Genomic DNA, 62,500 nt, shown 5'->3' on the forward strand with positions numbered 1-62,500 from the left:
GGTTCGATTCCTGGCTGGTCAGAAGCTATTGTCTTTGAACATTGGTTTCATCTGGGGCTCTGATCCCGAGGTCGGTGAGAGAATCTAGGCTATATCACTACCCAAGACTAGAGAACAATGGTTTGATTTTGGAGTGTCCTTCTCCTAGAAGAGCTGCTTACCATAGCTAAAGAGTCTCTTCTACCCTTACCAAGAGGAGAGTAGCCACTGAACAATTACATTGCCGTAGTTAACCCCTTGGGTGAAGAAGAATTGTTTAGTAATCTCAGTGTTGTCAGGTGTATGAGGACAGAGGAGAACCTGTAAAGAATAGGCCAGACTATTCGGTGTCTGTGTAGGCAAAGGGAAAGAACCGTAACCAGAGAGAAGGATCCAATATGGTACTGGCTGGCCAGTCAAAGGACCCCCTAACTCTCTAGCGGTAGTATCTCAACGGGAGGCTGGTGCCCTGGCCAACCTACTACCTATATATATATATATATATATATATATATATATATATATATATATATATATATATATATATATATATATATATATATATATATATATATATATATATATAGCAACATGGAAATATTTAGGACGGAATAGGAAAAGACATTGTCCCCAAGAGTTATCGTAATACACAGTTGAAGTTTAATGATCTTTCAAAATCTTCTCTAAACTTCAAGCCTTCATAATTGGTTCAGGTAAGGAAGAGGCTCAAAATTTGCCCTCCAGTTTGTTTAAGGTTAATGAGAAATATCAAGTGGAGATTATTGGGAAAAGAACTTCTGGCTTTGACTTTAATTTTCTTTTCAGTATATATTAGGTTGATATAAAAGTCTATAAAAATAAGCTTAAAAAGTTTTATAGGAAAGAACCCACCTCTATTTTTAGTCAATAGATAATGAGATTAATTAACATCTTCAAGTGTGAGAAGTAAAAAGATCCAAATATATTTTGTTAACACTAAAAGGAAGACAATCCAGAATACTTTCGATTACTGAAAGCCTTAGTAAATTCTCTCCCATTGAATGACAAAAGAAGCCCCACTTAATTACTGTATGCTACATAGAAATAAAAACAAATAAAACAACATTCAATTTCTTGAAAACACTTCGGAAATGCGCAAAATTTTAGGAAAATTCCTGGAAATGTAAACTTCCATCTTGCTCAATTTATACACACAAGTTGTGCATAGCAATGAACCTTTCATAAACTCGTCTATGGATGCCAAAACAAGTGAATACACTGACGTCAATTTGACAGAAACATATAAGAAGTAATTTTATGCCTGAATGGACTGTCACAGCCAATAATCCTAATCTCCTCTATATATGGATAATTTCATTTGGTCAGTCAAAATCACCACCAAATATGTCAATCTTCATTCTACATTTCAATTGTATGAAATGAAAATGAATGTCACAATTATTAAAAAGATACATTTTTACCTACCCACCTCTCTTCTGTGATTTTGATTAATCAGTTTCCAGTAGATATAAGGCCATGAAACATTTCCTCCTGCAATAGTTGAAATATAACATGATTCTGTAGCTTTAGTTGATGCAATGTTGCCATATACTATACTTCTCAGAGTGCTGTCGTCCTTTGTGTAATATAAAAACAGGGTGTAGGGGAACAGCTCTCTAACCGTTATATGGCACCGTTAGTATTATTATTATTAATTGCTAAGCTACAACACTATAGTCAATTCTTTTTAATGAGGTAGAGTTGCACCGACTTGCAAGGGTGCCTTTTTAGGTCGAAAAAGTTTCTCGATCGCTGATTGGTTGGCCAAGATAATTCTAACCAATCAGAGAGCAGGAAACTTTTCCGAGCTAAAAGGGCACCGCTGCGGGTCAGTGCAAATGTGCCTCATTATGAAAAAATTAATATAGCTGGAAAAGTAAGATGCTGTAAGCCAAGGGGCTCCAACAAGGAAAATAGCCCAGTGAGGTAAGGAAACAAGGAAATAGGATAACTCAAGAACAGTAACAACATTAAAATAAATATTTCCTACACAAACTATAAAAACTTTAACAACACAAGATGAAGAGTGTGATGGGCCAAGAGAAAGGTTGCGACTCAAAGGCACGAAACAATCAATTGAATGAGTTTATTATAGAACACTCTCCTTTGTATACAAAACCTCAAGGCAACAGGCATTTTCATGTTCACAAGACAGACAATGTTACAGAGGAAAACCGGAGACATGATTATTCAGGTTCATTTTAGTGCGAGGGGAGAGCGCGGATACAAGCATAATATATACAAAATAATTTATGTACGATCGTGTGACACACGGTTGGTACATGGCTCCCCCCCTAAAAATCACATACTGTACATGTTAAATAGGGCCCCCTGATCTAGAGAGGCGAACTGTAGGCGGGTCATCTGGCAGAAGATAAGCAGGTTTTAGACGATCAATGGAGACCCAGTCTTCTTTGCCATGAATGTTTAGTAGGAATGCTTTCGAACTGCGTCGGATCAGAAGGAAAGGGCCCGTGTAAGGGGGCGTTAGCGGTGGCTTGCTAGTATTGTTGCGCAGGAAGAGTGCAAGCGTGCAAGTCCGTTGGTATGTGATGCTTCGCTGGTGGCTTGTAAGTCTGGAGGCCAGGTGTGAATTTTCCCACGACGTGACGTATGCGCTGGAGATCGTTGAAGGAGGTTGTAGAAGGAAAAAATTCGGCAGGGACGACCAACGGGTCGCCATACACCATTTCAGCTGCCGAGACGTCGAGGGCGTCTTTAGGAGTGGTCCTTTGTCCAAGGAGGACCCAGGGAAGCGGAGTAAACCAGTTGCAATCCTTGCAGCGGGACATCAAAGCTGCTTTGAGGGTGCGATGAAAACGTTCAACCATTCCATTGGCAGCGGGGTTGTAGACCGTTGTCTGATGTAGGGTGATGCCCAGGAGATTCGCTAATGATGTCCACAATTGAGAGGTGAAAGTGGTTCCCCTGTCAGAAGTAATATGCTTAGGGATACCAAATCTTGAAATCCATGCAGAGAGTAAGGCAGATGTATATGAGGCGGACGTTGCAGTTTCCATGGGAATGGCTTCAGGCCAACGAGTGTAGCGGTCGATGACGGTAAACCGGTAACGATGTCGTTGTGATGTGGGTAGGGGGCCTACAACGTCGAAGTGAATGTGTGCGAAACGACGCTGAGGTTGAGGAGAGGTGCCCGCTCCTGAATCCGTGTGTCGATGTACTTTGGAAGTTTGCCAAGAAGTACATGCGCGTACCCAATCCTTAGCATCCCTAGAAATGCCGTGCCAAATGAACTTTGCCTTCAGCAGCTGTGCAGTAGAGCGGCATGAGGGATGTGAAAGGCTGTGAATGAAATCAAACACCTGCCGTCGCATGGTCGCATGGGAGCAGGAATCCAAGGTCGCGGTCTACCAGTACTGACATCACAGAGGAGGGTGGTGTTGGAGTCTTCGAGAGGAAATTCTTCCCAACGGAGGGACGTGCAGGATGTTCTACAGGCTTGATACTCGGGATCCTGTCGTTGGGCTTCAGCCAGGTCGTTGTGATCTAATCCCAGTTGAACGGCAGCCAACGTGTTTCTTGACAGGGCATCGACAACGGGATTCATTTTCCCAGGAACGTATTGAAGGGTGTAATTGTATTCAGCCACGACGGAGAGATGTCGGCGTTGACGGGCGGACCAGGCGTCTGACTGACTGTCGAGTGAAGGTGTGCACCAGAGGCATGTGGTCTGTGCGAATGACGAAGGGCGTACCTTCTAAGAAATGGCGAAAGTGACGGACAGCCAAGTGCACCGCCAACAATTCTCGATCGAAGGTAAAATAACCCGATTCTGCAATGGACAGTTTTTTGCTGAAGAAGGTCAATGGGCGGGGCTAGCCGTTGACCACCTGCTCGAGTACTGCACCAATAGCGATGTCACTGGCATCGGTGGAGAGAAGGAGAGGGGCATGTGGGATAGGAAAAGTGAGAGCCGCAGCAGTTGATAGGGCCTTCTTTGCATTGCAGAAGGCTGCTTCTTGAAGGGGACCACACTTCAGGTCCTTTGGCTTACCCTTGAGGGAGGCGTAGAGGGGAGCAAGAGTGGCGGCAATGGCTGGCAAAAATCGGTGATAATAGTTGATCATGCCCAAGAATTCCTGCAGAGCTTTGACGGTCGAGGGCGCGGGAAAGTTCTCAACGGCTGCTACCTTCTCAGGGAGGGGATGGACTCCTTCAGGAGTGATGCGGTGCCCTAAGAACAACTCTTCGTTGGCGCTACAGGTACACTTGTCGTACCGGACTACAAGGCCGTTTTGTTGCAGGCGGTCGAGCAGGACGCGCAGGTGACGGAGGTGTTCCTCTTTTGAGGAGGAGAACACAAGTATGTCATCCACATAATATACACAGAAAGGGAGGTCCCCTAAGATGCCATCTATGAGACGTTGAAACGTGGCCCCAGCATTACGAAGGCCAAAACAGGAGTAATTGAAGGTGTATGTACAAAACGGAGGGGTGATGGCGGTCTTGGGGATGTCTTCTGGGTTCATAGGCACCTGATAATACCCCTTCAGGAGGTCGAGCATAGAGAAAACCTTCGCTTTGTGCAGGTAGGAGGTCACGTCGGCAAGGTTTGGGAGGGGGTAGTTATCCAGTTCTGATTACATGTTCAGGCGCCTGTAATCCACGCACGGACGGAGGGAGCCGTCTTCCTTCAGAACGATGTGTAAGGGTGACGACCATGGGCTGGAGGCCTTTTGGCAAAGGCCTATTTCCTCCATTTTGGTGAACGTCTGTTTGGCGGCTGCCAATTGTTCCGGTGCCAGACGTCTGAATTTTGTGAAGACTGGGGGTCCCGTCGTCCCGATATGGTGATAAATACCGTGCTTGGCAGGAACCGTGGGAGTTTGGCAAAGTTCTGGACGGAAAACTTCCGGGTACGACGTGAGGAGGTGGGCGTAGGCATCCGTGGGTGCGCTGATGTGGAGAGCGAGGTTAGAGGGGGCGGGTTGAAGAGGTGTCGACAAATACGAGTCTGCGTTGACCAATCGTCGGTGGGCGACATCGACCACAATGTGGAAATGAGAGAGGAAATCCGCACCGAGGATTGGCAATGTGACATCAGCAAGGAGAAACTTCCTATTGAATTTACCGTTTCTGAACGATAATGTGAGGTTCTTCTAACCGTAGGTGGGTATCGCAGATCCGTTGGCAGCTACCAAACGGACGTCGGCAGATGTAGACAGACTACGTCGTGCCTTGAAGAGTTTCCTTGGCAAAAGAGAACGACAAGCACCCGTGTCTACCAAAAATCGCACGCCCATTCCTGCATCCTGTAAAAAGAAAAGATTAGAAACACGGGAGGCCACCGCCACGAGCGAGTGCCTACTTACACGTTTTTTGGCCACTGATAATGTTTGGCACATTTCTTCGCGGTTGCCCCGAATCTGAAGTGGTAGTAGCAAAACTGCTGTGGATGGGAGGTAGTAAGTGGCTGTAGAAGTCGTTTGTTGGGGCGTGAGCGCTTGGTGGGTGGTGGGCGGCTTTGTCGCTGCTTCGGCACGTCACGGGGTAGGCGTGTATGTCCTACGGCATTCATGTCAGCTTCGGTTGACATTGAATAGGCATCCTCTTCGTCAGGGGTGGAGGCGTTGATGGAGGACTTGAAGTGGCTGTCCTTAAGGGCGTCGGGTTTGGTCATCATCCTTTATGGGTAAACTATAGACATCGGGTATGGCAGCGCGTATAGGTCCGGGTAAACGGCGTATCCAAAGGGCACAAAGTAAGTTCACCTCACGAGGAGAGCCGTCTGCGGCAGGTTGAAAGCGAGCGATACTGGTCATTTCCCTGAGGGCAAGCGAAGCCCTTTGGTCCCCCAACGGTTGTTGCGAGAGCTGAAAAAGCTTTGCTACACGGACTGCTGGCGGCGGCGAGTAATGCTTCAGAAGGTATGTTTTGAGGGCGTCATACGCTATTGGGGTGTCTCCTTGTTCACAAAACCAGTCGGATATTTCTGGGAAGGTGTCCTCGGGTATCGCAGCGAGAACATAATCTGCTTTGGTGGTTGAGCGAGTCACGCCGTTGATGCGAAACTGGACTTCTGCGCGCTGAAACCAAGCAAACGCCTCTCCGCTGGCGAACGGTGAAAGTTTCAAAGGGGCAGCCGATGTCATAGTACCAACGATGGAGGGGCGAGTGGGGTGGGGGTGGAAGGCGGTGGGAGCGAGTCGACTTCCGGGGTCATCAATGTGATAGGCCGAGAGAAAGGTTGCGACTCAAAGGCAGGAAACAATCAACTGAGTGATTTTATTATAGAACACTCTCCTTTATATACAAAACCTCAAGGCAACAGGCATTTTCATGTTCACAAGACAGACAATGTTACAGAGGAAAACCGGAGACATGATTATTCAGGTTCATTTTAGTGCGAGGGAAGAGCGCGGATACAAGCATAATATATACAAAATAATTTATGTACGATCGTGTGACACATGGTTGGTACAAGAGAAATAAGATAGAATAGTGTGCCTGAGTGTACCCTCAAGCGAGATAACTCTAACACGAGACAGTGGAAGACCATGGTACGGAGGTTATAGCACTACCAAAGACCACAGAACAATGGTTTGATTTTGGAGTGTCCTTTCCCTAGAAGAGCTGCTTTCCATAGCTAAAGAGTCTTTTCTACTCTTAACAAGAGGAAAGTAGCCACTGAATAATTGCAGTACAATAGTTAACCCCTTGCGAAAAGAAAATCTGTTTGGTAATCTCAGCGCTGTCATGTGTAGTAGGCTAGACTATTCGGTGTGTGTGAAAGCAAAGGAAAACAATGAGCCGTAACCAGAGAGAGAGATCCTATGTAGTTCTTACTAGATCCATTTCTCTTCCCTCAGGGGTAGGAGGACCAGATACTCGAAGAAGAACAAAGAAAGGAAAAGAAAAGAAGAAGTATACTTTTAGCATTAGAGGTTCTTTGACCTTTTATTTCAATGTGCCATACTTCCAGCATTAAGGATTCTTTGACCTCTATTTCTATGTGCCATACTTTTAACATTAGGGGTTCTTTGACCTCTTATTTCGAGGTAGCATTCTTCGATCATCAGAGTTTCTTTTACTTCTTATTTCTCTGTGCCATACTTCTAGCATTAGAGGTTTTTTACTTCTACTTTAAGCGCCTTACCTTTAACATTAAAATCTCTTTGATCAATGTTTTAAGCTGCCTTACTTCTAGCATTAGAACCTATTTGACCTCTTCATTTTAAGGTTCTTCGTCGCTGTTCTTTTCTGTCTCTTCTATCTCTCTATTTTTTCCTTAGTTCATCAGGTTCCTTAGAGATTTCGAGAGAGATTTCATTGATGTGTGGCTTCAGTTCGTCAGATTCCTCAGAGAAATCAATGGCATTCATGTCTCGACCCTTCTGGGCGATGGTTAGAGATAAAAAAACCATTGATTTCTTTGCATACACACCTTTAGTAATTGATGAGCAACACAGCATATTTACCTATGCCACTCAGTTGAACCATTCTGCCTCCGTCCTTATTTCCCGCAATCCGTCTTTGCACCAAAACAAAGTTTCGTAATTTTTTTTAAGTGCTCAATTATAGGACATCGTTGCAAAAGCCCAAGCAAAGGATCCTTCAAGCCGCGTACTCTATGATCTTCAAGGCTCAGCAACTTTGGCGATAACTACCAAAACCATATGTAGATGAAAATGTTCCGAAGAACCTCCAGACGATCTTCTAGTTGTAATTATGTGTACATTGAAATCCTTCTCCCAATGGTGTACGAAAAATGGCCAATAACAGCATAAGATTATTCACCGATCATGAGAGGTGTTGCAAGCTTCATTTGAAAAAAAAAATGGAGATAAGGTCTTCAGAAGTCATTTGGAGGCTGGGGCCAGCCATTAAGAACTGCTATGGAAAGATTCTATTCTGGAGTCATTCAGAACTCTGTGCTTAGTCTATGGCTATTTTTTCTGAAGCCATTTGGAGATCCGAGAAAATTTTCTGAACGGCGTTCAGAGATTTTTTTTTTTTTTGAGTCATTCATAACGCCCTCCTATGTCTATGGTCATTTCTTCTGAAGCCATTTGGAGATCTGGGAAAGTTTTCTTCCGAAGCTGTTTAGGACCTGCGAAAAAATTTCTTCCTCTTTCGTTTCAAAAGGACCTAGTAATTCATCATTATCATCACTATAATAATAATAATAATAATAATAATAATAATAATAATGATGATGATGATGACACTAGTAGTAGTAGTGGTAAACTACGTGACTTGATTCATGAATTTGAGTCGGGAAGTTCTGGACGTTCAACTCTTTGCTTTGCAGTTTGAAGGAAAAGATAAGAGACTGGATAGGATGGTAAAAAAAAAAAAAAAACAATTATAACTATAATATATTACTTTTATTTTTAAGTAACTCCTGCAGCGCCCTTGGCGATTGAACTCGGCCGAAGGACAATTGGGGTTTACAGTAAATCGCATTGAAATAACAGAAGGTTTCAACTGAATTCTTTTCAAGTTTGGGATTTCGAACAATCCATTTCCAGTACGAATTGAAATCAAAGCCGTTCGAAACACGTAGAAAAAAAAAAAGTTCATCTCGAGTACTTTTTTCTGAAGAATTCCTTTTAGATATAAATTAGTAATGATGAAATGATGCCCATGATTTTTCCAATGGAATTATACTTTTAATGATCTTAATATTATTTTGTTTCTGTCATCGGTTTAGTTATTCAAGCTGAGCTTGACCTAAAAGAAATTTGATATATATATATATATATATATATATATATATATATATATATATATATATATATATATATATATATATATATATATATATATATATATATATATATATATATATATATATATATATATATAGTGTGTGTGTCATCATCCATGACTAGTCCACTACAGAACAAAGGCCTCGGACATGTCCTCTCATTTTGTGTCTCTTTATGGTCTTTTTCTGGCAGTTTATACCCAGAAATTCTTCAATCCATCGTCTTCTCTTCCTTTCCCTGCTTCTTTCACAATCTCTAGGGACCCATTCTGTTATTCTTAAATGTCCATCTATCATCTGTCATTTTCATTATATGCACTGCCCATATCCATTTCTAAGTTCTTCCATGTTGTTATAATATTCTCTACTTTAGTTCGCTCTCGTATCATGGGATAAATGATTTCAGTCATCTTACCAAATTTGAAGAGATGGATAAATATGAGAGAGAGAGAGAGAGAGAGAGAGAGAGAGAGAGAGAGAGAGAGAGAGAGAGAGAGAGAGTTACAAGGATTTTGGATGTCTCAAAGAATTTTTAGTCCATCCTTTGCTTTAAGGGCTGCTTATCTGCGTCTGTACAGCAGGAGAACCCTACTCTCTACAACATAGAAGACTTATTTGTACAAACAGTTATTATCTATTGCATGTCTAGCCAAATACTGTAAAAACATAAGATTTTTATTTCACACATATTTTCCAAATCTTAGGCCTAAAACGTCAGAAGAGAAAATTTTATTATTGGAATTATGATTTTTTTATGCATTTTTGAAAAAAAAAATACTTTGAAAGTATCTTATAGTAATCAAACACTTCTCCAAATTTGAATAGAATCTGAGTTTTTCTACTTGTTAAAAGATGGCAGCACATGTCCCTTGTTCCATTCATGTGAATGCTTCTATCCAATTGGAAAAGGTTGATAGACTGATATTTATGTAGAAATAGGTGTGGCAGGTATAAATCATATTCAGCTCCAATTAAGTAGGTTATATTTTTTTGGCTAATTTAGACCAAAATGTCGTAATGGAAGGTCCCAGAATGCAAGGATTCAAGAGCGCTACATATTGATAATTCAATGGCCAATAGATGACGTCAGTAGTGGCGTACCAAATTGCTAATTACCCCGATCATCCCCTCAGTATAATTTTCCTTATTTTAATTCTGTTTCTATTTGGGCACAAAATTGCTATAAAACCTACTCATGTCATCTTGATGTCCCTAATTGATGTCTGGCCCCAACGTTTTATTTAAGGAAATCAAGAATTTCACAATAAATGTCACAGAAATATTTCCTCAGCAAACAATCGTTAGTTCAATTACATTCTGGGGTTAGGGGGTAGCCAGATAAGCCACAAGTAATGAAATCGGTGAGACAATGAAGTAATTACAGTTATTTCATATAATTTTCAATTACCTTTCTATGAAACCATATGATAGTTAATATGATTCATGGTATAATATGTATTGCTAGCAAGAACTACATAGAAAAACAAGAGCGTTACATTACAAGATTTTGTCTCCCGTAAATCGTAACGAGTTTCACTTTACCGCCAACAGATGGTGTCAGGGGCACCTTATCCCAAGTAATGTAGTAAATGATTTGAGACCACGTGTGTCAGAAAAGAGTGTAAGGAAGGTAGAGGCTAGAGAATTGGTCATTCGTAAACTGTCCAACTATCGTTTCGTTATTATACCGGGATATTTTTATCAGAAAACTGTTTATATTTTTCATATATTATCAGAAGCAATCTCGGGTTACTTATAAAAGTGGTTAAGATTTCCTTTCTTGATTGGAGCACATGTTTGATAAGGACAGATTGATAATAAGGTACAACTCTGTATAACTGACCCAGGTAACAATCATCAGCATATTCAAGGTTCGTGGGACAAGCTTGGGACAGCGCTGCCAAATTCACTTTCCTTGGGTGGAGAACATTATTCCTTTTAGATTTAATCAATATTATGAGTACTAGTAATTTGCCAAAATACGTTTGGCTGTAATGTCATTTGATGATCTTATCATCAGCGTAATCAACAGAGATAATTCGAATAACGAAAAAGAAAATTGTCATTCTTCCTCTGTGTCGTCTTCGCCAACGTGTGACTGTGTTGCGTCATTTACCTCGTTGCGAATTTGTGTTTGTTGACAAGGGCGTTTCAAAGTGAAATTCTTACAGAAAATGAACCTTATCTTGTTTCTTTCTTTAGTAAATATATACATGTCAGTAAGGCTGTTCCTTGGTTCAATATAGGTTAGATAAACCTTTAAGTAACTTTAGCAAGATTTTTTTTTTATTCTTCAAGCACCACGTGAGTGTTCCAATGGTGCAACATTTAATAACACATTTCTTTAGGTCTCTCTCTCTCTCTCTCTCTCTCTCTCTCTCTCTCTCTCTCTCTCTCTCTCTCTCTCTCTCTCTCTCCTTTTTGTGAAGTCTCTTCAAAGGAAGGGACAGATCAATCAAAAAATGTTCCACAACCTTCACATGGGATTTCATTAATCTTTAGCAATGGACTCACATAAGAATTTCTTTGTAAAGGAAAAACAGAAAGGGGACAGAAAGTGAAGGTAGAACGTAGAGGAAATGGGAGATTAATTAACGATAACCAAAGACAGACAGACAGATTCGTGGTTCCCCAAAGTCCCTCTGTTCTTATCAGCGACACATCCAACCTCACCTCATTACATCACACAATTCGAATCGTGTGATTCACTTGAGCCTATTTGCAAACTCCAATGAATCTGATTAAGAAATGGGATTAATTGTATCTATAAGTTAAAAGGGCGTTCAGTACGTTTCAATTGATTGAATTAATTAAGCAATATCTATGGAGAGATGTTGTAATTCATTTTCTTATTCCCATATATTTTTTATTAAACAGAAGAATGTTCGGTCAAATGGATCGAATTTTGCTCCAATCGGAGCTTGAGGAGGGAAGTATAGATGAAGTATGAGCATTTAGTAACACCCGGTGAACAAGATGTTGCAAATAATGCTTCTATAAATAATAAGTTATCTCCCGAACTTGGAATCCGGTGATATTGTGTTAAGGACTAACAATAATACTTTAATGTTTTCTTATTAAAGATGGGAAAGTTATGATTGTTCGTTTTTAACTTCAATTCATTTGTATGATCTAAATTCCTCTATTCGTATCGCACGATTACCTATTCATAGATAAAAAAAATATGGACAAGAAAAAGAGCTCGTACAAAAAAAGAAAAAAAAAAAATCTCCCTCTTCCCAGGACCTGCGAATCTTTTTGAGATGTCATATAATCCCAAATCTTTCTTTCCGTTTTTCAAAACCTTTGAAATATGGTAAAGAACCAATCGACATTTCACATCTCTTTTCCCTTTGAAGCCAATAACTTTTAACCATACGTTATCCTTCTCCCAATAATTATCCAATTCGTCTATTGCCTGGTATTCATATCTCTCTCTCTCTCTCTCTCTCTCTCTCTCTCTCTCTCTCTCTCTCTCTCTTTTGATGATATATTGCGTTATTAGATCTGGATCCTTTATTTGGTTTCTTTCCTTAAGTGGTATATTGCCCAGAGGAAAGAGAGGATATGAAAGGCCCGGAGGAAGGAGTAATTGTAATTGAAAGAGGAAAAAATTGGGAGCAATAATACTGTAATTGGCTGTGGATTTATTCCCCTTCACGCTTCCGCTGCACGACTCTGCTTCTTTTTACGTGCAAGGAATTTTAATTTAAAAGTTACGCATTTCTGTTTCTCAGCAAAATACTGTTGTAGCAGAGCGGGGTTTCGATCCACGAACCTCTGGGTTATGGGCTCAGGACGCTTTCACTATGCCACTCTGCTTCTAGTTATCTTCAGGGCCTTTTAAAATGAAAGTGACGTCTTTTTATTTCTCAGTAAAATACTGTTGTAGCAGAGCGGGGTTTCGATCCACGAACCTCTGGGTTATGGGCTCAGGACGCTTTCACTATGCCACTCTGCTTCTAGTTATCTTCAGGGCCTTTTAAAATGAAAGTGACGTCTTTTTATTTCTCAGTAAAATACTGTTGTAGCAGAGAGTGGTTTCGATCCACGGACCTCTGGGTTATGGGCCCAGCACGCTTTCACTATGCCACTCTGCTTCTGGTTATATTGAAGGCACTTTTACTTGAAAGTGACGTGTTTCTATTTCTCAGTAAAATACAGTTGTAGCAGAGCGTGGTTTAAATCCAAACACCTCTGATATATGGGCCCAGCACGCTTTCACTATGCCACTCTACTTCTGGTTATCTTCAGGGCCTTTTTACTTGAAAGTGACATCTTTTTATTTCTCAAAAAAATACTGTTGTAGTAGAGCGTGGTTTCGATCCACGGACCTCTTGGTTATGGGCCCAGCACGCTTCTACTATTCCACTCTTCTTCTGGTTATATTCAGGGCATTTTTACTTGAAAGTGACGTCTTTTTATTTCTCAGAAAAATACTGTCATAGCAGAGCGTGGTTTCGATTCATGGACCTCTGGGTTATGAGCCCAGCACGCTTCCACTGCGCCACTCTGCTTCTGGTTATCTTCAGGGCTTTTTTACTTGAAAGTGACGTGTTTCTATTTCTCAGTAAAATACTGTTGTAGCAGAGCGTGGTTTCGATCCACGGACCTCTGGGTTATGGGCCCAGCACGCTTCCACTGCACCACTCTGCTTCTGGTTATATTGGAGAAATTTTTACTTGAAATTGACGTCTTTCTATCTCTCAGTAAAATAATCTTATAGCAGAGCGTAGTTTCGATCCACGGACCTCTGGGTTATGGGCCCAGCACGCTTCCACTGCGCCACTATGCTTCTATTTATTTTGAAGGCATTTTTACTTGAAAGTGACGTCTTTTTATTTCTCAGTAAAATACTGTTGTAACAGAGCGTGGTTTCGATCCACGGACCTCTGGGTTATGGGCCCAGCACGCTTCTACTGCACCACTCTGCTTCTGGTTATATTGGAGAAATTTTTACTTGAAATTGAGGTCTTTCTATCTCTCAGTAAAATACTCTTATAGCAGAGCATGGTTTCGATCCACGGACCTCTGGGTTATGGGCCCACCATGCTCCCACTGCGCCACTCTGCTTCTGGTTATATTGGAGGAATTTTTACTTGAAATTGACGTCTTTCTATCTCTCAGTAAAATACTCTTATAGCAGAGCGTGGTTTCTATCCACGGACCTCTGGGTTATGGGCTCAGCACGCTTCCACTGCGCCACTCTGCTTCTGGTTATATTGGAGAAATTTTTACTTGAAATTGACGTCTTTCTATCTCTCAGTAAAATACTGTTATAGCAGAGCGTGGTTTCGATCCACGGACCTCTGGGTTATGGGCCCAGCACGCTTCCACTGAGCCACTCTGCTTCTGGTTATATTGGAGACATTTTTTCTTGAAAGTGACGTTTTTCTATTTCTCAGTAAAATACTGATGTAGCAAAACGTGGTTTCGATCCACGGACCTCTGGGTTATGGGCCCAGTACGCTTCTACTTCGCCACTCTGCTTATGGTTATATTGACGGCACTTTTACTTGAAAGTGATGTGTTTCTATTTCTCAGTAAAATACTGTTGTAGCAGAGCATGGTTTTGATCCACAAACCTCTGGGTTATGGGCCCAGCACGCTTCCACTGCGCCACTCTGCTTCTGGTTATATTGGAGGCATTTTTACTTGAAAGTGACGTCTTTCTATCTCTCAGTAAAATACTGTTATAGCAGAGTGTGGTTTCGATCCACGGGCCTCTGGTTTATGGGCCAAGAACGCTTCCACTGCATCACTCTGCTTCTGGTTATATTAGACACATTTTTACTTGAAAGTGATGTCTTTCTATCTCTCAGTAAAATACTGTTATAGCAGAGCGTGGTTTCGATCCACGGACCTCTGGGTTATGGGCCCAGCACGCTTCCACTGCGCCACTCTGCTTCTGGTTATATTAGAGGCATTTTTACTTGAAAGTGACATCTTTGTATTTGTCAGTAAAATAATGCTGTAGCAGAGCATGGTTTCGATCCACGGACCTCTGGGTTATGGGCCCAGCACGCTTCCACTGCGCCACTCTGCTTCTGGTTATATTGGAGAAATTTTTACTTGAAATTGACGTCTTTCTATTTCTCAGTAAAATACTCTTATAGCAGAGCGTGGTTTTGATCCACAGACCTCTGGGTTATGGGCCCAGCACGCTTCCACTGCAACACTCTGCTTCTGGTTATATTGGATGCATTTTTACTCGAAATTGACTTTTTTTTATTTCTCAGAAAAATACTGTTGTAACAGAGCGTGGTTTCGATCCACGGACATCTGGGTTATGGGACCAGCACGCTTCCACTGCACCACTCTGCTTCTGGTTATATTGGAGAAATTTTTACTTGAAATTGACGTCTTTCTATCTCTCAGTAAAATACTGTCATAGCAGAGCGTGGTTTCGATCCACGTACCTCTGGGTTATGGGCCCAGCACGCTTCCACTGCGCCACTCTGCTTCTCGTTATCTTCAGGGCATTTTTACTTGAAAGTGACGTGTTTCTATTTCTCAGTAAAATACTGTTGTAGCAGAGCGTGGTTTCGATCCACGGACCTCTGGGTTATGGGCCCAGCACACTTTCACTGCGCCACTCTTCTTCTGGTTATCTTCAGGGCATTTTTACTTGAAAGTGACGTCTTTTTTTTTCCCAGTAAAATACTGTTGTAGCAGAGCGTGGTTTCGATCCACGGACCTCTGGGTTATGGGCCCAGCACGCTTCCACTGCACCACTCTGCTTCTGGTTATATTGGAGAAATTTTTACTTGAAATTGACGTCTTTCTATCTCTCAGTAAAATACTCTTATAGCAGAGCGTGGTTTCGATTCACGGACCTCTGGGTTATGGGCCCAGCACGCTTCCATTGCGCCACTCTGCTTCTGGTTATTTTGAAGGCATTTTTACTTGAACGTGACGTCTTTTTATTTCTCAGTAAAATACTGTTGTAACAGAGCGTGGTTTTGATCCACGGACCTCTGGGTTATGGGCCCAGCACGCTTAAACTGCACCACTCTGCTTCTGGTTATATTGGAGAAATTTTTACTTGAAATTGACGTCTTCCTATCTCTCAGTAAAATACTTGTATAGCAGAGCTTGGTTTCGATCCACGGACTTCTGGGTTATGGGCCCACCACGCTCCCACTGCGCCACTCTGCTTCTGGTTATATTGGAGAAATTTTTACTTGAAATTGACGTCTTTCTATCTCTCAGTAAAATACTCTTATTGCAGAGCGTGGCTTCGATCCACGGACCTCTAGGTTATGGGCCCAGCATGCTTCCACTGCGCCACTCTGCTTCTGGTTATATTGAAGGCATTTTTACTTGAAATTGACGTCTTTCTCTTTCTCAGTAAAATACTGTTGTAACAGAGCGTGGTTTCGATCCACGTACCTCTGGGTTATGGGCCCACCACGCTCCCACTGCGCCACTCTGCTTCTGGTTATATTGGAGAAATTTTTACTTGAAATTGACGTCTTTCTATCTCTCAGTAAAATACTCTTATAGCAGAGCGTGGTTACGATCCACGGACCTCTGGGTTATGGGCCCAGCACGCTTCCACTGCGCCACTCTGCTTCTGGTTATATTGAAGGCATTTTTACTTGAAATTGACGTCTTTCTATTTCTCAGTAAAATACTGTTGTAACAGAGCGTGATTTCGATCCACGGACCTCTGGGTTATGGGCCCAGCACGCTTCCACTGCACCACTCTGCTTCTGGTTATATTGGAGAAATTTTTAATTGAAAATGACGTCTTTCTATCTCTCAGTAAAAAACTCATATAGCAGAGCGTGGATTCGATCCACGTACCTCTGGGTTATGGGCCCAGCACGCTTCCACTGCACCACCCTGCTTCTGGTTATATTGAAGGCATTTTTACTTGAAATTAACATCTTTCTATTTCTCAGTAAAATACTGTTGTAACAGAGCGTGGTTTCGATCCACGGACCTCTGGGTTATGGGACCAGCACGCTTCCACTGCACCACTCTGCTTCTGGTTATATTAGAGAAATTTTTACTTGAAATTGACGTCTTTCTATCTCTCAGTAAAAAACTCATATAGCAGAGCGTGGATTCGATCCACGGACCTCTGGGTTATGGGCCCAGCACGCTTCCACTGCACCACCCTGCTTCTGGTTATATTGAAGGCATTTTTACTTAAAATTAACATCTTTCTATTTCTCAGTAAAATACTGTTGTAACAGAGCGTGGTTTCGATCCACGGACCTCTGGGTTATGGGCCCAGCACGTTTCCACTGCACCACTCTGCTTCTGGTTATATTGAAGGCATTTTTACTTGAAAGTGATATCTTTCTATTTCTCAGTAAAATACTGTTGTAGCAGAGCGTGGTTTCGATCCACGAACCTCTGGGTTATGGGCCCACCACGCTCCCACTACGCCACTCTGCTTCTGGTGATATTGGAGAAATTTTTACTTGAAATTGACGTCTTTCTATCTCTCAGTAAAATACTCTTATAGCAGAGCGTGGTTTCGATCCACGGACCTCTGGGTTATGGGCCCAGCAGGCTTCCACTGCGCCACTCTGCTTCTGGTTATATTGAAGGCATTTTTACTTGAAATTGACGTCTTTCTATCTCTCAGTAAAATACTGTTGTAACAGAGCGTGATTTCGATTCACGGACCTCTGGGTTACGGCCCCAGCACGCTTCCACTGCGCCACTCTGCTTCTGGTTATATTGGAGAAATTTTTACTTGAAATTGACGTCTTTATATCTCTCAGTAAAAAACTCATATAGCAGAGTGTGGATTCGATCCACGGACCTCTGGGTTATGGGCCCAGCACGCTTCCACTGCACCACCCTGCTTCTGGTTATATTGAAGGCATTTTTATTCGAAATTGACGTCTTTCTATTTCTCAGTAAAATACTGTTATAACAGAGCGTGGTTTCGATCCACGGACCTCTGGGTTACGGCCCCAGCACGCTTCCACTGCACCACTCTGCTTCTGGTTATATTAGAGAAATTTTTACTTGAAATTGACGTCTTTCTATCTCTCAGTAAAATACTCATATAGCAGAGCATGGTTTCGATCCACGGACCTCTGGGTTATGGGCCCAGCACGTTTCCACTGCACCACTCTGCTTCTGGTTATATTGAAGGCTCTTTTACTTTAAACTAACGTCTTTCTATCTCTCAGTAGAATACTGATGTAGCAAAACGTGGTTTCGATCCACGGACCTCTGGGTTATTGGCCCAGCACGCTCCCACTGCGCCAATCTGCTTATGGTTATATTGAAGGCTCTTTTACTTGAAAGTGATGTCTTTCTATTTCTCAGTAAAATACTGTTGTAGCAGAGCGTGGTTTTGATCCACGAACCTCTGGGTTATGGGCCCAGCACGCTTCCACTGTGCCACTCTGCTTATGGTTATATTGAAGGCACTTTTACTTGAAAGTGATGTCTTTTTATTTCTCAGTAAAATAATGTTGTAGCAGAGCGTGGTTTTGATCCACAATCCTCAGGGTTATGGGCCCAGCACGCTTCTACTGCGCCACTCTGCTTCTGGTTATATTGGAGGCATTTTTACTTGAAAGTGACGTCTTTCTATCTCTCAGTAAAATACTGTTATAGCAGAGCGTGGTTTCAATCCACAGACCTCTGGGTTATGGGCCCAGCACGTTTCCACTGCACCACTCTGCTTCTGGTTATATTGGAGAAATTTTTACTTGAAATTGAGGTCTTTCTATCTCTCAGTAAAATACTCTTATAGCAGAGCGTGGTTTCGATCCAGGGACCACTGGGTTATGGGCCCAGCATGCTTCTACGGCGCCACTAGGCTTCTGGTTATATTGAAGGCATTTTTACTTGAAATTGACGTCTTTCTATTTCTCAGTAAAATACTGTTGTAACAGAGCGTGATTTCGATCCACGGACCTCTGGGTTATGGGCCCAGCACGCTTCCAGAGCGCCACTCTGCTTCTGGTTTTATTGAAGGCCTTTTTATTCAAAATTGATGTCTTTCTATTTCTCAGTAAAATACTCTTGTAAAAGAGCGTGGTTTCGATCCACGGACCTCTGGGTTATGGGCCCACCACGCTCCCACTACGCCACTCTGCTTCTGGTTATATTGGAGAAATTTTGACTTGAAATTGACGTCTTTCTATCTCTCAGTAAAATACTCTTATAGCAGAGCGTGGTTTCGATCCACGGACTTCTGGGTTATGGGCCCAGCACGTTTCCACTGCGCCACTCTGCTTCTGGTTTTATTGAAGGCATTTTTAATTGAAATTGACGTCTTTCTATTTCCCAGTAAAATACTGTTGTAACAGAGCATGGTTTCGATCCACGGACCTCTGGGCTATGGGCCCACCACGCTTCCACTGCACCACTCTGCTTCTGGTTATGTTAGAGAAATTTTTACTTGAAATTGACGTCTTTCTATTTCTCAGTAAAATACTCTTATAGCAGAGCGTGGTTTCGATCCACAGACCTCTGGGTTATGGGCCCAGAACGCTTCCACTGCGCCACTCTGCTTCTGATTATATTGGAGACATTTTTACTTGAAATTAACGTCTTTCTATCTCTCAGTAAAATACTGATGTAGCAAAACGTGGTTTTGATCCACGGACCTCTGGGTTATTGGCCCAGCACGCTTCCACTGCGAAAATCTGCTTATGGTTATATTGAAGGCACTTTTACTTGAAAGTGATGTCTTTCTATTTCTCAGTAAAATACTGTTGTAGCAGAGCGTGGTTTTGATCCACGAACCTCTGGGTTATGGGTCCAGCACGCTTCCACTACGCCACTGTGCTTCTGGTTATATTGGAGACATTTTTACTTGAAATTGACGTCTTTCTATCTCTCAGTAAAATACTGTTATAGCAGAGCGTGGTTTCGATCCACGGACCTCTGGGTTATGGGCCCAGCACGCTTCCACTGCGCCACTCTGCTTTTGGTTATATTGGAGACATTTTTACTTGAAATTGACGTCTTTCTATCTCTCAGTAAAATACTGTTATAGCAGAGCGTGGTTTCGATCCACGGACCTCTGGGTTATGGGCCCAGAACGCTTCCACTGCGCCACTCTGCTTCTGATTATATTGGAGACATTTTTACTTGAAATTAACGTCTTTCTATCTCTCAGTAAAATACTGATGTAGCAAAACGTGGTTTTGATCCACGGACCTCTGGGTTATTGGCCCAGCACGCTTCCACTGCGAAAATCTGCTTATGGTTATATTGAAGGCACTTTTACTTGAAAGTGATGTCTTTCTATTTCTCAGTAAAATACTGTTGTAGCAGAGCGTGGTTTTGATCCACGAACCTCTGGGTTATGGGTCCAGCACGCTTCCACTACGCCACTGTGCTTCTGGTTATATTGGAGACATTTTTACTTGAAATTGACGTGTTTCTATCTCTCAGTAAAATACTGTTATAGCAGAGCGTGGTTTCGATCCACGGACCTCTGGGTTATGGGCCCAGCACGCTTCCACTGCGCCACTCTGCTTTTGGTTATATTGGAGACATTTTTACTTGAAAATGATGTCTTTCTATTTCTCAGTAAAATACTGATATAGCAAAACGTGGTTTCGATCCACGGACCTTTGGGTTATGGGCCCAGCACGCTTCCATTGCGCCACTCTGCTTATGGTTATATTGAAGGCACTTTTACTTGAAACTGATGTCTTTCTATTTCTCAGTAAAATAATGTTGTAGAAGAGCATGGTTTTGATCCACAAACCTCTGGGTTATGGGCCCAGTACGCTTCCACTGCTCCACTCTGCTTCTGGTTATATTGGAGGCATTTTTACTTGAAAGTGACGTCTTTCTATCTCTCAGTAAAATACTGTTATAGCAGAGCGTGGTTTCGATCCACGGGCCTCTGGGTTATGGGCCAAGAACGCTTCCACGGCACCACTCTGCTTCTGGTTATATTGGACACATTTTTACTTGAAAGTGATGTCTTTCTATCTCTCAGTAAAATACTGTTATAGCAGAGCCTGGTTTCGATCCATGGACCTCTTGGTTATGGGCCCAGCACGCTTCCACTGCGCCAATCTGCTTCTGGTTATATTGGAGACATTTTTACTTGAAAGTGACGTCTTTCTATCTCTCAGTAAAATACTGTTATAGCAGAGCGTGGTTTCGATCCACGGACCTCTGGGTTATGGGCCCAGCACGCTTCCACTGCGCCAATCTGCTTCTGGTTATATTGAAGGCACTTTTACTTGAAAGTGATGTCTTTCTATTTCTCAGTAAAATACTGTTATAGCAGAGCGTGGTTTCGATCCACGGACCTCTGGGTTATGGGCCCAGCACGCTTCCACTGCGCCAATCTGCTTCTGGTTATATTGGAGACATTTTTACTTGAAAGTGACGTCTTTCTATTTCTCAGTAAAACACTGATGTAGCAAAACGTGGTTTCGATCCACGGACCTCAGGGTTATGGGCCCAGTACGCTTCCACTGCGCCACTCTGCTTGTGGTTATATTGAAGGCACTTTTACTTGAAAGTGATGTCTTTTTATTTCTCAGTAAAATAATGTAGCTGAGCATGGTTATGATCCACAAACCTCAGGGTTATGGGCCCAGCACGCTTCCACTGCGCCACTCTGCTTCTGGTTATATTGGAGGCATTTTTACTTGAAAGTGACGTCTTTCTATCTCTCAGTAAAATACTGTTATAGCAGAGCGTGGTTTCGATCCACGGACCTCTGGGTTATGGACCCACCACGCTCCCACTGCGCCACTCTGCTTCTGGTTATATTGGAGAAAATTTTACTTGAAATTGACGTCTTTCTATCTCTCAGTAAAATACTCTTATAGCAGAGCGTGGTTTCGATCCACGGACCTCTGGATTATGGGCCCAGCACGCTTCCACTGTGCCACTCTGCTTCTGGTTATATTGAAGGCATTTTTACTTGAAATTGGTGTCTTTCTATTTCTCAGTAAAATACTGTTGTAACAGAGCGTGATTTCGATCCACCGACCTCTGGGTTATGGGCCCAGCACGCTTCCACTACACCACTCTGCCTCTGGTTATATTGGAGAAATTTTTACTTGAAATTGACGTCTTTCTATCTCTGTAAAATACTCATATAGCAGAGTGTGGTTTCGATCCACGGACCTCTGGGTTATGGGCCCAGCACGCTTCCACTGCGCCACTGTGCTTCTGGTTATATTGAAGGCATTTTTATTCGAAATTGATGTCTTTCTATTTCTCAGTAAAATACTCTTGTAACAGAGCGTGGTTTCGATCCACGGACCTCTGGGTTATGGGCCCACCACGCTCCCACTGCGTCACTCTGCTTCTGATTATATTGGAAAAATTTTTACTTGAAATTGACGTCTTTCTATCTCTCAGTAAAATACTCTTATAGCAGAGCGTGGTTTCGATCCACGGACTTCTGGGTTATGGGCCCAGCACGCTTCCACTGCGCCACTCTGCTTCTGGTTATATTGAAGGCATTTTTACTTGAAATTGACGTCTTTCTATTTCCCAGTAAAATACTGTTGTAACAGAGCATGGTTTCGATCCATGGACCTCTGGGTTATGGGCCCACCACACTTCCACTGCACCACTCTGCTTCTGGTTATGTTAGAGAAATTTTTACTTGAAAATCACGTCTTTATTTCTCAGTAAAATACTCTTATATCAGAGCGTGGTTTCGATCCACAGACCTCTGGGTTATCGGCCCAGAACGCTTCCACTGCGCCACTCTGCTTCTGATTATATTGGAGACATTTTTACTTGAAATTAACGTCTTTCTATCTCTCAGTAAAATACTGATGTAGCAAAACGTGGTTTTGATCCACGGACCTCTGGGTTATTGGCCCAGCACTCTTCCACTGCGCCAATCTTCTTATGGTTATATTGAAGGCACTTTTACTTGAAAGTGATGTCTTTCTATTTCTCAGTAAAATACTGTTGTAGCAGAGCGTGGTTTTGATCCACGAACCTCTGGGTTATGGGCCCAGCACGCTTCCACTACGCCACTGTGCTTCTGGTTATATTGGAGACATTTTTACTTGAAATTGACGTCTTTCTATCTCTCAGTAAAATACTGTTATAGCAGAGCGTGGTTTCGATCCACGGACCTCTGGGTTATGGGCCCAGCACGCTTCCACTGCGCCACTCTGCTTCTGGTTATATTGGAGACATTTTTACTTGAAAATGACGTCTTTCTATTGCTCAGTAAAATACTGATGTAGCAAAACGTGGTTTCGATCCACGGACCTTTGGGTTATGGGCCCAGCACGCTTCCTTTGCGCCACTCTGCTTATGGTTATATTGAAGGCACTTTTACTTGAAAGTGATGTCTTTCTATTTCTCAGTAAAATAATGTTGTAGCAGAGCATGGTTTTGATCCACAAACCTCTGGGTTATGGGCCCAGCACGCTTCCACTGCGCCACTCTGCTTCTGGTTATATTGGAGGCATTTTTACTTGAAAGTGACGTCTTTCTATCTCTCAGTAAAATACTGTTATAGCAGAGTGTGGTTTCGATCCACGGGCCTCTGGGTTATGGGCCAAGAACGCTTCAACGGCACCACTCTGCTTCTGGTTATATTGGACACATTTTTACTTGAAAGTGATGTCTTCCTATCCCTCAGTAAAATATTGTTATAGCAGAGCGTGGTTTCGATCCACGGACCTCTGGGTTATGGGCCCAGCACGCTTCCACTGCGCCCCTCTGCCTCTGCTTATATTAGAGGCATTTTTACTTGAAAGTGACATTTTTTTATTTGTCAGTAAAATAATGTTGTAGCAGAGCATGGTTTCGATCCACGGACCTCGGGGTCATGGGCCCAGCACGCTTCCACTGCGCCACTCTGCTTCTGGTTATATTGAAGGCATTTTTACTTGAAAGTGACGTGTTTCTATTTCTCAGTAAAGTAATGTTGTAGCAGAGTTTGGTTCCGATCCACGGACCTCTGGGTTATGGGCCCACCACGCTTTCACTGCGCCACTCTGCTTCTGGTTATATTGGAGGCATTTTTACTTGAAAGTAACGTCTTTTTATTTCTCAGTAAAATAATGTTGTAGCAGAGCGTGCTTTTGATCCACGGACCTCTGGGTTATGGGCCCAGCACGCTTCCACTGCGCCACTCTGCTTCTGGTTATATTGAAGGCATTTTTACTTGAAATTGACGTCTTTCTATTTTTCAGTAAAATACTGTTGTAACAGAGCGTGATTTCGATCCACAGACCTCTGGGTTATGGGCCCAGCACGCTTCCACTGCACCACTCTGCTTTTGGTTATATTGGAGAAATTTTTACTTGAAATTGACGTCTTTCTATCTCAGTAAAATACTCATATAGCAGAGCGTGGTTTCGATCCACGGACCTCTGGGTTATGGGCCCTGCACGCTTCCACTGCACCACTCTGCTTCTGGTTATATTTGAGAAATTTTTCCTTGAAATTGACGTCTTTCTTTCTCTCAGTAAAATACTCTTATAGCAGAGCGTGGATTCGATGCACGGACTTCCGGGTTATGGGCCCAGCACGCTTCCACTACGCCACTCTGCTTTTGGTTATCTTCAGGGCATTTTTACCTGAAAGAGACGTGTTTCTATTTCTCAGTAAAATACTGTTGTAGCAGAGCGTGGTTTCGATCCACGGACCTCTGGGTTATGGGCCCAGCACGCTTCCACTGCGCCACTCTGCTTCTGGTTATCTTCAGGGCATTTTTACTTGAAAGTGACGTCTTTTTATTTCCCAGTAAAATACTGTTGTAGCAGAGCGTGGTTTCGATCCACGGACCTCTGGGTTATGGGCCCAGCACGCTTCCAGTGCACCACTCTGCTTCTGGTTATATTGGAGAAATTTTTACTTGAAATTGACGTCTTTCTATCTCTCAGTAAAATACTCTTATAGCAGAGCGTGGTTTCGATCCACGGACCTCTGGATTATGGGCCCAGCACGCTTCCACTGCGCCACTCTGCTTCTGGTTATTTTGAAGGCATTTTTACTTGAAAGTGAGGTCTTTTTATTTCTCAGTAAAATACTGTTGTAACAGAGCGTGGTTTTGATCCACGGAACTCTTGGTTATGGGCCCAGCACGCTTCCACTGCACCACTCTGCTACTGGTTATCTTCAGGGCATTTTTACTTGAAAGTGACGTCTTTTTATTTCCCAGTAAAATACTGTTGTAGCAGAGCGTGTTTTCGATCCACGGACCTCTGGGTTATGGGCCCAGCACGCTTCCACTGCGCCATCTGCTTATGGTTATATTGAAGGCTTTTTACTTGAAAGTGACGTCTTTCTATTTCTCAGTAAAATACTGTTGTAGCAGAGCGTGGTTTTGATCCACGGACCTCTGGGTTATGGGCCCAGCACGCTTCCACTGCGCCACTCTGCTTATGGTTATATTGAAGGCACTTTTACTTGAAAGTGATGTCTTTTTATTTCTCAGTAAAATATGTTGTAGCAGAGCGTGGTTTTGATCCACAATCCTCAGGGTTATGGGCCCAGCACGCTTCCACTGTGCCACTCTGCTTCTGGTTATATTGGAGGCATTTTTACTTGAAAGTGACGTCTTTCTATCTCTCAGTAAAATACTGTAATAGCAGACCGTGGTTTCAATCCACAGACCTCTGGGTTATGGGCCCAGCACGTTTCCACTGCACCACTCTGCTTCTGGTTATATTGGAGAAATTTTTACTTGAAATTGACGTCTTTCTATCTCTCAGTAAAATACTCTTATAGCAGAGCGTGGTTTCGATCCACGGACTTCTGGGTTATGGGCCCAGCACGTTTCCACTGCGCCACTCTGCTTCTGGTTTTATTGAAGGCATTTTTACTTGAAATTGACGTCTTTCTATTTCCCAGTAAAATACTGTTGTAACAGAGCATGGTTTCGATCCACGGACCTCTGGGCTATGGGCCCACCACGCTTCCACTGCACCACTCTGCTTCTGGTTATGTTAGAGAAATTTTTACTTGAAATTGACGTCTTTCTATTTCTCAGTAAAATACTCTTATAGCAGAGCGTGGTTTTGATCCACGGACCTCTGGGTTATTGGCCCAGCACGCTTCCACTGCGAAAATCTGCTTATGGTTATATTGAAGGCACTTTTACTTGAAAGTGATGTCTTTCTATTTCTCAGTAAAATACTGTTGTAGCAGAGCGTGGTTTTGATCCACGAACCTCTGGGTTATGGGTCCAGCACGCTTCCACTACGCCACTGTGCTTCTGGTTATATTGGAGACATTTTTACTTGAAATTGACGTCTTTCTATCTCTCAGTAAAATACTGTTATAGCAGAGCGTGGTTTCGATCCACGGACCTCTGGGTTATGGGCCCAGCACGCTTCCACTGCGCCACTCTGCTTTTGGTTATATTGGAGACATTTTTACTTGAAATTGACGTCTTTCTATCTCTCAGTAAAATACTGTTATAGCAGAGCGTGGTTTCGATCCACGGACCTCTGGGTTATGGGCCCAGAACGCTTCCACTGCGCCACTCTGCTTCTGATTATATTGGAGACACTTTTACTTGAAATTAACGTCTTTCTATCTCTCAGTAAAATACTGATGTAGCAAAACGTGGTTTTGATCCACGGACCTCTGGGTTATTGGCCCAGCACGCTTCCACTGAGAAAATCTGCTTATGGTTATATTGAAGGCACTTTTACTTGAAAGTAATGTCTTTCTATTTTCAGTAAAATACTGTTGTAGCAGAGCGTGGTTTTGATCCACGAACCTCTGGGTTATGGGTCCAGCACGCTTCCACTACGCCACTGTGCTTCTGGTTATATTGGAGACATTTTTACTTGAAATTGACGTCTTTCTATCTCTCAGTAAAATACTGTTATAGCAGAGCGTGGTTTCGATCCACGGACCTCTGGGTTATGGGCCCAGCACGCTTCCACTGCGCCACTCTGCTTTTGTTTATATTGGAGACATTTTTACTTGAAAATGACGTCTTTCTATTTCTCAGTAAAATACTGATGTAGCAAAACGTGGTTTCGATCCACGGACCTTTGGGTTATGGGCCCAGCACGCTTCCATTGCGCCACTCTGCTTATGGTTATATTGAAGGCACTTTTACTTGAAAGTGATGTCTTTCTATTTCTCAGTAAAATAATGTTGTAGAAGAGCATGGTTTCAATCCATGGACCTCTGGGTTATGGGCCCAGCACGCTTCCACTGCGCCACTCTGCTTCTGGTTATATTGGAGGCATTTTTACTTGAAAGTGACGTCTTTCTATCTCTCAGTAAAATACTGTTATAGCAGAGCATGGTTTCGATCCACGGGCCTCTGGGTTATGGGCCAAGAACGCTTCCACGGCACCACTCTGCTTCTGGTTATATTGGACACATTTTTACTTGAAAGTGATGTCTTTCTATCTCTCAGTAAAATACTGTTATAGCAGAGCCTGGTTTCAATCCATGGACTTCTGGGTTATGGGCCCAGCACGCTTCCACTGCGCCACTCTGCTTCCGGTTATATTGGAGGCATTTTTACTTGAAAGTGACGTCTTTCTATCTCTCGGTAAAATACTGTTATAGCAGAGCGTGGTTTCGATCCACGGGCCTCTGGTTATGGGCCAAGAACGCTTCCACTGCATCACTCTGCTTCTGGTTATATTGGACACATTTTTACTTGGAAGTGATATCTTTCTATCTCTCAGTAAAATACTGTTATAGCTGAGCGTGGTTTTGATCCACGGACCTCTGGGTTATGGGCCCAGCACGCTTCCACTGCGCCACTCTGCTTCTGGTTATATTAGAGGCATTTTTACTTGAAAGTGACATCTTTTTATTTGTCAGTAAAATAATGTTGTAGCAGAGCGTGGTTTCGATCCACGGACCTCTGGGTTATGGGCCCAGCACGCTTCCACTGCGCCACTCTGCTTCTGGTTATATTGGAGAAATTTTTACTTGAAATTGACGTCTTTTTATTTCTCAGTAAAATACTCTTATAGCAGAGCGTGGTTTCGATCCACGGACCTCTGGGTTATGGGCCCAGCACGCTTCCACTGCACCACTCTGCTTCTGGTTATATTGGATGCATTTTTACTTGAAATTGACTTTTTTTTATTTCTCAGAAAAATACTGTTGTAACAGAGCGTGGTTTCGATCCACGGACCTCTGGGTTATGGGCCCAGCACGCTTCCACTGCACCACTCTGCTTCTGGTTATATTGGAGAAATTTTTACTTGAAATTGACGTCTTTCTATTCTCAGTAAAATACTCTTATAGCAGAGCGTGGTTTCGATCCACGGACCTCTGGGTTATGGGCCCAGCACGCTTCCACTGCGCCACTCTGCTTCTGGTTATCTTCAGGGCATTTTTACTTGAAAGTGACATGTTTCTATTTCTTCAGTAAAATACTGTTGTAGCAGAGCGTGGTTTCGATCCACGGACCTCTGGGTTATGGGCCCAGCACACTTCCACTGCGCCACTCTGCTTCTGGTTATCTTCAGGGCATTTTTAATTGAAAGTGACGTCTTTTTATTTCCCAGTAAAATACTGTTGTAGCAGAGCTTGGTTTCGATCCACGGACCTCTGGGTTATGGGCCCAGCACGCTTCCACTGCACCACTCTGCTTCTGGTTATATTGGAGAAATTTTTACTTGAAATTGACGTCTTTCTATTCTCTCAGTAAAATACTCTTATAGCAGAGCGTGGTTTCGATCCACGGACCTCTGGGTTATGGGCCCAGCACGCTTCCACTGCGCCACTCTGCTTCTGGTTATTTTGAAGGCATTTTTACTTGAACGTGACGTCTTTTATTTCTCAGTAAAATACTGTTGTAACAGAGCGTGGTTTTGATCCACGGACCTCTGGGTTATGGGCCCAGCACGCTTCCACTGCCCCACTCTGCTTCTGGTTATATTGGAGAAATTTTTACTTGAAATTGACGTCTTCCTATCTCTCAGTAAAATACTTGTATAGCAGAGCTTGGTTTTGATCCATGGACTTCTGGGTTATGGGCCCACCACACTTCCACTGCGCCACTCTGCTTCTGGTTATATTGGAGAAATTTTTACTTGAAATTGACGTCTTTCTATCTCTCAGTAAAATACTCTTATAGCAGAGCGTGGCTTCGATCCACGGACCTCTGGGTTATGGGCCCAGCACGCTTCCACTGCGCCACTCTGCTTCTGGTTATATTTAAGGCATTTTTACTTGAAATTGACGTCTTTCTATTTCTCAGTAAAATACTGTTGTAAGCAGAGCGTGGTTTCGATCCACGGACCTCTGGGTTATGGGCCCACCACGCTCCCACTGCGCCACTCTGCTTCTGGTTATATTGGAGAAATTTTTACTTGAAATTGACGTCTTTCTATCTCTCAGTAAAATACTCTTATAGCAGAGCGTGGTTTCGATCCACGGACCTCTGGGTTATGGGCCCAGCACGCTTCCACTGCACCACTCTGCTTCTGGTTATATTTAAGGCATTTTTACTTGAAATTAACGTCACTCTATTTCTCAGTAAAATACTGTTGTAAGCAGAGCGTGATTTCGATCCACGGACCTCTGGGTTATGGGCCCAGCACGCTTCCACTGCACCACTCTTGCTTCTGGTTATATTGGAGAAATTTTTACTTGAAATTGACGTCTTTCTATCTCTCAGTAAAATACTCATATAGCAGAGCGTGGTTTCGATCCACGGACCTCTGGGTTATGGGCCCAGCACGCTTCCACTGCGCCACCCTGCTTCTGGTTATATTGAAGGCATTTTTACTTGAAATTGACGTCTTTCTATTTCTCAGTAAAATACTGTTGTAACAGAGCGTGGTTTCGATCCACGGACCTCTGGGTTATGGGACCAGCACGCTTCCACTGCACACTCTGCTTCTGGTTATATTAGAGAAATTTTTTACTTGAAATTGACGTCTTTCTATCTCTCAGTAAAATACTCATATAGCAGAGCGTGGTTTCGATCCACGGACCTCTGGGTTATGGGCCCAGCACGTTTCCACTGCACCACTCTGCTTTTGGTTATATTGAAGGCATTTTTACTTGAAACTAACGTCTTTCTATCGCTCAGTAGCATACTGATGTAGCAAAACGTTGATTCGATCCATGGACCTCTGGGTTATTGGCCCAGCACGCTTCCACTGCGCCAATCTGCTTATGGTTATATTGAAGGCACTTTTACTTGAAAGTGATGTCTTTCTATTTCTCAGTGAAATACTGTTGTAGCAGAGCGTGGTTTCGATCCACGAACCTCTGGGTTATGGGCCCAGCACGCTTCCACTGTGCCACTCAGCTTCTGGTTATATTGGATGCATTTTTACTTGAAATTGACGTGTTTCTATCTCTCAGTAAAATACTGTTATAGCAGAGCGTAGTTTCGATCCACGGACTTCTGGGTTATGGGCCCAGCACGCTTCCACTGCGCCACTCTGATTCTGGTTGAATATGAGACATTTTTACTTGAAATGGACATCTTTCTATCTCTCAGTAAAATACTGTTATAGCAGAGCGTGGTTTCGATCCACGGACCTCTGGGTTATGGGCCCAGCACGCTTCCACTACGCCAATCTGCTTCTGGTTATATTGGAGACATTTTTACTTGAAAGTGACGTCTTTCTATTTCTCAGTAAAACACTGATGTAGCAAAACGTGGTTTCGATCCACGGACCTCAGGGTTATGGGCCCAGTACGCTTCCACTGCGCCACTCTGCTTGTGGTTATATTGAAGGCACTTTTACTTGAAAGTGATGTCTTTTTATTTCTCAGTAAAATAATGTAGCTGAGCATGGTTTTGATCCACAAACCTCAGGGTTATGGGCCCAGCACGCTTCCACTGCGCCACTCTGCTTCTGGTTATATTGGAGGCATTTTTACTTGAAAGTGACGTCTTTCTATCTCTCAGTAAAATACTGTTATAGCAGAGCGTGGTTTCGATCCACGGACCTCTGGGTTATGGGCCCACCACGCTCCCACTGCGCCACTCTGCTTCTGGTTATATTGGAGAAAATTTTACTTGAAATTGACGTCTTTCTATCTCTCAGTAAAATACTCTTATAGCAGAGCGTGGTTTCGATCCACGGACCTCTGGATTATGGGCCCAGCACGCTTCCACTGTGCCACTCTGCTTCTGGTTATATTGAAGGCATTTTTACTTGAAATTGGTGTCTTTCTATTTCTCAGTAAAATACTGTTGTAACAGAGCGTGATTTCGATCCACCGACCTCTGGGTTATGGGCCCAGCACGCTTCCACTGCACCACTCTGCCTCTGGTTATATTGGAGAAATTTTTACTTGAAATTGACGTCTTTCTATCTCTGTAAAATACTCATATAGCAGAGTGTGGTTTCGATCCACGGACCTCTTGGTTATGGGCCCAGCACGCTTCCACTGCGCCACTCTGCTTCTGGTTATATTGAAGGCATTTTTACTTGAAATTGACGTCTTTCTATTTCCCAGTAAAATACTGTTGTAACAGAGCATGGTTTCGATCCATGGACCTCTGGGTTATGGGCTCACCACGCTTCCACTGCACCACTCTGCTTCTGGTTATGTTAGAGAAATTTTTACTTGAAAATCACGTCTTTATTTCTCAGTAAAATACTCTTATAGCAGAGCGTGGTTTCGATCCACAGACCTCTGGGTTATGGGCCCAGAACGCTTCCACTGCGCCACTCTGCTTCTGATTATATTGGAGACATTTTTACTTGAAATTAACGTCTTTCTATCTCTCAGTAAAATACTGATGTAGCAAAACGTGGTTTTGATCCACGGACCTCTGGGTTATTGGCCCAGCACGCTTCCACTGCGCCAATCTTCTTATGGTTATATTGAAGGCACTTTTACTTGAAAGTGATGTCTTTCTATTTCTCAGTAAAATACTGTTGTAGCAGAGCGTGATTTTGATCCACGAACCTCTGGGTTATGGGCCCAGCACGCTTCCACTACGCCACTGTGCTTCTGGTTATATTGGAGACATTTTTACTTGAAATTGACGTCTTTCTATCTCTCAGTAAAATACTGTTATAGCAGAGCGTGGTTTCGATCCACGGACCTCTGGGTTATGGGCCCAGCACGCTTCCACTGCCCCACTCTGCTTCTGGTTATATTGGAGACATTTTTACTTGAAAATGACGTCTTTCTATTGCTCAGTAAAATACTGATGTAGCAAAACGTGGTTTCGATCCACGGACCTTTGGGTTATGGGCCCAGCACTCTTCCTTTGCGCCACTCTGCTTATGGTTATATTGAAGGCACTTTTACTTGAAAGTGATGTCTTTCTATTTCTCAGTAAAATAATGTTGTAGCAGAGCATGGTTTTGATCCACAAACCTCTGGGTTATGGGCCCAGTACGCTTCCACTGCGCCACTCTGCTTCTGGTTATATTGGAGGCATTTTTACTTGAAAGTGACGTCTTTCTATCTCTCAGTAAAATACTGTTATAGCTGAGTGTGGTTTCGATCCACGGGCCTCTGGGTTATGGGCCAAGAACGCTTCAACGGCACCACTCTGCTTCTGGTTATATTGGACACATTTTTACTTGAAAGTGATGTCTTCCTATCCCTCAGTAAAATATTGTTATAGCAGAGCGTGGTTTCGATCCACGGACCTCTGGGTTATGGGCCCAGCACGCTTCCACTGCGCCACTCTGCTCTGGTTATATTGGAGGCATTTTTACTTGAAAGTGACGTCTTTCTATTTCTCAGTAAAATACTGTTGTAGCAGAGCGTGGTTTCGATCCACGGACCTCTGGGTTATGGGCCCAGCACGCTTCCACTGCGCCACTCTGCTTCTGGTTATATTGGAAGGCATTTTTACTTGAAAGTGACGTGTTTCTATTTCTCAGTAAAATACTGTTGTAGCAGAGCGTGGTTTCGATCCACGGACCTCTGGGTTATGGGCCCAGCACGCTTCCACTGCACCACTCTGCTTCTGGTTATATTGGAGAATTTTTACTTGAAATTGACGTCTTTCTATTTCTCAGTAAAATACTCTTATAGCAGAGCGTGGTTTCGATCCACGGACCTCTGGGTTATGGGCCCAGCACGCTTCCACTGCGCCACTCTGCTTCTGGTTATATTGAAGGCATTTTTACTTGAAAGTGACGTTTTCTATTTCTCAGTAAAGTAATGTTGTAGCAGAGCATGGTTCCGATCCACGGACCTCTGGGTTATGGGCCCAGCACGCTTCCACTGCGCCACTCTGCTTCTGGTTATATTGGAGGCATTTTTACTTGAAAGTAACGTCTTTCTATTTCTCAGTAAAATACTGTTGTAACAGAGCGTGATTTCGATCCACGGACCTCTGGGTTATGGGCCCAGCACGCTTCCACTGCGCCACTCTGCTTCTGGTTATATTGGAGAAATTTTTACTTGAAATTGACGTCTTTCTATCTCAGTAAAATACTCATATAGCAGAGCGTGGTTTCGATCCACGGACCTCTTGGTTATGGGCCCAGCACGCTTCCACTGCGCCACTCTGCTTCTGGTTATATTGAAGGCATTTTTACTTGAAATTGACGTGTTTCTATTTCTCAGTAAAATACTGTTGTAACAGAGCGTGGTTTCGATCCACGGACCTCTGGGTTATGGGCCCAGCACGCTTCCACTGCACCACTCTGCTTCTGGTTATATTGGAGAAATTTTTACTTGAAATTGACGTCTTTCTTTCTCTCAGTAAAATACTCTTATAGCAGAGCGTGGTTTCGATCCACGGACCTCTGGGTTATGGGCCCAGCACGCTTCCACTGCGCCACTCTGCTTCTGGTTATCTTCAGGGCATTTTTACTTGAAAGTGACGTCTTTCTATTTCTCAGTAAAATACTGTTGTAGCAGAGCGTGGTTTCGATCCACGGACCTCTGGGTTATGGGCCCAGCACGCTTCCACTGCGCCACTCTGCTTCTGGTTATATTGGGCATTTTTACTTGAAAGTGACGTCTTTTTATTTCTCAGTAAAATACTGTTGTAGCAGAGCGTGGTTTCGATCCACGGACCTCTGGTTATGGGCCCAGCACGCTTCCACTGCACCACTCTGCTTCTGGTTATATTGAAGGCATTTTTACTTGAAAGTGACGTCTTTCTATTTCTCAGTAAAATACTGTTATAGCAGAGCGTGGTTTCGATCCACGGACCTCTGGTTATGGGCCCAGCACGCTTCCACTGCGCCACTCTGCTTCTGGTTATCTTCAGGGCATTTTTACTTGAAAGTGACGTCTTTTTATTTCTCAGTAAAATACTGTTGTAGCAGAGCGTGGTTTTCGATCCACGGACCTCTGGGTTATGGGCCCAGCACGCTTCCACTGCGCCACTCTGCTCTGGTTATATTGAAGGCATTTTTACTTGAAAGTGACGTCTTTTTATTTCTCAGTAAAATACTGTTGTAGCAGAGCGTGGTTTTCGATCCACGGACCTCTGGGTTATGGGCCCAGCACGCTTCCACTGCGCCACTCTGCTTCTGGTTATATTGAAGGCATTTTTACTTGAAATGACGTCTTTCTATTTCTCAGTAAAATACTCTTGTAGCAGAGCGTGGTTTCGATCCACGGACCTCTGGGTTATGGGCCCAGCACACTTCCACTGCGCCACTCTGCTTTTGGTTATATTGAAGGCATTTTTACTTGAAACTGACGTCTTTCTATTTCTCAGTAAAGTGATGTTGTAGCAGAGCATGGTTCCGATCCACGGACCTCTGGGTTATGGGCCCAGCACGCTTCCACTGCGCCACTCTGCTTCTGGTTATATTGGAGGCATTTTTACTTGAAAGTAACGTCTTTCTATCTCTCAGTAAAATACTCTTATAGCAGAGCGTGGTTTCGATCCACGGACCTCTGGGTTATGGGCCCAGCACGCTTCCACTGCGCCACTCTGCTTCTGGTTATATTGAAGGCATTTTTACTTGAAAGTGACGTCTTTCTATTTCTCAGTAAAATACTGTTATAGCAGAGCGTGGTTTCGATCCACGGACCTCTGGGTTATGGGCCCAGCACGCTTCCACTGCCACTCTGCTTCTTGGTTATATTGGAGGCATTTTTACTTGAAATTGACGTCTTTCTATTCTCTCAGTAAAATACTCTTATAGCAGAGCGTGGTTTCGATCCACGGACCTCTGGGTTATGGGCCCAGCACGCTTCCACTGCGCCACTCTGCTTCTGGTTATATTGAAGGCATTTTTACTTGAAATTGACGTCTTTCTATTTCTCAGTAAAATACTGTAACAGAGCGTGGTTTCGATCCACGGACCTCTGGGTTATGGGCCCAGCACGCTTCCACTGCCACTCTGCTTCTGGTTATATTGAAGGCATTTTTACTTGAAATTGACGTCTTTCTATTTCTCAGTAAAATACTCTTGTAAGCAGAGCGTGGTTTCGATCCACGGACCTCTGGGTTATGGGCCCAGCACGCTTCCACTGCGCCACTCTGCTTCTGGTTATATTGGAGAAATTTTTACTTGAAATTGACGTCTTTCTATTTCTCAGTAAAATACTCTTATAGCAGAGCGTGGTTTCGATCCACGGACCTCAGGGTTATGGGCCCAGCACGCTTCCACTGCGCCACTCTGCTTCTGGTTATCTTCAGGGCATTTTTACTTGAAATGTGACGTGTTTCTATTTCTCAGTAAAATACTGTTGTAGCAGAGCGTGGTTTCGATCCACGGACCTCTGGGTTATGGGCCCAGCACGCTTCCACTGCGCCACTCTGCTTCTGGTTATCTTCAGGGCATTTTTACTTGAAAGTGACGTCTTTTTATTTCCCAGTAAAATACTGTTGTAGCAGAGCGTGGTTTCGATCCACGGACCTCTGGGTTATGGGCCCAGCACGCTTCCACTGCGCCACTCTGCTTCTGGTTATATTGAAATTTTTACTTGAAATTGACGTCTTTTTATTTCTCAGTAAAATACTCTTATAGCAGAGCGTGGTTTCGATCCACGGAACCTCTGGGTTATGGGCCCAGCACTCTTCCACTGCGCCACTCTGCTTCTGGTTATATTGAAGGCATTTTTACTTGAAAGTGACGTCTTTTTATTTCTCAGTAAAATACTGTTGTAAGCAGAGCGTGGTTTTGATCCACGGACCTCTGGGTTATGGGCCCAGCACGCTCCACTGCGCCACTCTGCTTCTGGTTATATTGGAGAAATTTTTACTTGAAATTGACGTCTTTCTATCTCTCAGTAAAATACTCTTATAGCAGAGCGTGGTTTCGATCCACGGACCTCTGGGTTATGGGCCCAGCACGCTCCCACTGCGCCACTCTGCTTCTGGTTATATTGGAGAAATTTTTACTTGAAATTGACGTCTTTCTATTTCTCAGTAAAATACTCTTATAGCAGAGCGTGGTTTCGATCCACGGACCTTCTGGGTTATGGGCCCACAGCACGCTCCACTGCGCCACTCTGCTTCTGGTTATATTGAAGGCATTTTTACTTGAAATTGACGTCTTTCTATTTCTCAGTAAAATACTCTGTAACAGAGCGTGGTTTCGATCCACGGACCTCTGGGTTATGGGCCCACCACGCTTCCACTGCGCCACTCTGCTTCTGGTTATATTGAAGCATTTTTACTTGAAATTGACGTCTTTCTATTTCTCAGTAAAATACTCTTATAGCAGAGCGTGGTTTCGATCCACGGACCTCTGGGTTATGGGCCCAGCACGCTTCCACTGCGCCACTCTGCTTCTGGTTATATTGAAGGCATTTTTACTTGAAATTGACGTCTTTCTATTTCTCAGTAAAATACTCTTGTATAGCAGAGCGTGGTTTCGATCCACGGACCTCTGGGTTATGGGCCCAGCACGCTTCCACTGCGCCACTCTGCTTCTGGTTATATTGGAGGCATTTTTACTTGAAATTGACGTCTTTCTATTTCTCAGTAAAATACTTTATAGCAGAGCGTGGTTTCGATCCACGGACCTCTGGGTTATGGGCCCAGCACGCTTCCACTGCGCCACTCTGCTTTTGGTTATATTGGAGAAATTTTTACTTGAAATTGATGTCTTTCTATTCTCAGTAAAATACTCATATAGCAGAGCGTGGTTTCGATCCACGGACCTCTGGGTTATGGGCCCAGCACGCTTCCACTGCGCCACTCTGTTTCTGGTTATATTGAAGGCATTTTTACTTGAAATTGACGTCTTTCTATTTCTCAGTAAAATACTGTAACAGAGCGTGGTTTCGATCCACGGACCTCTGGGTTATGGGCCCAGCACGCTTCCACTGCGCCACTCTGCTTCTGGTTATATTAGAGGCATTTTTACTTGAAAGTGACGTCTTTCTTTCTCTCAGTAAAATACTCTTATAGCAGAGCGTGGTTTCGATCCACGGACCTCTGGGTTATGGGCCCAGCACGCTTCCACTGCGCCACTCTGCTTCTGGTTATATTGAAGGCACTTTTACTTGAAAGTGATGTCTTTCTATTTCTCAGTAAAATACTGTTGTAGTAGAGCGTGGTTTTGATCCACGAACCTCTGGGTTATGGGCCCAGCAAGCTTCCACTGTGCCACTCTGCTTCTGGTTATATTGGATGCATTTTTACTTGAAATTGATGTCTTTCTATCTCTCAGTAAAATACTGTTATAGAAGAGCGTGGTTTCGATCCACGGACTTCTGGGTTATGGGCCCAGAACGCTTCCACTACGCCACTCTGCTTCTGGTTAAATTGGAGACATTTTTACTTGAAATTGACATCTTTCTATCTCTCAGTAAAATACTGTTATAGCAGAGCGTGGTTTCGATCTAAGGACCTCTGGGTTATGGGCCCAGCACGCTTCCACTGCGCCAATCTGCTTCTGGTTATATTGGAGACATTTTTACTTGAAAGTGACGTCTTTCTATTTCTCAGTAAAATACTGATGTAGCAAAACGTGGTTTCGATCCACGGACCTCTGGGTTATGGGCCCAGTACGCTTCCACTGCGCCACTCTGCTTATGGCTATATTGAAGGCACTTTTACTTGAAAGTGATGTCTTTCTATTTCTCAGTAAAATACTGTTGTAGCAGAGTATGGTTTTGATCCACAAACCTCTGAGTTATGGGACCAGCACGCTTCCACTGCGCCACTCTGCTTCTGGTTATATTGGAGGCATTTTTACTTGAAAGTGACGTCTTTCTATCTCTCAGTAAAATACTGTTATAGCAGAGCGTGGTTTCGATCCACGGGCCTCTGGGTTATGGGCCAAGAACGCTTCCACTGCACCACTCTGTTTCTGGTTATATTGGACACATTTTTACTTGAAAGTGATGTCTTTCTATCTCTCAGTAAAATACTGTTATAGCAGAGCGTGGTTTCGATCCACGGACCTCTGGGATATGGGTCCAGCACGCTTCCACTGCGCCACTCTGCTTTTGGTTATATTAGAGGCATTTTTACTTTAAAGTGACATTTTTTTATTTGTCAGTAAAATAATGTTGTAGCAGAGCATGGTTTCGATCCACGGACCTCGGAGTTATGGGCCCAGCACGCTTCCACTGCGCCACTCTGCTTCTGGTTATATTGAAGGCATTTTGACTTGAAAGTGACGTCTTTCTATTTCTCAGTAAAGTAATGTTGTAGCAGAGCGTGGTTCCGATCCACGGACCTCTGGGTTATGGGCCCAGCACGCTTCCACTGCGCCACTCTGCTTCTGGTTATATTGAAGGCATTTTTACTTGAAAGTAACGTCTTTTTATTTCTCAGTAAAATAATGTTGTAGCAGAGCGTGGTTTCAATCCACAGACCTCTGGGTTATGGGCCCAGCAAGCTTCCACTGCGCCACTCTGCTTCTGGTTATGTTGAAGGCCTTTTTACTTGAAATAGACGTCTTTCTATTTCTCAGTAAAATACTGTTGTAACAGAGCGTGGTTTCGATCCGCCGACCTCTGGGTTATGGGCCCACCACGCTCCCACTGCGCCACTCTGCTTCTGGTTATATTGGAGAAATTTTTACTTGTAATTGACGTCTTTCTATCTTTCAGTAAAATACTCTTATAGCAGAGTGTGGTTTCGATCCACGGACCTCTGGGTTATGGGCCCAGCACGCTTCCACTGCGCCACTCTGCTTCTGGTTATATTGAAGGCATTTTTACTTGAAATTGACGTCTTTCTATTTCTCAGTAAAATACTATTGTAACAGAGCGTGATTTCGATCCACGGACCTCTGGGTTATGAGCCCAGCACACTTCCACTGCACCACTCTGCTTTTGGTTATATTGGAGAAATTTTTACTTGAAATTGACGTCTTTCTATCTCCGTAAAATACTCATATAGCAGAGCGTGGTTTCGATCCACGGACCTCTGGGTTATGGGCCCAGCACGCTTCCACTGCGCCACTCTGCTTCTGGTTATATTGAAGGCATTTTTACTTGAAATTGATGTCTTTCTATTTCTCAGTAAAATACTCTTGTAACAGAGCGTGGTTTCGATCCACGGACCTCTGGGTTATGGGCCCACCACGCTCCACTGCGCCACTCTGCTTCTGGTTATATTGGAGAAATTTTTACTTGAAATTGACGTCTTTCTATCTCTCAGTAAAATACTCTTATAGCAGAGCGTGGTTTCGATCCACGGACTTCTGGGTTATGGGCCCAGCACGCTTCCACTGCGCCACTCTGCTTCTGGTTATATTGAAGGCATTTTTATTTGAAATTGACGTCTTTCTATTTCTCAGTAAAATACTGTTTTAACAGAGCATGGTTTCGATCCACGGACCTCTGGGTTATGGGCCCAGCACGCTTCCACTGCACCACTCTGCTTCTGGTTATGTTAGGGAAATTTTTACTTGAAATTGACGTCTTTCTATCTCTCAGTAAAATACTCTTATAGCAGAGCGTGGTTTCGATCCACGGACCTCTGGGTTATGGGCCCAGCACGCTTCCACTGCGCCACTCTGCTTCTGGTTATATTAGAGGCATTTTTACTTGAAAGTGACGTCTTTCTATTACTCAGTAAAATACTGTTGTAGCAGAGCGTGGTTTTGATCCACATACCTCTGGGTTATGGGCCCAGAACACTTACACTACGCCACTCTGCTTGTGGTTATATTGGAGAAATTTTTACTTGAAATTGACGTCTTTCTATCTCTCAGTAAAATACTGTTATAGCAGAGCGTGGTTTCGATCCACGGACCTCTGGGTTATGGGCCCAGCACGCTTCCACTGCGCCATTCTGCTTTTGTTATATTGGAGACATTTTTACTTGAAAATGACGTCTTTCTATTTCTCAGTAAAATACTGTTGTAGCAGAGCATGGTTTTGATCCACGAACCTCTGGTTTATGGGCCCAGCACGCTTCTACTGCGCCACTCTGCTTCTGGTTATATTGGAGGCATTTTTACTTGAAAGTGACGTCGTTCTATCTCTTATTAAAATACTGTTATAGCAGAGCGTGGTTTCGACCCACAGGCCTCTGGGTTATGGGCCCAGCACGCTTCCACTGCCCCACTCTGCTTCTGGTTATATTGGACACATTTTTACTTGAAAGTGATGTCTTTCTTTCTCTCAGTAAAATACTGTTATAGCAGAGCGTGGTTTCGATCCACGGACCTCTGGGTTATGGGCCCAGCACGCTTCCACTGCGCCACTCTGCTTCTGGTTATATTAGAGGCATTTTTACTTGAAAGTGACATCTTTTTATTTTTCAGTAAAATAATGTTGTAGCAGAGCATGGTTTCGATCCACGGACCTCTGGGTTATGGGCCCAGCACGCTTCCACTGCGCCACTCTGCTTCTGGTTATATTGAAGGCATTTTTACTTGAAATTGACGTCTTTCTATTTCTCAGTAAAGTGATGTTGTAGCAGAGCATGGTTCGATCCACGGACCTCTGGGTTATGGGCCCAGCACGCTTCCACTACGCCACTCTGCTTCTGGTTATATTGGAGGCCTTTTTACTTGAAAGTAACGTCTTTTTATTTCTCAGTAAAATAATGTTGTAGCAGAGCGTGGTTTCGATCCACGGACCTCTGGGTTATGGGCCCAGCACGCTGCCACTGCGCCACTCTGCTTCTGGTTATATTAAGGCATTTTTACTTGAAATTGACGTCTTTCTATTTCTCAGTAAAATACTGTTGTAACAGAGCGTGGTTTCGATCCATGGACCTCTGGGTTATTGGCCCAGCACGCTTCCACTGCGCCACTCTGCTTCTGGTTATATTGGAGAAATTTTTACTTGAAATTGACGTCTTTCTATCTCTCAGTAAAATACTCATATAGCAGAGAGTGGTTTCGATCCACGGACCTCTGGGTTATGGGCCCAGCACGCTTCCACTGCGCCACTCTGCTTCTGGTTATATTGAAGGCATTTTTACTTGAAATTGACGTCTTATAATTTCTCAGTAAAATACTGTTGTAACAGAGCGTGGTTTCGATCCACGGACCTCTGGGTTATGGGCCCACCACCCTCCCACTGCGCCACTCTGCTTCTGGTTATATTGGAGAAATTTTTACTTGAAATTGACATCTTTCTATCTCTCAGTAAAATACTCTTATAGCAGAGCGTGGTTTCGATCCACGGACCTCTGGGTTATGGGCCCAGCACGCTTCCACTGCGCCACTCTGCTTCTGGTTATATTGAAGGCATTTTTACTTGTAATTGACGTCTTTCTATTTCTCAGTAAAATACTGTTGTAACAGAGCGTGATTTCGATCCACGGACCTCTGGGTTAAGGGCCCACCACGCTTCCACTGCGCCACTCTGCTTCTGGTTATATTGGAGAAATTTTTACTTGAAATTGACGTCTTTCTATCTCTGTAAAATACTCATATAGCAGAGCTTGGTTTCGATCCACGGACCTCTGGGTTATGGGCCCAGCACGCTTCCACTGCGTCACTCTGCTTCTGGTTATATTGAAGGCATTTTTACTTGAAATTGATGTCTTTCTATTTCTCAGTAAAATACTCATGTAACAGAGCGTGGTTTCGATCCACGGACCTCTGGGTTATGGGCCCACCACCCTCCACTGCGCCACTCTGCTTCTGGTTATATTGGAGAATTTTTTACTTGAATTTGACGTCTTTCTATCTCTCAGTAAAATACTCTTATAGCAGAGCGTGGTTTCGATCTACGGACCTCTGGGTTATGGGCCCAGCACGCTTCCACTGCGCCACTCTGCTTCTGGTTATATTGGAGACATTTTTACTTGAAATTAACGTCTTTTATCTCTCAGTAAAATACTGATGTAGCAAAACGTGGTTTTGATCCACGGACCTCTGGGTTATGGGCCCAGCACGCTTCCACTGCGCCACTCTGCTTCTGGTTATATTAGAGGCATTTTTACTTGAAAGTGACATCTTTTTATTTGTCAGTAAAATAATGTTGTAGCAGAGCATGGTTTCGATCCATGGACCTCTGGGTTATGGGCCCAGCACGCTTCCACTGCGCCACTCTGCTTCTGGTTATATTGGAGGCCTTTTTACTTGAAAGTAACGTCTTTTTATTTCTCAGTAAAATAATGTTGTAGCAGAGCGTGGTTTCGACCCACGGACCTCTGGGTTATGGGCCCAGCACGCTTCCACTGCGCCACTCTGCTTCTGGTTATATTGAAGGCATTTTTACTTGAAATTGACGTCTTTCTATTTCTCAGTAAAATACTGTTGTAACAGAGCGTGGTTTCGATCCACGGACCTCTGGGTTATGGGCCCACCACGCTTCCACTGCGCCACTCTGCTTCTGGTTATATTGGAGAAATTTTTACTTGAAATTGACGTCTTTCTATCTCTCAGTAAAATACTCATATAGCAGAGCGTGGTTTCGATCCACGGACCTCTGGGTTATGGGCCCAGCACGCTTCCACTGCGCCACTCTGCTTCTGGTTATATTGGAGAAATTTTTACTTGAAATTGACGTCTTTCTATTTCTCAGTAAAATACTGTTATAGCAGAGCGTGGTTTCGATCCACGGACCTCTGGGTTATGGGCCCAGCACGCTTCCACTGCGCCACTCTGCTTCTGGTTATATTGAAGGCATTTTTACTTGAAATTGACGTCTTTCTATTTCTCAGTAAAATACTGTTGTATAGCAGAGCGTGGTTTCGATCCACGGACCTCTGGGTTATGGGCCCACCACGCTTCCACTGCACCACTCTGCTTCTGGTTATATTGGAGAAATTTTTACTTGAAATTGACGTCTTTCTATCTCTCAGTAAAATACTTATAGCAGAGCGTGGTTTCGATCCACGGACCTCTGGGTTATGGGCCAAGCACGCTTCCACTGAGCCACTCTGCTTCTGGTTATATTGGAGGCATTTTTACTTGAAAGTGACGTCTTTCTATCTCTCAGTAAAATACTGTTATAGCAGAGCGTGGTTTCGATCCACGGACCTCTGGGTTATGGGCCCAGCACGCTTCCACTGCACCACTCTGCTTCTGGTTATATTGGAACATTTTTACTTGAAAGTGACGTCTTTCTATCTCTCAGTAAAATACTGTTGTAGCAGAGCGTGGTTTCGATCCACGGACCTCTGGGTTATGGGCCCAGCACGCTTCCACTGCGCACTCTGCTTCTGGTTATATTAGAGGCATTTTTACTTGAAAGTGACGTCTTTCTATTTCTCAGTAAAATAATGTTGTAGCAGAGCATGGTTTCGATCCACGGACCTCTGGGTTATGGGCCCAGCACGCTTCCACTGCGCCACTCTGCTTCTGGTTATATTGAAGGCATTTTTACTTGAAAGTGACGTCTTTCTATTTCTCAGTAAAATAATGTTGTAGCAGAGCATGGTTTCGATCCACGGACCTCTGGGTTATGGGCCCAGCACGCTTCCACTGCGCCACTCTGCTTCTGGTTATATTGGAGGCATTTTTACTTGAAAGTGACGTCTTTCTATTTCTCAGTAAAATACTGTTGTAACAGAGCGAGGTTTCGATCCGCGGACCTCTGGGTTATGGGCCCACCACGCTCCCACTGCGCCACTCTGCTTCTGGTTATATTAGAGAAATTTTTACTTGAAATTGACGTCTTTCTATCTCTCAGTAAAATACTCTTATAGCAGAGCGTGGTTTCGATCCACGGACCTCTGGGTTATGGGCCCTGCACGCTTCCACTGCGCCACTCTTCTTCTGGTTATATTGGAGGAATTTTTACTTGAAATTGACGTCTTTCTATTTCTCAGTAAGATACTGTTGTAACAGAGCGTGATTTCGATCCACGGACCTCTGGGTTATGGGCCCAGCACGCTTCCACTGCACCACTCTGCTTTTGGTTATATTGGAGAAATTTTTACTTGAAATTGACGTCTTTCTATCTCTGTAAAATACTCATATAGCAGAGCGTGGTTTCGATCCACGGACCTCTGGGTTATGGGCCCAGCACGCTTCCACTGCGCCACTCTGCTTCTGGTTATATTCAGGGCATTTTTACTTGAAAGTGACGTCTTTCTATTTCTCAGTAAAATACTGTTGTAGCAGAGCGTGGTTTCGATCCACGGACCTCTGGGTTATGGGCCCAGCACGCTTCCACTGCACCACTCTGCTTCTGGTTATATTGGAGAAATTTTTACTTGAAATTGACGTCTTTCTATCTCTCAGTAAAATACTCTTATAGCAGAGCGTGGTTTCGATCCACGGACCTCTGGGTTATGGGCCCAGCACGCTTCCACTGCGCCACTCTGCTTCTGGTTATATTGAAGGCATTTTTACTTGAAAGTGACGTCTTTCTATTTCTCAGTAAAATACTGTTGTAAGCAGAGCGTGGTTTTGATCCACGGAACCTCTGGTTATGGGCCCAGCACGCTTCCACTGCGCCACTCTGCTTCTGGTTATATTGGGCATTTTTACTTGAAAGTGACGTCTTTCTATTTCCTCAGTAAAATACTGTTGTAGCAGAGCGTGGTTTTCGATCCACGGACCTCTGGGTTATGGGCCCAGCACGCTTCCACTGCGCCACTCTGCTTCTGGTTATATTGAAGGCATTTTTACTTGAAATTGACGTCTTTCTATTTCTCAGTAAAATACTGTTGTAGCAGAGCGTGGTTTCGATCCACGGACCTCTGGGTTATGGGCCCAGCACGCTTCCACTGCGCCACTCTGCTTCTGGTTATATTGGAGGCATTTTTACTTGAAATTGACGTCTTTCTATCTCTCAGTAAAATACTCTTATAGCAGAGCGTGGTTTCGATCCACGGACCTCTGGGTTATGGGCCCAGCACGCTTCCACTGCGCCACTCTGCTTCTGGTTATATCGAAGGCATTTTTACTTGAAATTGACGTCTTTCTATTTCTCAGTAAAATACTGTTGTAGCAGAGCATGGTTTCGATCCACGGACCTCTGGGTTATGGGCCCAGCACGCTTCCACTGCGCCACTCTGCTTCTGGTTATATTGGAGGCATTTTTACTTGAAAGTGACGTCTTTCTATTCTCTCAGTAAAATACTGTTGTAGCAGAGCGTGGTTTCGATCCACGGACCTCTGGGTTATGGGCCCAGCACGCTTCCACTGCGCCACTCTGCTTCTGGTTATATTGAAGGCATTTTTACTTGAAATTGACGTCTTTCTATTTCTCAGTAAAATACTGTTGTATAGCAGAGCGTGGTTTCGATCCACGGACCTCTGGGTTATGGGCCCAGCACGCTTCCACTGCACCACTCTGCTTTGGTTATATTGGAGGAATTTTTACTTGAAATTGACGTCTTTTTATCTCAGTAAAATACTCATATAGCAGAGCGTGGTTTCGATCCACGGACCTCTTGGTTATGGGCCCAGCACGCTTCCACTGCGCCACTCTGCTTCTGGTTATATTGAAGGCATTTTTACTTGAAATTGACGTCTTTCTATTTCTCAGTAAAATACTCTTGTAACAGAGCGTGGTTTCGATCCACGGACCTCTGGGTTATGGGCCCAGCACGCTTCCACTGCACACTCTGCTTCTGGTTATATTGGAGAAATTTTTACTTGAAATTGACGTCTTTCTATCTCTCAGTAAAATACTCTTATAGCAGAGCGTGGTTTCGATCCACGGACCTCTGGGTTATGGGCCCAGCACGCTTCCACTGCGCCACTCTGCTTCTGGTTATATTGGAGAAATTTTTACTTGAAATTGACGTGTTTCTATTTCTCAGTAAAATACTCTTATAGCAGAGCGTGGTTTCGATCCACGGACCTCTGGGTTATGGGCCCAGCACGCTTCCACTGCGCCACTCTGCTTCTGGTTATCTTCAGGGCATTTTTACTTGAAAGTGACGTCTTTTTATTTCTCAGTAAAATACTGTTGTAGCAGAGCGTGGTTTCTATCCACGGACCTCTGGGTTATGGGCCCAGCACGCTTCCACTGCACCACTCTGCTTCTGGTTATATTGGAGCATTTTTACTTGAAATTGACGTCTTTTTATCTCTCAGTAAAATACTCTTATAGCAGAGCGTGGTTTCGATCCACGGACCTCTGGGTTATGGGCCCAGCACGCTTCCACTGCGCCACTCTGCTTCTGGTTATTTGAAGGCATTTTTACTTGAAAGTGACGTCTTTTTATTTCTCAGTAAAATACTGTTGTAACAGAGCGTGGTTTCGATCCACGGACCTCTGGGTTATGGGCCCAGCACCTTTCCACTGCCACTCTGCTTCTGGTTATATTGGAGAAATTTTTACTTGAAATTGACGTCTTCTATTCTCTCAGTAAAATACTCTTATAGCAGAGCTTGGTTTCGATCCACGGACCTCTGGGTTATGGGCCCGCCACGCTCCCACTGCGCCACTCTGCTTCTGGTTATATTGGAGAAATTTTTACTTGAAATTGATGTCTTTCTATTTCTCAGTAAAATCCTCTTATAGCAGAGCGTGGTTTCGATCCACGGACCTCTGGGTTATGGGCACAGCACGCTCCCACTGCGCCACTCTGCTTCTGGTTATGTTGAAGGCATTTTTACTTGAAATAGACGTCTTTCTATTTCTCAGTAAAATACTGATGTAACAGAGCGTGGTTTAGATCCACGGACTTCTGGGTTATGGGCCCACCACGCTCCTACTAAGCCACTCTGCTTCTGGTTATATTATAGATATTTTTACTTGAAATTGACGTCTTTCTATCTCTCAGTAAAATACTCTTATAGCAGAGCGTGGTTTCGATCCACGGACCTCTGGGTTATGGGCCCAGCCACGCTTCCACTGCGCCACTCTGCTTCTGGTTATATTGAAGGCATTTTTAATTGAAATTGACGTCTTTCTATTTCTCAGTAAAATACTCTTGTAACAGAGCGTGGTTTCGATCCACGGACCTCTGGGTTATGGGCCCAGCACGCTTCCACTGCACCACTCTGCTTCTGGTTATATTGGAGGCATTTTTACTTGAAATTAACGTCTTTCTATTTCTCAGTAAAATACTCTTATAGCAGAGCGTGGCTTCGATCCACGGACCTCTGGGTTATGGGCCCAGCACGCTTCCACTGCGCCACTCTGCTTTTGGTTATATTGAAGGCATTTTTACTTGAAACTGACGTCTTTCTATTTCTCAGTAAAATACTGTTGTAACAGAGCGTGGTTTCGATCCACGGACCTCTGGGTTATGGGCCCAGCACGCTTCCACTGCACCACTCTGCTTTTGGTTATATTGGAGAAATTTTTATTTGAAATTGATGTCTTTCTATCTCTCAGTAAAATACTCATATAGCAGAGCGTGGTTTCGATCCACGGACCTCTGGGTTATGGGCCCAGCACACTTCCACTGCGCCACTCTGTTTCTGGTTATATTGAAGGCATTTTTACTTGAAATTGACGTCTTTCTATTTCTCAGTAAAATACTGTTGTAACAGAGCGTGGTTTCGATCCACGGACCTCTGGGTTATGGGCCCAGCACGCTTCCACTGCGCCACTCTGCTTCTGGTTATATTAGAGGCATTTTTACTTGAAAGTGACGTCTTTCTTTCTCTCAGTAAAATACTCTTATAGCAGAGCGTGGTTTCGATCCACGGACTTCTGGGTTATGGGCCCAGCACGCTTCCACTGCGCCACTCTGCTTCTGGTTATATTGAAGGCACTTTTACTTGAAAGTGATGTCTTTCTATTTCTCAGTAAAATACTGTTGTAGTAGAGCGTGGTTTTGATCCACGAACCTCTGGGTTATGGGCCCAGCAAGCTTCCACTGTGCCACTCTGCTTCTGGTTATATTGGATGCATTTTTACTTGAAATTGATGTCTTTCTATCTCTCAGTAAAATACTGTTATAGAAGAGCGTGGTTTCGATCCACGGACTTCTGGGTTATGGGCCCAGAACGCTTCCACTACGCCACTCTGCTTCTGGTTAAATTGGAGACATTTTTACTTGAAATTGACATCTTTCTATCTCTCAGTAAAATACTGTTATAGCAGAGCGTGGTTTCGATCTAAGGACCTCTGGGTTATGGGCCCAGCACGCTTCCACTGCGCCAATCTGCTTCTGGTTATATTGGAGACATTTTTACTTGAAAGTGACGTCTTTCTATTTCTCAGTAAAATACTGATGTAGCAAAACGTGGTTTCGATCCACGGACCTCTGGGTTATGGGCCCAGTACGCTTCCACTGCGCCACTCTGCTTATGGCTATATTGAAGGCACTTTTACTTGAAAGTGATGTCTTTCTATTTCTCAGTAAAATACTGTTGTAGCAGAGTATGGTTTTGATCCACAAACCTCTGAGTTATGGGACCAGCACGCTTCCACTGCGCCACTCTGCTTCTGGTTATATTGGAGGCATTTTTACTTGAAAGTGACGTCTTTCTATCTCTCAGTAAAATACTGTTATAGCAGAGCGTGGTTTCGATCCACGGGCCTCTGGGTTATGGGCCAAGAACGCTTCCACTGCACCACTCTGTTTCTGGTTATATTGGACACATTTTTACTTGAAAGTGATGTCTTTCTATCTCTCAGTAAAATACTGTTATAGCAGAGCGTGGTTTCGATCCACGGACCTCTGGGATATGGGTCCAGCACGCTTCCACTGCGCCACTCTGCTTTTGGTTATATTAGAGGCATTTTTACTTTAAAGTGACATTTTTTTATTTGTCAGTAAAATAATGTTGTAGCAGAGCATGGTTTTGATCCACGGACCTCGGAGTTATGGGCCCAGCACGCTTCCACTGCGCCACTCTGCTTCTGGTTATATTGAAGGCATTTTGACTTGAAAGTGACGTCTTTCTATTTCTCAGTAAAGTAATGTTGTAGCAGAGCGTGGTTCCGATCCACGGACCTCTGGGTTATGGGCCCAGCACGCTTCCACTGCGCCACTCTGCTTCTGGTTATATTGAAGGCATTTTTACTTGAAAGTAACGTCTTTTTATTTCTCAGTAAAATAATGTTGTAGCAGAGCGTGGTTTCAATCCACAGACCTCTGGGTTATGGGCCCAGCAAGCTTCCACTGCGCCACTCTGCTTCTGGTTATGTTGAAGGCCTTTTTACTTGAAATAGACGTCTTTCTATTTCTCAGTAAAATACTGTTGTAACAGAGCGTGGTTTCGATCCGCCGACCTCTGGGTTATGGGCCCACCACGCTCCCACTGCGCCACTCTGCTTCTGGTTATATTGGAGAAATTTTTACTTGTAATTGACGTCTTTCTATCTTTCAGTAAAATACTCTTATAGCAGAGTGTGGTTTCGATCCACGGACCTCTGGGTTATGGGCCCAGCACGCTTCCACTGCGCCACTCTGCTTCTGGTTATATTGAAGGCATTTTTACTTGAAATTGACGTCTTTCTATTTCTCAGTAAAATACTATTGTAACAGAGCGTGATTTCGATCCACGGACCTCTGGGTTATGAGCCCAGCACACTTCCACTGCACCACTCTGCTTTTGGTTATATTGGAGAAATTTTTACTTGAAATTGACGTCTTTCTATCTCCGTAAAATACTCATATAGCAGAGCGTGGTTTCGATCCACGGACCTCTGGGTTATGGGCCCAGCACGCTTCCACTGCGCCACTCTGCTTCTGGTTATATTGAAGGCATTTTTACTTGAAATTGATGTCTTTCTATTTCTCAGTAAAATACTCTTGTAACAGAGCGTGGTTTCGATCCACGGACCTCTGGGTTATGGGCCCACCACGCTCCACTGCGCCACTCTGCTTCTGGTTATATTGGAGAAATTTTTACTTGAAATTGACGTCTTTCTATCTCTCAGTAAAATACTCTTATAGCAGAGCGTGGTTTCGATCCACGGACTTCTGGGTTATGGGCCCAGCACGCTTCCACTGCGCCACTCTGCTTCTGGTTATATTGAAGGCATTTTTATTTGAAATTGACGTCTTTCTATTTCTCAGTAAAATACTGTTTTAACAGAGCATGGTTTCGATCCACGGACCTCTGGGTTATGGGCCCAGCACGCTTCCACTGCACCACTCTGCTTCTGGTTATGTTAGGGAAATTTTTACTTGAAATTGACGTCTTTCTATCTCTCAGTAAAATACTCTTATAGCAGAGCGTGGTTTCGATCCACGGACCTCTGGGTTATGGGCCCAGCACGCTTCCACTGCGCCACTCTGCTTCTGGTTATATTAGAGGCATTTTTACTTGAAAGTGACGTCTTTCTATTACTCAGTAAAATACTGTTGTAGCAGAGCGTGGTTTTGATCCACATACCTCTGGGTTATGGGCCCAGAACACTTACACTACGCCACTCTGCTTGTGGTTATATTGGAGAAATTTTTACTTGAAATTGACGTCTTTCTATCTCTCAGTAAAATACTGTTATAGCAGAGCGTGGTTTCGATCCACGGACCTCTGGGTTATGGGCCCAGCACGCTTCCACTGCGCCATTCTGCTTTTGTTTATATTGGAGACATTTTTACTTGAAAATGACGTCTTTCTATTTCTCAGTAAAATACTGTTGTAGCAGAGCATGGTTTTGATCCACGAACCTCTGGTTTATGGGCCCAGCACGCTTCTACTGCGCCACTCTGCTTCTGGTTATATTGGAGGCATTTTTACTTGAAAGTGACGTCGTTCTATCTCTTATTAAAATACTGTTATAGCAGAGCGTGGTTTCGACCCACAGGCCTCTGGGTTATGGGCCCAGCACGCTTCCACTGCCCCACTCTGCTTCTGGTTATATTGGACACATTTTTACTTGAAAGTGATGTCTTTCTTTCTCTCAGTAAAATACTGTTATAGCAGAGCGTGGTTTCGATCCACGGACCTCTGGGTTATGGGCCCAGCACGCTTCCACTGCGCCACTCTGCTTCTGGTTATATTAGAGGCATTTTTACTTGAAAGTGACATCTTTTTATTTTTCAGTAAAATAATGTTGTAGCAGAGCATGGTTTCGATCCACGGACCTCTGGGTTATGGGCCCAGCACGCTTCCACTGCGCCACTCTGCTTCTGGTTATATTGAAGGCATTTTTACTTGAAATTGACGTCTTTCTATTTCTCAGTAAAGTGATGTTGTAGCAGAGCATGGTTCGATCCACGGACCTCTGGGTTATGGGCCCAGCACGCTTCCACTACGCCACTCTGCTTCTGGTTATATTGGAGGCCTTTTTACTTGAAAGTAACGTCTTTTTATTTCTCAGTAAAATAATGTTGTAGCAGAGCGTGGTTTCGATCCACGGACCTCTGGGTTATGGGCCCAGCACGCTGCCACTGCGCCACTCTGCTTCTGGTTATATTAAAGGCATTTTTACTTGAAATTGACGTCTTTCTATTTCTCAGTAAAATACTGTTGTAACAGAGCGTGGTTTCGATCCATGGACCTCTGGGTTATTGGCCCAGCACGCTTCCACTGCGCCACTCTGCTTCTGGTTATATTGGAGAAATTTTTACTTGAAATTGACGTCTTTCTATCTCTCAGTAAAATACTCATATAGCAGAGAGTGGTTTCGATCCACGGACCTCTGGGTTATGGGCCCAGCACGCTTCCACTGCGCCACTCTGCTTCTGGTTATATTGAAGGCATTTTTACTTGAAATTGACGTCTTATAATTTCTCAGTAAAATACTGTTGTAACAGAGCGTGGTTTCGATCCACGGACCTCTGGGTTATGGGCCCACCACCCTCCCACTGCGCCACTCTGCTTCTGGTTATATTGGAGAAATTTTTACTTGAAATTGACATCTTTCTATCTCTCAGTAAAATACTCTTATAGCAGAGCGTGGTTTCGATCCACGGACCTCTGGGTTATGGGCCCAGCACGCTTCCACTGCGCCACTCTGCTTCTGGTTATATTGAAGGCATTTTTACTTGTAATTGACGTCTTTCTATTTCTCAGTAAAATACTGTTGTAACAGAGCGTGATTTCGATCCACGGACCTCTGGGTTAAGGGCCCACCACGCTTCCACTGCACCACTCTGCTTTTGGTTATATTGGAGAAATTTTCACTTGAAATTGACGTCTTTCTATCTCTGTAAAATACTCATATAGCAGAGCTTGGTTTCGATCCACGGACCTCTGGGTTATGGGCCCAGCACGCTTCCACTGCGTCACTCTGCTTCTGGTTATATTGAAGGCATTTTTACTTGAAATTGATGTCTTTCTATTTCTCAGTAAAATACTCATGTAACAGAGCGTGGTTTCGATCCACGGACCTCTGGGTTATGGGCCCACCACCCTCCACTGCGCCACTCTGCTTCTGGTTATATTGGAGAATTTTTTACTTGAATTTGACGTCTTTCTATCTCTCAGTAAAATACTCTTATAGCAGAGCGTGGTTTCGATCTACGGACCTCTGGGTTATGGGCCCAGCACGCTTCCACTGCGCCACTCTGCTTCTGGTTATATTGGAGACATTTTTACTTGAAATTAACGTCTTTCTATCTCTCAGTAAAATACTGATGTAGCAAAACGTGGTTTTGATCCACGGACCTCTGGGTTATGGGCCCAGCACGCTTCCACTGCGCCACTCTGCTTCTGGTTATATTAGAGGCATTTTTACTTGAAAGTGACATCTTTTTATTTGTCAGTAAAATAATGTTGTAGCAGAGCATGGTTTCGATCCATGGACCTCTGGGTTATGGGCCCAGCACGCTTCCACTGCGCCACTCTGCTTCTGGTTATATTGGAGGCCTTTTTACTTGAAAGTAACGTCTTTTTATTTCTCAGTAAAATAATGTTGTAGCAGAGCGTGGTTTCGACCCACGGACCTCTGGGTTATGGGCCCAGCACGCTTCCACTGCGCCACTCTGCTTCTGGTTATATTGAAGGCATTTTTACTTGAAATTGACGTCTTTCTATTTCTCAGTAAAATACTGTTGTAACAGAGCGTGGTTTCATCCACGGACCTCTGGGTTATGGGCCCACCACGCTTCCACTGCGCCACTCTGCTTCTGGTTATATTGGAGAAATTTTTACTTGAAATTGACGTCTTTCTATCTCTCAGTAAAATACTCTTATAGCAGAGCGTGGTTTCGATCCACGGACCTCTGGGTTATGGGCCCAGCACGCTTCCACTGCGCCACTCTGCTTCTGGTTATATTGAAGGCATTTTTACTTGAAATTGACGTCTTTCTATTTCTCAGTAAAATACTGTTGTAAGCAGAGCGTGGTTTCGATCCACGGACCTCTGGGTTATGGGCCCAGCACGCTTCCACTGCACCACTCTGCTTCTGGTTATATTGAAATTTTTACTTGAAATTGACGTCTTTCTATCTCAGTAAAATACTCATATAGCAGAGCGTGGTTTCGATCCACGGACCTCTGGGTTATGGGCCCAGCACGCTTCCACTGAGCCACTCTGCTTCTGGTTATATTGGAGGCATTTTTACTTGAAAGTGACGTCTTTCTATCTCTCAGTAAAATACTGTTATAGCAGAGCGTGGTTTCGATCCACGGACCTCTGGGTTATGGGCCAAGCACGCTTCCACTGCGCCACTCTGCTTCTGGTTATATTGGAACATTTTTACTTGAAAGTGACGTCTTTCTATCTCTCAGTAAAATACTGTTATAGCAGAGCGTGGTTTCGATCCACGGACCTCTGGGTTATGGGCCCAGCACGCTTCCACTGCCACTCTGCTTCTGGTTATATTGAGGCATTTTTACTTGAAAGTGACTTTTTCTATTTCTCAGTAAAATATGTTGTAGCAGAGCATGGTTTCGATCCACGGACCTCTGGGTTATGGGCCCAGCACGCTTCCACTGCGCCACTCTGCTTCTGGTTATATTGAAGGCATTTTTACTTGAAAGTGACGTCTTTCTATTTCTCAGTAAATAATGTTGTAGCAGAGCATGGTTTCGATCCACGGACCTCTGGGTTATGGGCCCAGCACGCTTCCACTGCGCCACTCTGCTTCTGGTTATATTGGAGGCATTTTTACTTGAAAGTGACGTCTTTCTATTTCTCAGTAAAATAATGTTGTAGCAGAGCGTGGTTTCGATCCACGGACCTCTGGGTTATGGGCCCAGCACGCTTCCACTGCGCCACTCTGCTTCTGGTTATGTTGAAGGCATTTTTACTTGAAATTGACGTCTTTCTATTTCTCAGTAAAATACTGTTGTAACAGAGCGAGGTTTCGATCCGCGGACCTCTGGGTTATGGGCCCACCACGCTCCCACTGCGCCACTCTGCTTCTGGTTATATTAGAGAAATTTTTACTTGAAATTGACGTCTTTCTATCTCTCAGTAAAATACTCATATAGCAGAGCGTGGTTTCGATCCACGGACCTCTGGGTTATGGGCCCTGCACGCTTCCACTGCGCCACTCTTCTTCTGGTTATATTGGAGGAATTTTTACTTGAAATTGACGTCTTTCTATTTCTCAGTAAAATACTGTTGTAACAGAGCGTGATTTCGATCCACGGACCTCTGGGTTATGGGCCCAGCACGCTTCCACTGCCACTCTGCTTTTGGTTATATTGGAGAAATTTTTACTTGAAATTGACGTCTTTCTATCTCTGTAAAATACTCATATAGCAGAGCGTGGTTTCGATCCACGGACCTCTGGGTTATGGGCCCAGCACGCTTCCACTGCGCCACTCTGCTTCTGGTTATATTGAAAGCATTTTTACTTGAAATTGACGTCTTTCTATTTCTCAGTAAAATACTCTTGTAAGCAGAGCGTGGTTTCGATCCACGGACCTCTGGGTTATGGGCCCACCACTCTCCACTGCACCACTCTGCTTCTGGTTATATTGAGATATTTTTACTTGAAATTGACGTCTTTCTATCTCTCAGTAAAATACTCTTATAGCAGACGTGGTTTCGATCCACGGACCTCTGGGTTATGGGCCCAGCACGCTTCCACTGCGCCACTCTGCTTCTGGTTATATTGAAGGCATTTTTACTTGAAAGTGACGTCTTTCTATTTCTCAGTAAAATACTGTTGTAGCAGAGCGTGGTTTTGATCCACGAACCTCTGGGTTATGGGCCCAGCACGCTTCCACTGCGCCACTCTGCTTCTGGTTATATTGGAGCAATTTTTACTTGAAATTGATGTCTTTCTATCTCTCAGTAAAATACTGTTATAAAAGAGCGTGGTTTCGATCCACGGACCTCTGGGTTATGGGCCCAGCACGCTTCCACTGCGCCACTCTGCTTCTGGTTATATTGGAGAAATTTTTACTTGAAATTGACGTCTTTCTATTTCTCAGTAAAATACTGTTGTAGCAGAGCGTGGTTTCGATCCACGGACCTCTGGGTTATGGGCCCAGCACGCTTCCACTGCGCCATCTGCTTCTGGTTATATTGGAGGCATTTTTACTTGAAATTGACGTCTTTCTATCTCTCAGTAAAATACTGTTATAGCAGAGCGTGGTTTCGATCCAAGGACCTCTGGGTTATGGGCCCAGCACGCTTCCACTGCGCCACTCTGCTTCTGGTTATATTGGAGAATTTTTACTTGAAATTGACGTCTTTCTATTTCTCAGTAAAATACTGATGTAGCAAAGAGCGTGGTTTCGATCCACGGACCTCTGGGTTATGGGCCCAGCACGCTTCCACTGCGCCACTCTGCTTCTGGTTATATTGGAGGCATTTTTACTTGAAAGTGACGTCTTTCTATTTCCTCAGTAAAATACTGTTGTAGCAGAGCGTGGTTTCGATCCACGGACCTCTGGGTTATGGGCCCAGCACGCTTCCACTGCGCCACTCTGCTTCTGGTTATATTGGAGAAATTTTTACTTGAAATTGACGTCTTTCTATCTCTCAGTAAAATACTTTATAGCAGAGCGTGGTTTCGATCCACGGACCTCTGGGTTATGGGCCCAGCACGCTTCCACTGCACCACTCTGCTTCTGGTTATATTGAAGGCATTTTTACTTGAAAGTGACGTCTTTCTATCTCAGTAAAATACTGTATAGCAGAGCGTGGTTTCGATCCACGGACCTCTTGGTTATGGGCCCAGCACGCTTCCACTGCGCCACTCTGCTTCTGGTTATATTGAGGCATTTTTACTTGAAAGTGACGTGTTTCTATTTCTCAGTAAAATACTGTTGTAGCAGAGCGTGGTTTCGATCCACGGACCTCTGGGTTATGGGCCCAGCACGCTTCCACTGCGCCACTCTGCTTCTGGTTATATTGGGCATTTTTACTTGAAAGTGACGTCTTTTATTTCTCTCAGTAAAATACTGTTGTAGCAGAGCGTGGTTTCGATCCACGGACCTCTGGGTTATGGGCCCAGCACGCTTCCACTGCACCACTCTGCTTCTGGTTATATTGGAGAAATTTTTACTTGAAATTGACGTCTTTCTATTCTCTCAGTAAAATACTGTTATAGCAGAGCGTGGTTTCGATCCACGGACCTCTGGGTTATGGGCCCAGCACGCTTCCACTGCGCCACTCTGCTTCTGGTTATTTGAAGGCATTTTTACTTGAAAGTGACGTCTTTTTATTTCTCAGTAAAATACTGTTGTAGCAGAGCGTGGTTTTCGATCCACGGACCTCTGGGTTATGGGCCCAGCACGCTTCCACTGCACCACTCTGCTTCTGGTTATATTGGGCATTTTTACTTGAAAGTGACGTCTTTCTATTTCTCAGTAAAATACTGTTGTAGCAGAGCGTGGTTTCGATCCACGGACCTCTGGGTTATGGGCCCAGCACGCTTCCACTGCGCCACTCTGCTTCTGGTTATTTGGGCATTTTTACTTGAAAGTGACGTCTTTCTATTTCTCAGTAAAATACTGTTGTAGCAGAGCGTGGTTTCGATCCACGGACCTCTGGGTTATGGGCCCAGCACGCTTCCACTGCGCCACTCTGCTTCTGGTTATATTGAAGGCATTTTTACTTGAAAGTGACGTCTTTTTATTTCCTCAGTAAAATACTGTTGTAACAGAGCGTGGTTTTCGATCCACGGACCTCTGGGTTATGGGCCCAGCACGCTTCCACTGCACCACTCTGCTTCTGGTTATATTGGGCATTTTTACTTGAAATTGACGTCTTTCTATTTCTCAGTAAAATACTGTTGTAGCAGAGCGTGGTTTCGATCCACGGACCTCTGGGTTATGGGCCCAGCACGCTTCCACTGCGCCACTCTGCTTCTGGTTATATTGAAGGCATTTTTACTTGAAATGACGTCTTTCTATTTCTCAGTAAAATACTGTTGTAGCAGAGCGTGGTTTCGATCCACGGACCTCTGGGTTATGGGCCCAGCACGCTTCCACTGCGCCACTCTGCTTCTGGTTATATTGGAGGCATTTTTACTTGAAATTGACGTCTTTCTATCTCTCAGTAAAATACTCTTATAGCAGAGCGTGGTTTCGATCCACGGACCTCTGGGTTATGGGCCCAGCACGCTTCCACTGCGCCACTCTGCTTCTGGTTATATTGAAGGCATTTTTACTTGAAATTGACGTCTTTCTATTTCTCAGTAAAATACTGTTGTAGCAGAGCGTGGTTTCGATCCACGGACCTCTGGGTTATGGGCCCAGCACGCTTCCACTGCGCCACTCTGCTTCTGGTTATATTGAGGCATTTTTACTTGAAAGTGACGTCTTTCTATTCTCTCAGTAAAATACTTTATAGCAGAGCGTGGTTTCGATCCACGGACCTCTGGGTTATGGGCCCAGCACGCTTCCACTGCGCCACTCTGCTTTCTGGTTATATTGAAGGCATTTTTACTTGAAATTGACGTCTTTCTATTTCTCAGTAAAATACTGTTGTAAGCAGAGCGTGGTTTCGATCCACGGACCTCTGGGTTATGGGCCCAGCACGCTTCCACTGCGCCACTCTGCTTCTGGTTATATTGAAGGCATTTTTACTTGAAATTGACATCTTTCTATTTCTCAGTAAAATACTCTTGTAACAGAGCGTGGTTTCGATCCACGGACCTCTGGGTTATGGGCCCAGCACGCTTCCACTGCGCCACTCTGCTTCTGGTTATATTGAAGGCATTTTTACTTGAAATTGACGTCTTTCTATTTCTCAGTAAAATACTCTTGTAAGCAGAGCGTGGTTTCGATCCACGGACCTCTGGGTTATGGGCCCAGCACGCTTCCACTGCGCCACTCTGCTTCTGGTTATATTCAGGGCATTTTTACTTGAAATGTGACGTCTTTCTATTTCTCAGTAAAATACTGTTGTAGCAGAGTGTGGTTTCGATCCACGGACCTCTGGGTTATGGGCCCAGCACGCTTCCACTGCGCCACTCTGCTTCTGGTTATATTGGGCATTTTTACTTGAAAGTGACGTCTTTCTATTTCCTCAGTAAAATACTGTTGTAGCAGAGCGTGGTTTCGATCCACGGACCTCTGGGTTATGGGCCCAGCACGCTTCCACTGCACCACTCTGCTTCTGGTTATATTGGAAATTTTTACTTGAAATTGACGTCTTTTTATCTCTCAGTAAAATACTCTTATAGCAGAGCGTAGTTTCGATCCACGGACCTCTGGGTTATGGGCCCAGCACGCTTCCACTGCGCCACTCTGCTTCTGGTTATATTGAAGGCATTTTTACTTGAAAGTGACGTCTTTTTATTTCTCAGTAAAATACTGTTGTAACAGAGCGTGGTTTCGATCCACGGACCTCTGGGTTATGGGCCCAGCACGCTTCCACTGCACACTCTGCTTCTGGTTATATTGGAGAAATTTTTACTTGAAATTGACGTCTTTCTATCTCTCAGTAAAATACTCTTATAGCAGAGCTTGGTTTCGATCCACGGACCTCTGGGTTATGGGCCCAGCACGCTTCCACTGCGCCACTCTGCTTCTGGTTATATTGGAGAAATTTTTACTTGAAATTGACGTCTTTCTATTTCTCAGTAAAATACTCTTATAGCAGAGCGTGGTTTCGATCCACGGACCTCTGGGTTATGGGCACAGCACGCTTCCACTGCGCCACTCTGCTTCTGGTTATATTGAAGGCATTTTTACTTGAAATGACGTCTTTCTATTTCTCAGTAAAATACTGATGTAACAGAGCGTGGTTTCGATCCACGGACCTCTGGGTTATGGGCCCAGCACGCTTCCACTGCCACTCTGCTTCTGGTTATATTGAGATATTTTTACTTGAAATTGACGTCTTTCTATCTCTCAGTAAAATACTCTTATAGCAGAGCGTGGTTTCGATCCACGGACCTCTGGGTTATGGGCCCAGCACGCTTCCACTGCGCCACTCTGCTTCTGGTTATATTGAAGGCATTTTTACTTGAAATTGACGTCTTTCTATTTCTCAGTAAAATACTCTTGTAACAGAGCGTGGTTTCGATCCACGGACCTCTGGGTTATGGGCCCAGCACGCTTCCACTGCACCACTCTGCTTCTGGTTATATTGGAGGCATTTTTACTTGAAATTGACGTCTTTCTATTTCTCAGTAAAATACTCTTATAGCAGAGCGTGGTTTCGATCCACGGACCTCTGGGTTATGGGCCCAGCACGCTCCACTGCGCCACTCTGCTTCTGGTTATATTGGAGAAATTTTTACTTGAAATTGATGTCTTTCTATTTCTCAGTAAAATACTCTTATAGCAGAGCGTGGTTTCGATCCACGGACCTCTGGGTTATGGGCCCAGCACGCTCCCACTGCGCCACTCTGCTTCTGGTTATGTTGAAGGCATTTTTACTTGAAATGACGTCTTTCTATTTCTCAGTAAAATACTGATGTAACAGAGCGTGGTTTCGATCCACGGACCTCTGGGTTATGGGCCCACCACGCTCCACTGCGCCACTCTGCTTCTGGTTATATTGAAGATATTTTTACTTGAAATTGACGTCTTTCTATCTCTCAGTAAAATACTCTTATAGCAGAGCGTGGTTTCGATCCACGGACCTCTGGGTTATGGGCCCAGCACGCTTCCACTGCGCCACTCTGCTTCTGGTTATATTGAAGGCATTTTTACTTGAAATTGACGTCTTTCTATTTCTCAGTAAAATACTCTTGTAACAGAGCGTGGTTTCGATCCACGGACCTCTGGGTTATGGGCCCAGCACGCTTCCACTGCACCACTCTGCTTCTGGTTATATTGGAGGCATTTTTACTTGAAATTGACGTCTTTCTATTTCTCAGTAAAATACTCTTATAGCAGAGCGTGGTTTCGATCCACGGACCTCTGGGTTATGGGCCCAGCACGCTTCCACTGCGCCACTCTGCTTCTGGTTATATTGAAGGCATTTTTACTTGAAATTGACGTCTTTCTATTTCTCAGTAAAATACTGTTGTAAGCAGAGCGTGGTTTCGATCCACGGACCTCTGGGTTATGGGCCCAGCACGCTTCCACTGCGCCACTCTGCTTTTGGTTATATTGGAGAAATTTTTACTTGAAATTGACGTCTTTCTATTTCTCAGTAAAATACTCATATAGCAGAGCGTGGTTTCGATCCACGGACCTCTGGGTTATGGGCCCAGCACGCTTCCACTGCGCCACTCTTTCTGGTTATATTGAAGGCATTTTTACTTGAAATTGACGTCTTTCTATTTCTCAGTAAAATACTGTTGTAAGCAGAGCGTGGTTTCGATCCACGGACCTCTGGGTTATGGGCCCAGCACGCTTCCACTGCGCCACTCTGCTTCTGGTTATATTGAGGCATTTTTACTTGAAAGTGACGTCTTTCTTTCTCTCAGTAAAATACTCTTATAGCAGAGCGTGGTTTCGATCCACGGACTCTGGGTTATGGGCCCAGCACGCTTCCACTGCGCCACTCTGCTTCTGGTTATATTGAAGGCACTTTTACTTGAAAGTGATGTCTTTCTATTTCTCAGTAAAATACTGTTGTAGTAGAGCGTGGTTTTGATCCACGAACCTCTGGGTTATGGGCCCAGCAAGCTTCCACTGTGCCACTCTGCTTCTGGTTATATTGGATGCATTTTTACTTGAAATTGATGTCTTTCTATCTCTCAGTAAAATACTGTTATAGAAGAGCGTGGTTTCGATCCACGGACTTCTGGGTTATGGGCCCAGAACGCTTCCACTACGCCACTCTGCTTCTGGTTAAATTGGAGACATTTTTACTTGAAATTGACATCTTTCTATCTCTCAGTAAAATACTGTTATAGCAGAGCGTGGTTTCGATCTAAGGACCTCTGGGTTATGGGCCCAGCACGCTTCCACTGCGCCAATCTGCTTCTGGTTATATTGGAGACATTTTTACTTGAAAGTGACGTCTTTCTATTTCTCAGTAAAATACTGATGTAGCAAAACGTGGTTTCGATCCACGGACCTCTGGGTTATGGGCCCAGTACGCTTCCACTGCGCCACTCTGCTTATGGCTATATTGAAGGCACTTTTACTTGAAAGTGATGTCTTTCTATTTCTCAGTAAAATACTGTTGTAGCAGAGTATGGTTTTGATCCACAAACCTCTGAGTTATGGGACCAGCACGCTTCCACTGCGCCACTCTGCTTCTGGTTATATTGGAGGCATTTTTACTTGAAAGTGACGTCTTTCTATCTCTCAGTAAAATACTGTTATAGCAGAGCGTGGTTTCGATCCACGGGCCTCTGGGTTATGGGCCAAGAACGCTTCCACTGCACCACTCTGCTTCTGGTTATATTGGACACATTTTTACTTGAAAGTGATGTCTTTCTATCTCTCAGTAAAATACTGTTATAGCAGAGCGTGGTTTCGATCCACGGACCTCTGGGATATGGGTCCAGCACGCTTCCACTGCGCCACTCTGCTTTTGGTTATATTAGAGGCATTTTTACTTTAAAGTGACATTTTTTTATTTGTCAGTAAAATAATGTTGTAGCAGAGCATGGTTTCGATCCACGGACCTCGGAGTTATGGGCCCAGCACGCTTCCACTGCGCCACTCTGCTTCTGGTTATATTGAAGGCATTTTGACTTGAAAGTGACGTCTTTCTATTTCTCAGTAAAGTAATGTTGTAGCAGAGCGTGGTTCCGATCCACGGACCTCTGGGTTATGGGCCCAGCACGCTTCCACTGCGCCACTCTGCTTCTGGTTATATTGAAGGCATTTTTACTTGAAAGTAACGTCTTTTTATTTCTCAGTAAAATAATGTTGTAGCAGAGCGTGGTTTCAATCCACAGACCTCTGGGTTATGGGCCCAGCAAGCTTCCACTGCGCCACTCTGCTTCTGGTTATGTTGAAGGCCTTTTTACTTGAAATAGACGTCTTTCTATTTCTCAGTAAAATACTGTTGTAACAGAGCGTGGTTTCGATCCGCCGACCTCTGGGTTATGGGCCCACCACGCTCCCACTGCGCCACTCTGCTTCTGGTTATATTGGAGAAATTTTTACTTGAAATTGACGTCTTTCTATCTTTCAGTAAAATACTCTTATAGCAGAGTGTGGTTTCGATCCACGGACCTCTGGGTTATGGGCCCAGCACGCTTCCACTGCGCCACTCTGCTTCTGGTTATATTGAAGGCATTTTTACTTGAAATTGACGTCTTTCTATTTCTCAGTAAAATACTATTGTAACAGAGCGTGATTTCGATCCACGGACCTCTGGGTTATGAGCCCAGCACACTTCCACTGCACCACTCTGCTTTTGGTTATATTGGAGAAATTTTTACTTGAAATTGACGTCTTTCTATCTCCGTAAAATACTCATATAGCAGAGCGTGGTTTCGATCCACGGACCTCTGGGTTATGGGCCCAGCACGCTTCCACT

At 43.9% G+C, this 62,500-nt stretch overlaps 11 non-coding genes across 11 annotated transcripts; all 11 read right to left on the bottom strand.

The window, feature by feature from the left end:
* Positions 1 to 14,584: 14,584 nt before the first annotated feature.
* TRNAM-CAU (transfer RNA methionine (anticodon CAU)) lies at positions 14,585 to 14,656 on the bottom strand. The gene has a single exon. It is a non-coding gene; the product is annotated as a tRNA-Met (tRNA).
* Positions 14,657 to 19,588: 4,932 nt separating this feature from the next.
* TRNAM-CAU (transfer RNA methionine (anticodon CAU)) lies at positions 19,589 to 19,660 on the bottom strand. Its single transcript has one exon. It is a non-coding gene; the product is annotated as a tRNA-Met (tRNA).
* Positions 19,661 to 20,144: 484 nt separating this feature from the next.
* TRNAM-CAU (transfer RNA methionine (anticodon CAU)) lies at positions 20,145 to 20,216 on the bottom strand. The gene has a single exon. It is a non-coding gene; the product is annotated as a tRNA-Met (tRNA).
* Positions 20,217 to 22,778: 2,562 nt separating this feature from the next.
* Positions 22,779 to 22,850, bottom strand: TRNAM-CAU (transfer RNA methionine (anticodon CAU)). The gene has a single exon. It is a non-coding gene; the product is annotated as a tRNA-Met (tRNA).
* Positions 22,851 to 24,305: 1,455 nt separating this feature from the next.
* Positions 24,306 to 24,377, bottom strand: TRNAM-CAU (transfer RNA methionine (anticodon CAU)). The gene has a single exon. It is a non-coding gene; the product is annotated as a tRNA-Met (tRNA).
* A 1,593-nt stretch (positions 24,378 to 25,970) lies between these two features.
* TRNAM-CAU (transfer RNA methionine (anticodon CAU)) lies at positions 25,971 to 26,042 on the bottom strand. The gene has a single exon. It is a non-coding gene; the product is annotated as a tRNA-Met (tRNA).
* A 483-nt stretch (positions 26,043 to 26,525) lies between these two features.
* Positions 26,526 to 26,597, bottom strand: TRNAM-CAU (transfer RNA methionine (anticodon CAU)). The gene has a single exon. It is a non-coding gene; the product is annotated as a tRNA-Met (tRNA).
* A 900-nt stretch (positions 26,598 to 27,497) lies between these two features.
* TRNAM-CAU (transfer RNA methionine (anticodon CAU)) lies at positions 27,498 to 27,569 on the bottom strand. The gene has a single exon. It is a non-coding gene; the product is annotated as a tRNA-Met (tRNA).
* Positions 27,570 to 27,913: 344 nt separating this feature from the next.
* Positions 27,914 to 27,985, bottom strand: TRNAM-CAU (transfer RNA methionine (anticodon CAU)). Its single transcript has one exon. It is a non-coding gene; the product is annotated as a tRNA-Met (tRNA).
* A 347-nt stretch (positions 27,986 to 28,332) lies between these two features.
* Positions 28,333 to 28,404, bottom strand: TRNAM-CAU (transfer RNA methionine (anticodon CAU)). Its single transcript has one exon. It is a non-coding gene; the product is annotated as a tRNA-Met (tRNA).
* A 903-nt stretch (positions 28,405 to 29,307) lies between these two features.
* Positions 29,308 to 29,379, bottom strand: TRNAM-CAU (transfer RNA methionine (anticodon CAU)). The gene has a single exon. It is a non-coding gene; the product is annotated as a tRNA-Met (tRNA).
* Positions 29,380 to 62,500: the final 33,121 nt, after the last annotated feature.

This window comes from Palaemon carinicauda, chromosome 25 (assembly GCF_036898095.1).
Source record: "Palaemon carinicauda isolate YSFRI2023 chromosome 25, ASM3689809v2, whole genome shotgun sequence".
Lineage (NCBI taxonomy): Eukaryota > Metazoa > Arthropoda > Malacostraca > Decapoda > Palaemonidae > Palaemon > Palaemon carinicauda.